At 39.3% G+C, this 72,089-nt stretch overlaps 1 protein-coding gene across 3 annotated transcripts; it reads left to right on the plus strand.

Moving 5' to 3' along the window:
• The first annotated feature begins 745 nt into the window (after positions 1–745).
• Positions 746–26,599, plus strand: gata2b (GATA binding protein 2b). Of its 3 annotated transcripts, none has more exons than XM_028824079.2 (6): positions 746–856; positions 13,078–13,500; positions 14,401–14,970; positions 17,317–17,462; positions 21,028–21,153; positions 25,114–26,599. In XM_028824079.2, exons 2-6 carry the CDS (start codon positions 13,266–13,268, stop codon positions 25,411–25,413), a joined length of 1,377 nt encoding a protein of 458 aa, XP_028679912.1. In that variant the 5' UTR covers positions 746–856; positions 13,078–13,265; the 3' UTR covers positions 25,414–26,599. The 3 variants fall into 3 exon arrangements, with proteins under 3 accessions (XP_028679912.1, XP_028679913.1, XP_028679911.1); XM_028824080.2 differs by lacking the exon at positions 746–856 and adding an exon at positions 4,165–4,318; XM_028824078.2 differs by lacking the exon at positions 746–856 and adding an exon at positions 12,594–12,746.
• Positions 26,600–72,089: the final 45,490 nt, after the last annotated feature.

Raw genomic sequence — 72,089 nt, forward strand, 5'->3', positions numbered from 1 at the left:
CCATGCAGTACATTATGAATTTCAAATGGACTGTTTGAATGTTTCAAGTAATTTCTGAAATAGTTCATACGATAATATCAGATACATATAGGTTATAAATATGTATCTTCAATACACACGTCGCTCGTGTTTTCTGTGTGCTGTGCATCTGTTGTAGTTTTACTTAGTTAAAATGTCTCTCATTTCTGATGTTTAAACTGAATTTTAATCCAAGAGTATCTTTACCTTTAATAGACCATAGAGACGGGGGCTTGTGCTTTATTTCTTGTTTCTCTATCGGCAGCAGTGCCCTGCTGTCTTCTAAACAGCAACGCATTTTTGGAGACACCGCAATATGGTTAGTCCGTACTTCGAATCACAGATTCATTTCAAATTGTAAAGTCAGGTCGCGTAGAGAGGCGACATAGACGTACAACAAAAGGTGCAAGAATTGCACAATGAGATGTGCTTGTAAAGATATTGTAATGATGCCAATGGAGAGCAAAAGACGAGTTGCTTTATTACGTTCATAAATACACATCTGATTCATTGTGCCATTTTGCAGTGCCAAAAAAACCGTATGAGAGATTGTTGCCAGTTCCCAGTTCAATACCCTGGCAACCTTTTTGCCAGACAGTGAGTGGGTTTTAATGCATAAAGCCGTTTTAACAATTGCGTCCAGGACGAAAAAAACAAACAAACACACACGCGCGCACACACACACACATACACCCACGTTCAACGCACGTGTACACGAGCCCGGAGAAAAAGACGCGAGGAAGCTCAGAGCGTTGTAGCCAGTTGTGTTTGCAGTGCTTTAAATAAGCTCGTATGAGAGCTCCATAAAGAAGACGTCGAGCAGGTGACTCCAATGGAGGTAAGGCGACGACGCCTCTTTATAACGATTTACACATAACCTGGGAAACATACCCTTAGCATTTGCTTTTAAAGTCTTTCATCAAAATACATATAGGAAATCTTTCTTTCTTTCTTTCTTTCTTTCTTTCTTTCTTTCTTTCTTTCTTTCTTTCTTTCTTTCTTTCTATTACATTATTAGTGACACTGCTACAAATTCCAATATAGGCTTCGGGATAATTAAGCTTCCTAAAAAGTCATGCTATATGAAGTGCTTATGTCGTCATTGGTGTTTATAACAGCATATTATTATTATTATGGTTGTTGTTGATGATCATATTTTGTGTAATGAATATTTGAAAAAATAAGTACACTAAAAAGTATGTAAAGTCAAAACGGAAGAAGAATAATTCTTTCATATTTTGGGTATGGTATATTTGGAAAAAAAATTCTCCTCATCCACCATAAAATGATGAGTTATACTTATATTTTAGCTAAAGGGAACTGAAGTACTATACGTGTAATGTATATTTTTAGATACTTATGTATTTATTGTGACTAAACTGAATACTTTAAAGTCTAGAAAGAATGTTTCCGCTCATGTATGTTCCATTTGTGCTACTTGTTTTGTAAAATATTGACGCTATGTTTATGTAACTTGTACTACATTCTTCATATTATATGAATATTTAAGCAAGTGTACATTTTAAAATTCCTAGATATTAATACACTGTTGGGGTAGGTTGAGATTCCAGAAGCTTGTTAAAATATAATAATGGACTAAAAGTAAAAAGCAAAACAAGCAGAAAAAATTAACAGAGTCTTTTTTTTTTTTTTAAAGAATACCGAAATATAGAAATAAAAATACTGTAGCTTTTTTTTTTTTCTTAATATAAAAGAAAAAGTCATTTTCATGTGTTCCGTGATGCTGAATTGGATTAAAAAGGGTTAGATCATTAATGAATGGGTAGCTCAATGGTTAGATGGGCTGATGGGTGGAAGTTAAAATATAACGTTCTTCTTGCTGAACACTGGTAGGCATTTTCTCTGATCTGAAGTCTTTGCAAATCCATTGAAGAATTATTAGAATTTACTCAATGACGCCTGCTAGATCTGCTTTTCGAGATAATGGAATTAATTCGCGCAGAGTTAACTTCGTCTCCCTCGGCTGCAGGCGGGCCTCGCACCTGCCCAGCTCTAGCACCCCGGATTTGTCAGCTTTGCATTTTTAAGAAGGGGGAAATCATAGTAAGTCCCACACAATTATAGTTACTCTTGTTAGCATTCTGGTTTTATCTTATTGTTGAGGTTGGCGTGATTGTTTTCCCGAGGCTGTTGATGTGCAAGCACTCACACTCATGGCGCAAAGACCGCTGTATTAGAAATCAATGACTGAAATGTAATAAATTATTTAAAATAGTGTCTGAATTCTAAAGTAGAGAAAAGAGACCACGTAAATCTGCAGCGCTGAAAAAAAAACTATTCTACTTCTGCGGGCAAGAAAGTAATGGCTTCATTGAATGTAATTCTTCTTTGTCAAATCTGTCTTTTGTGAGGACTGCTTAGACTACCCTTGGGCTAGAATATGTATTTAAGTTTGCTGCTGCCTGTCAGAGCAGCCGGCGCAGGTAAATATCTTAATAAAGAGTAAACGTTTTTCGGAGATATTTGCATCCAATCTATCTATCTATCTATCTATCTATCTATCTATCTATCTATCTATCTATCTATCTATCTATCTATCTATCTATCTATCTATCTGAGCATATTTTAGTTAAAAATTATTTACTAAATTGTTAGAATTTGTTGTTTTAGCCTAATTGCAATTACTAAAATTGAAATGAAATGTGAAACTGGTTAAAACATATTCAAAATAATCTTACAGTAGTGTGTAATTTAGTCTTTTATACGATAAAATAAACATAAACACCTTTGTACAGCTTTGGAGTATAATGACGTCTTCATGGATCTATTTTACAACGAGATCAAATTGCTTACGGCAATAACGGTATTTTTTTTCCAGAAAAATCCTTCCAACAAATCAGACTATGACTGTAAAACATGAAATTGGAAAATTGAAATAAAACCGTTATTCACAAAAAAAAAAACACATTTTATCCAAACCATGTGACCGATCAATTCACAATAGAAACAAATAGATTATATTGCCTTTTGTGTAATATCTAATTGAATAAATACATAAATCGTTTCATGTAGTTGGATTGTCCCCGCTATTCTGTGCGAGGAAGTGAAATACCAACTGACGACGATGACGTCAGGAGCAAAGTAAGGGAGATGTTTATACGTCAGCCTAATTTAACGTTACTGAGTTCTGTGCGCATTGTGCCAAAATTAGCTTTAATAGGTTTATGCTACTGTATTCTAAAAAATATTGTCATTAAATCCATAAAGTTTTTATGGTGACTTGATCAGGAAACTGTGGTCTTCTTCCTATAATAATAATAATAATAATGATAGAATGCATAACATTTTATAGTTAAGACGTGAAAGGCTTTGATTTCTATGTAGTTATCATAGCATTACCAGATGCCGCACCCAATGTTTTAGGGGAACTAAAGCGCTAAAGATGCACGGAGCAACATAATTTATTAAGAAAGGAGACATATATTGAACATACGTTAAAGTCGGCCTATTTACATTTCCTGATGCTTTCACCGTAAACTTTAGTAACAATTCCAACCTCCCTGTTACGTATACTGACAGAAATGTACTTGACCTTCAGATTATAGAGTTAGTATATGTTCAGTTATCTTACTTTTCCGTCATGGTGTTATTTTGATTACATTTTATAGTCGTCGCACTAGATTTCCAAATCTATTTTCTTTCTGATGTGCTCTGCAACGATGCGTATATTCCAAGACTCCCTCATCTCCTCAATCAGTTACAAACACACAAACAAATGTCCAGTTGAAAACAGCATACCATATGAGAGTCCAAGTTGCAGGGTTTATTGAGGTTGTCTCCACTACTCCTCCCTCTTCACAGTTAACTTCTTTTTTTTTTAATGCGTTTTGCTGGTGTGGGGGGAGGGGCCTCGTTATCTTTGAGTAGATTTGCTCAAGTACATCAGCTCTGGTCTCAGACATGACTCGACCCAGTTTATGTTAAAATGATCATTTTAGCGCTACCTGCAGCTCAGCCTGTTCTTCTGATCGACTAGTGTAACAACCCGGAAGAAAGAGGTTGCACATCTGACTCCAGTCGTACGTGTCCATTTCTGCACCTGAACGTTTTCTCCTATGCGAAAAGAAAGGGACAGAGAGAGAGAGAGAGAGAGAGAGAGAGAGAGAAGGAGAGAGAGAGAGAGAGAGAGAGAGAGATAGAGGGAGGGAGAGAGAGAGAGCGCCGCGGAGTTACTTTTGCACGACTGTATTTTACCTACTGAAAACGCAGATAACTTAATTAAGCTCGGCTTGCAGATTGTAGACAATCAGGACTCATCGCGGTTTCTTTCTCTGATACAGTAAGTACCAAGACAGCTTTATCAATGCAGTTCTCCCCGCGACTCAAACTAACTTCTTAGGATGTTGTTTTGGGCTTTTTGATTATTTTTAAAAGTATGTGTTCTTTTTCCATTCGTGATATACATTTTTGAGGTTGATTAAAGTCAGCTTTTGTAAGCTTCTGTTTAAAAATAGCAACAAATCGTATAAATTGTATTTGTTCTCGATGGACTCCCAGATGTTCTGTGTTATTTGCATGACTATTTTATTAGTGTCACGAACGCATCGCAAAGATATAACTATATGTCTCAATGAGTGACCGAGGAACGTCCCGTTTAAAGGTAAAAACTCTTTTTTTTCTGGCCATACAAGCTCGTTGTCTGTTAAGGGTTTGTGAGGTGGCCTTGTATGATTCTCAAGAAATGGCGCCCTGATACTTCAGATATACCGTCTTGCTAATTGATTAAGTTAAGCAAGCAGTTATAGAAAAAGGCAATTGTTCCCTTTGCTTTGAACTTCCACATCGCACCCTATCAGAAAACGTCAAAGTGCCCTAACACTCCCCCCCTCCCACCCCAACTTACATTTAACAGTGGAAGGCATTGAGCTGCCTTCACGCTGCATTTCCGAGAGATTGGCGAAAAGTGTCCCTGCAGTCTGGAAAGGGAAGCCTTCGGGAGCGGAATGGCGAGCGCAAATACTTTACACAGAATGCAAGAATCCACCTCCAAAGTAACTCAAATACCTACAGTTAAAGGAGAAGAGATGCTATATTTTTATTATTAAGTCATCTGCGCTGGATCAGTTCTACCGCTTCTCTTTCAAATTGTTGTACTAATAAATAAAAAGAGTGTAACAACTCGATTTACCATTTCGCAATATACTGTGTTTATTGAATAATTAAGTGATAAAAACAAACGTAACAGAAAACCTTATAGGAACAATGGAAGGTGCTGGGTACCCAACAGCCGAAATGCAACACCAAAGCACAGCGGAGCCCAGCTTTTCGAAAGGCCAATGCTGTATCAGAAAAGGCCCCTCTCCCGAGACCACTTTAACAAAATTGATAAGATTGCTAGTTAACAAGCCGTGTGAAAATGGTTAAATCTGTGATTCGCATGTACTGGCCGATTGAGTTAAGCTTCTGGTTAACGGGCTGTCGCTGTGTTTCATTTCTGTCTTGAGGACTGAGTTAATTAAATAAGTGAAGAACAGAGCAGCACGACGGCGAAAACACAAGCGGGGCTGCTGCGAGCTGCCCGAAGGAGACACTGGCGACACAGCTTATTTCAGGAGCGCAGCAGAATGTCGTTAATGCACGTTAGTGGATCGGCAATAGTTACCATCGTTGGATATTAATAATTACAAAGGTATACTGTATATAAAGGTATATTATAAATTTGTGAATTCCCCCTTGGGATTAATACGTATCTATCTATCTATCTATCTATCTATCTATCTATCTATCTATCTATCTATCTATCTATCTATCTATCTGTTGAGTGATGGTTAAAATCGCAAAGTGAACTGTTGGACTTTATAAATAAAGGGTCACCTTTAAATCATTACTATTGCACACTGTTCTATATACTGTAATAGTCTTACTGAAACGAGCTTCAGACTATTGCAATAGCAAATACAAATATGAAAGTATTTGACAACAGTTTTTTTATTTTTCACAGTAGCTTTTTTTTTAAATAATCAGCGAGGAGGTAATGATCGTATATGGGGAACAAGATTCACTGCAGAAAATAATCAATTGCTTATCTCAACGAATGTCATTTTAAAATCCTGCTTTAGTGATTTTTGCAGTTTTCAAGGCAGTGAAAAGGCCTGTTATGTCCAATACATCAGAAGGCATCGCAATAACAATTACTAGACTAAGTGGAAAATCGGGATAAAAGCCTGCCATTCTCATTTTGATTTATGACTCTCTTGTGACTTTGGAACAAAGTAAACAGTTAATAAAAATAACTTGTATGAGCGAAGTGGTGATGGTTTGCGCGTCTGTTTGTGTGTGTGTGTGTGTGTGTGTGTGTGTGTGTGTGTGTGTGTGGAGGGGAGCTGATGTATGGCGTAAACACAGACGTGTGAATTCATGTCATTGTTGTGGTGTAAAAACTGTAACCTGTGGAAATAATATAGTATTTTTGCCTGCATCGCTAGAAATGCAAGTAATCATAAAACAAAATAAGCCTCCCTCTTCTGTGGGATGTTTGCTGACTTGCATCGTTCGATATTTATCTTGTTTCTAATCCTCATCTGAACTGAAATGTATTCTTTTCACGCTTTATGGCTGGCGCATTTCAAGTTGCAGCAGAAAATTACGTCGCCTCTGTCTTGAGGTTACGAGTGTGGTTATCTTACATCGCCTTTATATCATCTAAAATGCATCTCTCGTCGGACAGATGGGCACTATCACATTGTCACTCATAAACATTCGGATGTATTTTGAATCAAAATGAAATACAATCAGTTGAGCACTGAATTGTCGAAGTAATTTGATGAAATTCATGTGTTTTTTTTTCTTTACAAAATAACGGGTCATATTATTATTATTATTATTAGTGGTAGTAGTAGTAGTATTGTTGCTGTTGTTTTTGGTAAACATACATGCACTTTCAAAAACCGCTTGATTAAGCTGAGGGTCGCGCTGGTCCAGCAGCCTGTCCAGGAATCCGAGTAACATCTGCCGCAAAGGAACCAACCTTGGACTGAGTGCCTAGCCCATCGCATGTTATTACTTTTATAATTAGGATTATTATTAACATTTTTATTTGAGCAGTATGGAATATCTCACTTTTCACCTGTACTATTGATCTTTAAGTATTGATGTTTCTCGTACCTGCATCTGTGCATAAACTTTACTCAAAGTTTGAACTCGTCATAGCTAATTCTGAAATTAGGTTATAATATAGTTCAAATATAACTTTACAAAATGTCATTTCTGAAGGGTAAACGCCACATTACCTCAGAAAATGTGTCCACAATGTGTATAATTAATAAATGTGTATTTTTGCTATGGATAATCTGAACAGTCAAAATGACAATCCCCATCTACTTTAACTTTAGTTCCTGTACTTACTGACGTCTTTTAATGAATCCTAATTATTTTAAGGCTAAACTAAAGAAATCTGCTAAACAGTTATTGTTTAGTATCCCGGGTAGATAGACCGGGATAGAACCCGCTACCCTGAATACAAGTAGAATAAAAGTAGATAGATAGATAGATAGATAGATAGATAGATAGATATCAGAGATTAACATTAATTGCATAATGAATTTGAAATAATGCAAAAATCCTTGTAAATATACATGCTATTTTTTTTTTTTTTACTGTGTGCAGTATGTTGCAGCTTGATTCATTTTGACATCCTCAAGCATTTCCGTTATTGGACATTAAAAATAACACTCTGCACATTTCCTGAAAGTGCTCCGTCCCCATTGCGGAGAGCTGGAGCCGAACCGGACTGCACTGCCTTAACTCCGGGAACAGCGCTGGCCAGGCAGCCCGCACTTTCAGGATACAAACACCACAACAGGCCAGTTTCGAGTCCCTTACTATCCAACCTTGCACGTCTTGAAGACAAATCATTGTGTATGTCGAATCTTTAATGAACTGCAAAAAGAGAAAGTGTCACATTAACCTGCTAAAGAGATGCTATGGTCAGAATGACATTTACCACTGTGTAAAATGAACCAGAATACACAGATCAGTAACGCGATAAAGCGCAGCCTTTAATTAGGGAATCACAGCTAATATTCCTTCTTGCGATCTGATGGTCTGTCTGCACAGTGCTTGGTTCTTTGTGAAGAATGCTTTCTTATTCTGGTTCAATGTTGTTCGTGTACGATAACGGTATTGAATTAATTTTTAAATTATTAGATTACTTCATTACTACCCAATAAACGCCATCCAAGGCAGAAATAAGGAGCTTATGGTAAAACAGGGAGAAAACCAATTTTCAAATAATTTAATCCAGACAGGAAAATGAGAAAAGCTAACATTTATTTACCAATCGTGTGTTATTTTTGTGTTGTTTCCTTCATTGTGAGTAAGCAGGCAGTTATGAGCTAAAGTAAAAAGTATCTCGGTCTTCTAGTCTGCATAGAAAACACCGGCGTTTTGATGAGTTATCGATAACAGATTTGAAAAATGACTGCATTAGTGTGACGGAATTCCCCGAGGCTGTTAATGAGAAAAGTGAAAGATGAAAACACTGAAGATGATTTTTCACGCCGCTTCTCTTCATTTCTGGGCTGCAGTGTTGCTCATAAGTTATGAATTACACAGTACACTGTATAAATGCCATTTAAGGGCCATTTCAAATGTGCAGTGGTCTTCTTTTCATTCCACGTGCAAGGAGCTGTTTATGAGGCCCGTAGTAAATTGTACTTTGCTTTTTGGGTATTATTAAAAGTTCATTTCCTGGTCATTTTTTTTTTTCTGGAGAGCTGACGTCAGGCCCCCGGCGTCAGAGTGGCTGGCAGACTGGCTGTCGAGGGTCGGCATCAAAAGACTGCCTCCTGTTACCCAATTATATACTGTCAATCCGTCAATCCCCCAAAAAACTACAATACAAAAGAGTCCCAAGTACATGGGAGGAATACGGAGACGAAAAGTAGATGCAAGGGAAAGTAAAAAAGAAACACTCCCTAGAGCACCGATTGCCATCATAATGTAAAGCGGTCGGTCCCCGTAGTGTACTGTAGGTCTCACTCAGTGGAGCGCTGTGTTTGTTGGGCGGCAGCGCCTTGGCCACGCACGACGAAAGCAGAGCAGACGACTGCGGGAATTCAGAGTCCAACCTAATGGATGGTAAAAACATGGCAGGCTTAACATTTACCGTATTATTGAGTACAAAAGAAAATTAATATCAAGAAAACAGCGGTTTAGATTTTGACTGCATGCCCTTCAATAATCCAATATGCGTCGCATGTTTCAGCTGATGCTAAATGAATTTTTACTGGCTCCTAAAAAACACCATTTTCAAATAAATAACCAAGATATATACACACACACACACACATATATATATATATATATATATATATATATATATATATATATATATATATATATATATATATATATATATATATATATATATATATTTACAGTTTTAGCAAAAACTGGTAGAGTGCAAACCACTATTAGAATCACCATTCTACAAAATGACCATTTGATAAATGCATTTAAATAGCTTTAATCACACAGACCAGTACATCAACGTGTACCGCTGTGTTTTTAGACTTTTTGTTCAATAATAATAATAATAATAATAATAATTATTATTATTGTTGTTGCAGTAGTAATAGAATCTTATCTTATCTTCCAAAATTGGTGATTTCATTATTTGAGGGTGAGGAGTCAAAGTCTGTCGAGGCAGTTTTGAGCCCCTGGGTTCGCCACCTCTTCATACAGCAATTATCAAACCGGATAAACGGGTTGGAAACATGGACAGACGTACAACTCAGTTGATTTTATATATTTTATATAGTTTTATTGCGGGTCATTATTGTCACGGTTACAGAGTATCATGAAATTCTTTCTTGCATGTGCTGATCAACATGCAACACGTTGCCAGAGAGCCTATCTGTCTATACCTGTCACTTCTGAGTGCGGGACTGCACATGTACACCCACAACGGTCTTGATCCGGACGTCTTTCAAATTGGCAAGAAAAACAGGAGTATCAGAAAAAAATGAGAGACAGAACTCGCTGCCCGGTCAGAATTTGAACGCCAGCCCCATAGAGATGAAGAAGCAGGACTGACCACTGCGCCATCATGCTATTACTACTGCTACTGTAGCAAATGTGTATTTATTACTATGTGGTTTTTTTTCAACTCAAGGAAAGTGTGTAAGTGTGGCCTGCGAAGGACTAGCGTCTAGGCACGCATGATATCTTGGGCTATAACTCTCGTATATAGAGTTCAATTAAGCGAGTTTAACAAAATCGACGATATATTTATTAAATTGGTAGATATTCTGAATACTTTGATGAAAACATTATGTAACAATAAATAGTACACTGAAGATTATTTAAGATTATCAATAAAATTATGTCAGTAAATAATTGTCGACCAAAATATTCCGTCTCGAATAAAGGTGCTTACAATAAAATGAGCGTGGCGTGTATATCATACAGTCGGTGAAGCCGTCTTCATTGTGAGGAGTCACCCATGCAGCAGAATCTCCCTTATAAAATTAACATTTGATAATGTAGCCTGTATATGAGAACAGCAGTGGCGCCTATATTGTTTGTAGTAATGCGGAATACACAGCTCTTGATACAACATGGAAATGAAGAGCAGAGCATGTTCATATTTTACGTGCCATCCTGGTGTCAGTGTGTTGCATGCGGGCAGTCACACCGGTTTTTAACTGTTGGGCCTGCATGTGACCAGGGCTTTGCAGCAGCTGAATGTTAATGCTTCTTCCTCCTCTTACGCTAGTCTGCAGATTTAAGAGTTCACATTTCTGTAACCTTTTGACATTCACTGAACACGTTTAACAACAGGCTACATGATTATGCAAATTCAGCATTGTTGTTTAATTTATGGAGGTGCTTTTTCGTCTTTTTTTCCCCTCAAAGTGAAATTTGCCTATAATAGAATACCTGTTTTATTTTAGCCGATGTTAGTTATTTGTATGTGGTTTTTATAGCAGAAAAGAACATCAGTGTTACAGACAGTCCTACATGGCAAAAGTTTCAAATATACTGCATGTGTAGATAAACCATATATAAAAGTATATATATATATATATATATATCCCCCTAAGTAATAGTCTTGTACTAATCAAATTATTGGCGACACGAAGTCCTGGCTGTGTCAGTTTACCGAATGGGGGATCCGTTTTAAATCCAGATAATTGTGAGAATTAACAAATCAGTGCGATTAGCGCTCAAGTTTACTTTTGTGGTTGACTCAACCGTTTGGTGACAAAGAGATTAGTAGAGAAAAGAGCTCCCTGTGAAGAAGAATAAAACGTATCAACTTAATATAATGATGAGCAGATTTTTAAAGTAGATATTTGATGGAGACTAAAGCACAGTTGCCTTATAAATTGCATACAGTTTGGTCGAATGCTTTGCTGGCTTCGATCCATCTAACTGAACGGTTGTTAGCATCCGTCTTGAAAAGTAGATAAACGTATTTTATGTTCATATATATTTATATTGTGTACTTGGGTATGTTTTTGTGTCTTTCTGGCGGAGATCGTGTGTGTTTGCAAATGTGTGTATTTTGTTTTCAGTCGTCTCTTCACCTTTTTTAAATGAACAGTGTATGTACTAAATAAGTTATTCGGAACTCGCCATTCTTATCAAATAGTAAGGGCATTTTGGAAGTTTAAATTGAACACAAAAACTTTTACTCAGTATAAATAATTTAGGTCTGTATTGCTAAGAAGAATTTTGATACACGTAAAAAAGAGTTTGCTATGATTTAGTTGGATATGCTACGATTCCTCGCGCATTCTTTCACAAATATTTTATAACTCACGATATTTTTATGATAGTTTTGAGCAGAAATTAAAAGTAATGCATATATTTAATTTTTTTCGTGACACTACTTCACCATTACAGTTCAAAACATAGTAAAGCAATATTTTTAATGACGGTATATGAAATTTGTATATGAGCTTGAAAAACTTCCATAGTCCCTTGTAACGTAAACATCGGTCTTAATATCATTGATAATTTTAATGAAATGTGATGAAGGTTAGTTCCGTTCCTACACATCACTATAAACTAAGGACGTAAAATCACCGTCAGATAACGCTTATTTCTTTTTACATTTTGATGTTTACGAAGGAATATTGATTTATTTAATAATTGAATGCATTTTATAATCTTTGCTATCTTCTTTAATTGCTATTACCTATGCTTGACTGAAAATTCCTAAATATTGCACTATGCTAAACGATATGATATTTTAATTATATATTTCCATTCGAAAGAGTGTCACACACCAACTCATACAACTTTGTACCCTTTTTTAAAATCATCTGCCGCTATTTTTAAGTGGTTTATGAATAGCACATTACGCCCTCACAAAGTATCAGAATAATGTAACCATCCACTACTTTTGTTTTTTAAGGGAGTGGCGAATAATTAGTCCTTAAAAGCTCCTGCAAGCTTCAAATATCTTAATAAATGGTGTGAATGCTGTTCTGTGTCCGTCGGCGATGCTCGTTTTTTTTTTTTTTTTGTAGTTTTTGGCCTGGCCAATGACAGAGTACCTGTTTCCTGATTGGTGATCATTGAGTACGTTTGGCTCGTGGGTCACGCCCCTCGTGAATGTCTACAGTTTTGCGCGACTGACTCTGTCCTGAGAGTTGATGTGCTTCTTGGGGATCGCAACACAGCACAGCCCCAAAGCATACTGGATATATTTCTTCTTTCACTGCTTTAAAAGTTAATAACAGATAAAATGAACTTCTGTAAGTATTTTTTTTTTGCTTTCCTTACGATTTTAACGGTCCGTGAGAAAGTCTTACATACAGGTGCTGCACGAATTTAACTCAAAGGTTAATTGTTTATATTTTTGACACGGATGTCAATGAAAAGTTCGCTCACTCTTCCACATCCTGACGTCGGAATCTAAACATGATTGGCGCCTGATCTTTTTTGTTATCTGTATAACGTAATTCACTAAACAAATCACTCCTACCTGAAAATAGCGTGTATCAAAGCTAAGCATTGCTCATAATGACTCGATCTGAAGAGAGAATAACATTTTAAATGACATCTTTTTTTCCTTTTGCTCTACAGGTGCTGCAAAGTGAGAACTCTTTCCAAGCTCTGGTTTTAGGCAGAGATCCAATGCGGACCTAAAACACTTTATTATATACATTTATTTATTTTTTTTTTAAACTTTCGTTAACCGATCATTCCCTACAGAAGAGGCATCGAAAGGGACTCTCTTTTCTTTGTTTTATTTTGGTGAAAACAATAAAGGAATGGAAGTAGCAACCGATCAGCCACGCTGGGTGACACATCATCATCCTGTCCTCAATGGACAGCACCCGGACTCTCACCATCCAGCACTGGTTCAGAACTACATGGAGCCGACGGCCCAGTTACTCCCTCCAGACGAAGTGGACGTGTTTTTTAACCACTTGGATTCGCAGGGAAATCCATATTACGCCAATTCAGCCCATGCTAGAGCGCGAGTTTCATACAGCCAGGCCCATGGTAAGATTTACTGCATGTCCGGCAGCTCTTCTGCCTGTCTTGTGCCTTCATCAGCAGGGTTGTTATACAGTATATATCAGTAGTCATATAAATCGTTGTTCTGCTTATGTAAATAAGAAAAGTGTGTTATCTGAAAATAACATAGATATTCAGATATTCTAAAGTTCATAAATTAATGGCATTTGCGACCATAATGGTAAACTGCGTATTGTTGTGATTGTATATAAACACTGCATTGTGTATTTGTATTATTTTAGGAGGCTTTGCTATTCTGTAATGCACGACTCAGTCTAGTAAAATCGTTGGAAAGAATATCATTTACAAAGAAAGAAGGAAGCAGAAGTAATTTAACCCCTAAAGGGTGGGTTCCACAAGTTCACAGAGCGAAACAAAATACGCAGTACTTCCTGGATATGAAATCAGAATGAAATCGCTAATATTGCGAGTATATGAAAAAAAAAAAGAGCTGTATAGGCGGCTCGAAAGCTGTCGTGTTTTTTCGGTTCTTTTTAGTTGAATGTTTAAACCCAGAACGCTTGTTGTGTTGTCAGATTTAGAAAGTAAACGTGACGTGAGCTGCAAACAATTACAACGGTGTTGTTTTTTTGACAATGTATTGTTGGCGTAGATTGCATGTCGCCTGTCTTGTTTTCATTTCTTTTCTTTGTTAAACAATCAAGGTCTTGTTTTCTTTTTGAGACCAGCTACATTTAGATTTCTGCATATTAAAAAGTAGCTGATTGTGGCTTAAAATATACACACTCGACTTACTTTCGTGAGTCGGTTTTACGCTCTTTTCGAAACAAGCCATCCATGTTTTAGAGGTATAGAGGTGTGTTTTGTTTTAAAATTGGGGATTGCAGTATTTGACACCTGGAATGTCTTACAAACATTTTGCAGCTCGTCTCACTGGGAGCCAGGTTTGCCGGCCTCACCTTATCCACAGTCCCGGGATTCCTTGGTTGGACAGCGGGAAGGCGGCACTTTCTCACCACAACGCCTGGGCGGTCAGCCACTTCTCCAAACCCGGTCTGCACCCGTCCAGCAGCGGAGTGTACCCCTGCAGCAGTGGCGCAGCTACGAGCTCGGTTTCTTCGCTGACCCCAGCCACTCATTCTAGTCCACATCTCTTCAGCTTCCCACCAACACCGCCGAAAGATGTATCCCCGGATCCAGGAGCTATCTCCCCAGCATCTTCTTCTGCTCGCCTGGACGAGAAGGAGTCAATCAAGTACCAAGTGTCACTCGCCGAGGGGATGAAGATGGAAGGGTCGAGTCCTCTGAGGAGCAGTCTAGCGGCAATGGGTGGTCAAACGCCAGCCACTCACCATCCGATCCCGACATACCCAACTTACTCCCTTCCTGGAGCTCACGAATATGGGGGAGGCCTGTTCCATCCTGGCAGCTTGCTTGGTGGGGCCGCGTCCAGCTTTACCCCGAAGTGCAGAAACAAAACCAGGTCGTGTTCAGGTAAGGAGTAGTTATGATTATGCTGCATGTACCAAACTCTTACTGGTAATTCGAATCTAAATACGACTTATCGAAACGAACATTTAAAGAAAAACTTTATACTTTGAGAAACATTGATTTGGTTACATATTGTTCGACATATTAGTTGGATGCAATTTTTTTTTAACTCTGCTGAAGATATGTTCTAATATTATGAAATTGTGTTATGTATTAAGTATTGAGGTTACCTTAAATATCGAACCCCATATCTTTCCTGCATTAACGGAATATGGTTTCAAACGCATCCTAGTGGAATAGGTGCGTAAATAAATTCTCCTTATCATGTTCGTAAAATATGCATTTATTTATTATATTTCTAAGCACACATATGCTTATACTTACTGGGTTTTATTACACTGAAGTCGCAGCTTAACTGTCATTCTGTAACCTTTTATTGGACATGCTGGGAATTCTTCGCAAGATGAAAGAATTCTGTCTTAAATACACCGTACATCTATGTGAAAATGAAATATTTGTAATTGATTGGCATGATAATGAATCGTATACTGTCAGAACTAAATGTGTTTACTGTCGAAATAAAGGTAACTTCACTCATAATATCACTATTGTCACATCAATAAAGGTAGGGTTTTCCCAGTTATCTAAATATAGGCGGAAGCGTTTAGATGTCACCGGGGAATAAAAGCAGCAACGCCTTTTTTGTCTAATATTACTACACACATCTGAAAAATTAGCATTTTGTGGATTGCGCCATATATTCAAATTGTTCTAATTGAAAATTAAACAATCGCTTTTTTTAAACTCTAGTTCAATGTTTGTAGAGTCACATTAGAGCCTTTAAAAATTCTTCTGGTCTGCCGAATTTTAATTCAATGAGTAAAACATATTAATTTAAATATTAGCAAGAACTGGAATTTTAGTTTTAGCGGTTTAAGATTATCTCGTCTTCAAAACGGGAATCATTCTGAACATGTTCCCTGGGGTTTAAATACTATTTTGTGTACGTATCTGTCGTTTTATCTTATCAACCCCGAGGTGTCATATCTTATTCTAAAATTGTTTACTCGATTTTGGCTTCCACATAAACAGCAAACTCGGCACATTTTGCACAAACACAGCGTATCAGTTTTGCAGATTTTTAAGTAAATTAGTATACGGAACGGTTGTAAATTGACAGCCTCAGAATGGTATTATCCCTGAGTGGAAACTATGCAGATAGACCGTCATTCTATTTTTAAAATATGAAGAAATGGTGGAAATATTTATGATTATTTACCATTTTATGAAGTAATCGGAGTAGAAGGCCTTACCTCTAGCGAACATCTTTCCAGAGCAGTTAATGTATGCACACAGATTGATATGTAAATAGTAAAGATTGTATACTGGTACAGTACAGACGAAGAGGTTTTAAACGCGTGTGCGTACGTCCGTGCTGAGATGTGTACACATGAATCTTTTTATTTTTGGTTTCAGTCTTAGAAAGTGCAATACGTTTGCTCATGAAGGCCTTTCACAGTGAAGGACCGTGTTGTATACATTTATCAGCTAATATTATGAAGTCATTCCAAGATTTTCTCAGGCTGCTGTAACACGACACTTAACGTTTGTTTGCTTTAGACAAGAATTATTCCTCACGACACGCTGACTCCAGGCCGCTTCCTTTGCCCCTTCCTAGGGTGCAGTCGCTCCAAAACAGTTACAGCTATGCGGGAGATCCAGGAACGGCAATAGAAGGCCCACAAAGTTCAAAAATTGGGTGTTAAGTGGAAAATTAATTTATAATGAAAATTCTAAAAAAAAAAAAAACGTTTAAGTTTTCATTGTAATGACCTCATTTTAGTATCTATTTTTAAATTTAAACACAATCACATGTTTTCTAGATAAATAATTTTTATAACATTCTAACATATTTAAGGAGATGAGTCAGAAATGTTTCATGCATCTAACGTTTCGTTTCTGATATTAATTTATAACACCAATAAAGTATACTGCAACCATTTTCAAATATTCTATTCTTATTCTTGTTATTTTTTATTATTTTTAAACTTCTGATGGGATATATAGGATTGTACTGTAAAAGTCAAAATATAGTTACAAAGTCAAGTGCAGAGCATTAGGCAATGTAAAATTGAAATGAAGGTACAGATTTGGATTTTATACTGGTTGATTTTTATTAAATGCTTAAAACCTTCAATAAGAATAAACAAATATCCATGTGAGTCAGAAATGATCTAGATAGAAAAAAATCAGTTTATTACAGTAAATGTATGATGATCTAATCTTTAAGAGATTGGGGTGTGAACTCATTTATTTCATCAGTGTTTTCCTGCTTGTTGTTTTGTGCAGAAGGCAGAGAATGTGTGAACTGTGGAGCCACCTCGACACCACTCTGGAGGAGAGACGGCACAGGACACTACCTCTGCAATGCCTGTGGACTCTATCACAAGATGAATGGCCAAAACCGGCCACTCATTAAACCAAAAAGAAGGCTGGTATGCATAATATTAATACAATTTGAAGAATACATCTTTTCAAGTATTTCTCTCTCTCTCACACACACACACACACATTTTATTTATTTCATGGAATTTCATTAGCAACTGAAATTTATTGTGGTGCAGCACTGGTCTTCATGATTTTTGACGCAGTTACAACAATGAGATGAAATCAATCTATCTATCTATCTATCTATCTATCTATCTATCTATCTATCTATCTATCTATCTATCTATCTATCTATCTATCTATCTATCTATCTATCTATCTATCTATCTATCTATCTATCTAAGCTTATTTTAACATCTTCTCTGTCCACATTTCTTTTACTCAGATATCTGTTGTTTTTTGCATTACTATTTACCAAAAATAATATTTTCACCCAGATTGTTATCACTGTGTTATATTTTTTCCTGTATTCACTCTCTATCTATCTATCTATCTATCTATCTATCTATCTATCTATCTATCTATCTATCTATCTATCTATCTATCTATCTATCTATCTATCTAAGATTATTTTAACATCTTCTCTGTCCACATTTCTTTTACTCAGATATCTGTTGTTTTTTGCATTACTATTTACCAAAAATAATATTTTCACCCAGATTGTTATCACTGTGTTATATTTTTTCCTGTATTCACTCTCTATCTATCTATCTATCTATCTATCTATCTATCTATCTATCTATCTATCTATCTATCTATGATATGAAATGTGCTGTCATGATATCCAATTGAATGGAACATGTTGTACATTACCATGTTCTATTTCCATATGCTGGTTTTTACACTTAATAAGTTATATAGTGGTTGTTTGAAAGATTTATGCCTGGGTATTTGCCTAAAGTGTTCTTTCAATGTGAGAAAGCACAGTTACAATTTGCTTTTTATTTTAGTACATAAGAATATTCAAATATAAAAATAATGATGGTTATGCAGACTTCACCATAACATAAAATTAGTAGCTAATCAAGGGATGAAAGGGACAATGATAATCTCATTCTTATGTGCTTATAAAGCATCCCCTTGTTGATTCTTCATATAATGTCACCAAACATCATACCACTTTACGTTTAATATTATTAATTAAATCAATAATATTATTACTATTATTGTTGTTGTTATTATTATTTAGTCTTTTGTATTTCAGATCTGATATTAATAACCTTTTAATGCAAACAATGATCTATTTGCCATTCCTAACCAAAGGTATATATTGTCACATGTAAATAAATGCATGCTAACAACTAAGGCACACACCTGATCTGACACTTTCAGCTAGAAAAGCCCAACTTAATCTTTTACATGTGCTGTGTGTGCAAAGCTGTCTGGGATTTGAATGCTTTTCATATTGATATGCAGCTTTGCATGCAACCCTTCACAATTGTGCAGGCTAACCAGAAAATGAATGGTCCCATTTTAACGTTCACATCTAACTGAATAAATACATATTGGTTCTTTAAGTTATATATATAAAAATAAACCTCATTTTACGATTACGGTTTAAATCAATAAATTATCAGTCCTTAGACAGTTATTTATTGCCTATCTGCAGCTTGTGTTCATTTGGCAAAGGCCTGTCTGCCTTAGTACCTGGGAAACCCAGGCGGACCCGTCCTTTCTTCCATTTATTTGAAAGACCATTATTTTTCCATCGTCTTGGCCACCGCTGCTTTTTGTACTATGGCATATATGTTTTCTAAGGCCCACAGTTGTTTCCTATCCGGATATCTGAAGCTCAGTGATAAGGAAGCCTGGACCGTGTGTTTCCGGACTCGGCAGCCTTTCCGGGTTCCTAGGCGAGCCCTGCCAGGCCCTCACGCTGGGCTGGAATTACTAATACCTCACCGATTATTTGGAAAAGCGGTCTAGGAAAATAAATAGCCTTTTTTCTTTTTCTACTTGGCTGTTTTCAGGGCTGGTATTTGCTTTGCATAAATATTCTCACCATATCTTCTGTAAGTCTCCGCCTTTTATTTAAGGTGGCGTGGATAAATGAAACGTGCTCTGTTTGCCTGGGCACAGACTTGGCTAAAAGAAGTCGCTCGTCTGAGGAGACCACCAAGTCGCCGCCCCGAATCCTCGCACGAGAACTGAGTATTACTTCTCGTGTAAAGCCAGTCGCTTACGTGTCCAAAGTCGAACGGTGAAAGAAAACAAAAGTCATTAGTATGGCACTTTGGACGTTCGGACTCCCATCAGTCCATTTTGGAATTGCCTTACCTATGCCGTTATTGCAGGGATCAGACAAGATGAAGCCCATTTGTTTTATTAACAGTTGTGGAAGGGGTGAGGAGCAGGCAAGGGTTTGGAAATAAACAGGTAGATAAAGTGGGAAACGACCCCGCTAGCCCGGATGCAGACAGACAGATAGATAGATAGATAGATAGACAGATAGATAGATAGATAGATAGATAGATAGATAGATAGTCGCTGCACTTACATTTCGTAGATAATGGCAAAGTATATCAAACTTTATTGAACAGTTTGAACTGAAGGGCTATTAAAATACTCAAAAAAAAAACCCCAGAAGAAACTTAAGAATTTAACTTTCATATAAATACGATAAGCATAAATATTAAAATCGAAAAAGTGAAAGGTGTCACGAATTAAAAAAACATTTCGCTTTCAGCCTGACAAACTGACACACTAGTCGTTCGGCTTGTAATAAGGCTCGAAATGTAAAAGATTCACAATGGCACCCAAAACAGCCACGTCTGCTGTCAATAACTATACAGTTTACAGATCCGCGCCATTGTTTCATCTTGTTAATTGGTAATTGAAGCGCCTTGTAATAACGACCTAAGTAAAGACGCTATATGGAAATAAAATTTAATTGAACCCATATAGAGAATGGCCGTTATAATAGAGGACGAAATCAAACTTTAATAATAATAATAATGTTATAATTTTAATATAACCTTACTATAATAATAATAAGTGGTGGAAAATATAATAATAATAAGAGGAACAAGGTTAGCACTGTTGTGCAGTGGTTCACTTATTATTATTATATTTTATTTTTGAGATTTAGTTTTCTGCTACGTCCCAGACAAAAGCGTTCATTTGTCTCGCCGAGAGTGGCCTTAGTGACAAGACTGCATTAACTCCGGTTTGCGCTCCTCAGTGCGGTCGGCGGTCCTCCATTGGAAAAGAAACGAGTTCAGATTATTGTATTGTGTATTGTGTGATGCATTTACTTTTTGTACTTTTTCTAGTAAAATGTATTTCTATTGCTTATGTGTTAGTTTTTTTATTAAGAGTCCATCATTCGTGTAGTTTAAATGATCGGGTTGAATCTAAAAATTTGCAGAACTCTTTATCTAGCTGGAGTAGTAAAATGATTATTATCATGATCATACTGTAGTGATAGTGAGTAGCTGCTTATTGTAGGTCATTTAAAATTGTAGATGGCAAGCAGACCCTAAAAGCCCCGTCGTGTCTGTTGCTGTCAGGCAGGATTTGTTCGCTGTTTTAAAATGATGAACATGCATTCATGTCCCCTGATGTATTTAACCCTTTTCTCTCTCTCTCTCTCTCTTTTTTTTCCTTCACCAGTCGGCTGCCAGAAGAGCCGGGACTTGCTGCGCAAACTGTCAGACCACCACGACGACCTTATGGCGGCGCAATGCGAACGGCGACCCAGTGTGTAACGCCTGTGGTCTTTACTACAAACTTCACAATGTAAGTCCCCCGTCCCGGGTCGAGCATATCAGGGGCGGTTTCCCCAGGGGAGCGACTGCCAGTTCAGATCGGCGTCACTGATGCTTACTTTTGAAATGTTAAAATGTGTTAGCGTGGCTTCAGAGCCAACTTATCGAGAAGAAAAGGAATAAAAAGGCATAACCCGAAGCGTCAAGCGCGTATTCTCCTTTATGCCTGCCCAGATTGGTTATAATTTTGACCCAAAGATTTTTTTTTTTTTGTATTATTATTCTTTTTAATTTCATGTATATCTAACCATATGAGCGTACCGAATATCTTCAGAAGATGCTATGGAAGGTTAATACCATTGATTTATTTCATTCATACACGATCGTGCAGAAATAGATGTAAATGGATGTTTTATTTCCTGTGCCCTGGGGACTGTCTCCAGTTATTCCACTTTGTCTCCCTGTTCAGCTCGCATTAATGCTGTTAAATTGTGCACATGTGGGCCAATTATATATGAGAGGATTACATTCCCCACACAGGACTCATTGCAAACTACATGTTGCCAGGAAAAAAAAAAAAGAAAGTGTAATCACAGACCAAACAAAAGATGTCGTTTACACTGCTGGTGGGTGTTTGGGTTGTGTGTGGGTTTAGTTTAATGTGCACAGGTCTGCGGGTTCCAGATTGACCGTACCTATCGGCTGGCGTCTTTGCCAGGGCCATTTTGGGGATGCGCTACTTTTGTTTTGTTTTGTGTCTGTTATGCTTGTATGCACCCATTAATTTGAAGTTTTTGTATTTTATTTGACTTAAATGATTAGGAGTTTTTCAGTTTTTTTTTCTTGCTGGACACGTTTCAGTCTTTATTATGAATATTTACTTAACACATCTTGCCAGGGTCAAATTCACAGGCCAGTTCAATGTACCCATCAATATGCAATCCCTTATTGATTCAGAGAGGGGTAATGTGCTGTCCATCCACTTCCTAAACCTGACATGGTCATAGAAGGCCTGGCATCACCGGGTGAAAAATACGACCCAACTCTGGTTCCTACTTTTCTTCTCCGTCTTTGGTGTTCAGTCACAATAAAATTGGGTTAAATTACTGCTTTGAATGTATATAGGTGTCCACTCTTGAAAAGGCAGGCCCATGTAAATACTTGAAGTGCTCAGTTGACATAGGTGACCTGATTATGTTCACCTACACTCACTCACATCGGCCCAGTTTAGAGCTGTGGATCAATCCGGCATCATCACGTTGGTGTAAGCATGAGGAACGTGAAAATGACAGCTTTGGAAAAAGGACGCAGTCATAGCTCATGTAATGTTAGAGCACCCGTTAACAGTGTATTGTTTTTTAATTGATATTTGTGACTTTGAGGTGCTCTCCAAACTTAGTTTTAGGGGAAAAGTTATGTTTAGTTTATTCATTTCTTCTCCACACCTGCTGATCCTAACACAAGACAGCTCCAGATGCAGAAAGCAGCTGTGGACAGGACATCAGGTCATTGCAAGGCACACTTTGTGCATAAGCCAACATGCAGCTAATTCAGAGTTTTCAGTCTCCTTAATGTGTGTGTCATTGGTATATACATGGAAAAAAATAATGGATTACTCTTTAAAAACTCAGTTATGTATTAGTGAGGAACATCTGTAATGGGAAGCAAACAGCTTATTTGACTTAGTGGAGAAGAACTGAAGGGGCCCATTACAGTATACCAGATTTGAGATGACGGGGATGCTAGTGTATCTGGATAAAACCTTCAGAGACACTGGGGAAACATCGACTGGTAATTCACCAGCTAGGATTTGAAAATCAGACTTCAGAGCTGTGTGGCAGCAGGTTTAGCCACTGAAGAATCAAATGATATAAACGATCTGCCTGTTTGAAAAGGCCTAGAGAAGAAAATGTCTTATCTTGTAGTTTCTTATATCCAAAAAAAATATCATAATACATCAGCCCATGCTACATTTGGGCATTGCCTTTTCTTATGCTGCATTCATGTGCTTGTGGCCTATTCGGACTTGCGCCTTGTGACTTTTCACCTACCCACTTCAGTTGTGTTCGTGTGGGTGTCTGGTCAGACCATTTGGAGAAATGCAAGGTCACTGTTGAGTTGTTACTTGGTCTGTAAAAAAAATAGGCGATTAAAGATAAATTGCAGTTCTCATGAAATTAAAGAGTAAAACAAACGTATTAAATGTATAATCACTTTGCTCCAAAACAATGGCATTTCTGGCTGGCCAGGTCATGCGTTTTATTTTATACATTGGACTAAGGTCAGCATTAGCTAGACTAAGTCTACACTAAGGTCAGCATTACATCACAACTTGGACAATACAGGTAGCTTTGTTTTCCCTGAATTATTCAGCTTTTAGCGCTGTGTTCCTAGTATGTTTATGTGGAATTTTTACTATCTGTCCGAAAACATGTGAACGCAGCATTCATGCCATTGCGCAAAATACCCCAGGGTAATCGGGATGGGGTAGTGTGAGGGTCCCATTAATGTTACAGGACTAGCAGAACACTAAATTCTTTTCTCAGGTACTATGAAAGATGCAATTTTGCTATAACTTACGATATGAATATCTTAAATAAACGTGAACAGAAATATAAAACATACAACATACTTCTGACCTGTACCGCGTACATCAGCCAGTTGTGACACATATGCAGTTCTGTGAGGGACAGTATAGGCCACCAACTTACTTAACGTCGCCATGCTGGTGGTTTCTTCAATAGTAGTAACATATTTGGTTGACATGTCATTATTTAGGACATTTTCATTGCTCTGTTTGAATTTTTTAAAGTAAATCCAGCATTTACAAGCAGAGAACTTTGCTTTGTTTTCTTTCATTACTTACCATATATACTCTTTTATTAGTCTGTTCCTGAAACCCGAAAATTCGATCATAAAATCAGACCCTGACTTATACACCCGTACAAAAATACGACACTTAATTTTTTTTTATATCTTCTTGCTTCCTCCACTCTTGCTCCAGTTTCTCCGACACATTGAATTTTGTTCCGGCAGCGCAGTTACCAATTTCTTTCGCCACTTCGACGACTTTTAATTCAAAACCAGCTTCATATTTTCTTCTGATCGAACGCTCCATCATAGATAAGGGATGCTCTTAATGACGAAGGTGTATGAGAGTGTGAGATACAGAAAACAGTGCAAACGTTACTTCGGAATAGTTCGGGTATTACCGTGTGGTCACGTAGGCACAACGCATAGAAAAAATGGCAGTGTGCTCGGTGGTTACTCTCTCAGGTGAGCGTTAGCATATCTTAATCTCTTTGACTAATAGGCGGGAGTTTTCCGCATTCAACTTATATGACCGACATTATAAAATACCGGAAATTATAGGGTAAAATCAAGTCCCGACTTATATGTGGGAGAACTTAAACACTAGTATATACGGTAAATAAAATTTTACTAATGTCGCTCCCCCGAGAAACCGGTGCTGTAGCTCTAGTAAGTTAATAGCTAAGACAGTACTGCTAAAGCAGGCAAAAACAAACTAAACACAAATAACAAGAACTAGAATTTATATGTTAGCCTATTTTGTCACAGATCTAGCAATGAGGATTCAGTGATTTACAACACCATAACATATTCTTAAGATTTATTTTCAGCAGCTCCCTACAAGTTTCAAGTGGTGTAAATGAAATGGTTCTGGTTCGCTCATAATCCTCTTGCTTACTGGTTACTGATTGAGTTGCTTCTTATTTCCTCAACTTGACAAATCCTGCGTTTTTGCTCCTAGTGCTGACTCCTTGTGAATTTCTCACATTACACCCAACTCTGATGCTCTGTAATTACGCTTGCGCATGTGTGAGTGTGTGTTTGTGTTTGTGTTTTTGTTAGTTTCTTGCCTCTTAAGATAATCCCCGATGGTTTCCGGCTGTGTTGTCATTTTTCAATTGAATTCAGAGTTTCAGTCCTGTGAACCCAATTCCTGATCTGTAGCTCTTTGTTCTTGCAGGTGAATAGACCCCTAACAATGAAGAAGGAAGGCATCCAGACGCGTAACCGTAAGATGTCCAACAAGTCTAAGAAGAGCAAGAAAGGTCCGGACTGCTTTGATGAGTTTTCCAAGTGCATGCAAGACAAGTCCTCGCCGTTCTCTGCTGCCAGTCTTGCTGGACACATTCCACATATGGGGCCGATACCCCACTTTAGCCATGCTGGACACATCCTTCCCACTCCTACGCCTATCCACCCCTCATCCAGTCTGTCCTTTGGACATCCTCATCACTCAAGCATGGTTACTGCCATGGGGTGAAAGTGCCTGACATGCACAACCACCCACCCCCCACCCACCCCACTAAACTCTTTTTGTGTGAGAACTAGTGGAAAAAAAAATTCTACTGTGGTGCAAGAAAGAGAAAGAAGGAAACCCTGGCTTGGAAACGAAGGCGGCCGCCGCTAAACCGGGGGCACGAGACTAGCAGACTTTATTATTTTTTTGGTTTGTTTTTAACGAATCACAGAGTCTGGGCTTGCAACTGACTTTGCCAGTGTGAGGAGACAACTGCTTCTGAAAAGAGAAAACATTGCGGTATTTTATTCCTGTGGCAAAGAGGCCAAGGCTGTTGCATTTTCCTCTTTTTGTTTTTCCATGTGGGTCTTCTGCAGGAATCGGGAGAAAACCGAATTGCCAAATTCCCTTCATCCCGTCTCTTTGTGCCTGCCTACCTGATTCCCACACCTGACTGTCTGCCACCTTCCTTTAATGGTTGGGACTGAGTCAATGGAAGGCGTCCCCTCTGATCTGTGAATGTTCTAACAAGCAACAAGCGGCAGGATCTGACAAGGACAGAAGACGAAGATGTCTCTCTGCGACAGACTGATGCAGTTCTCTGCTGACAGGGCCTCAAATATGCTGGACTACCTATCAAGAACTTGTTTATATGAAAAAAAGGAAAGAAAGTTTATGAAGCTTAATTTTAAACGGTTTACTATTATTATTAATATTATTATTATTATGAATATTATTTATTTTTTATTCCGCTTTTTCCCTTTGTGTGTGTTTCTAGCTTTTTAAAGGAGAAATCGGACTGTTACAGAGTTCTTGTGCCATCCTTGTTCAGACACATCTTTTCTAAGGTGCAGCCTTAACTGCACCAGGAGGCTCTCTTATGCTTTGAAGTTCATTCCATGGCATGCCTTTTGGGACACTGTCACCAGTTTGTTTAAAAAGAAAAATGCTTTCCTCACTTCTCAGAATTGTAATAGACGAGATTCTAAATATCTACTACCTTATCAATGACATATTTGGCAGGGACACTGTATAGCTTGGGCTGGTCAGTTTGTCTTCAATTAATAAGGAAGGATTTGAAGTGCAGGGCCATTTTGAATTGCTTGTTCTTAAAGAAGGAAAAAAAAAAACTGTATTGCCCGTCAGAAGAATATAAACAATGGATTTGTTATGAAAATTAAAACTAGAGCAGGAGGAAAAAAAAAAAAAAGTGCCGCTTTCATTTTAGGAACATTTCTGCGTGCTCGCTGACCTTCTCACCTCCCCGACAGCAGGGCGGATAATATAATAGGCATTTGTGTCTGAAAAGCGTACTGCGCAGCCACCCTCTGTGGTCACAAGCACACTTTTATTAATGGGTGGGAGCAATAGATGACCACTGGAAGCCAACAGGGTGGGAGGAAGGACAGAGAGATGGAGAGAGAGAGAGAGAGAGGATTGAAGCAGAGAGTGCATGAGACAGCTGGACACAGGAAGGAAAAGCAGTCCACTCCAGGCCGCCCTTCACAGCAGAGTGTCGCAGATGCTTGTGCAGCTGAGCCCTGAGGAAACACTTGGCGGCTGGAGGGTTTTAGATTATTTTTTATTTTATTTTATTTTTTTTCCTTCCAGGAGCACCATTTAAAAAATCCGTTCATCTCTCTCTCTATCTCTGACACAGGAAGTCACATCAGCAGCAAACAGCTGATGAGAATGGCAGGCATCCACAATCGTTTCTGCATTATGGCTTCTGTTTGAGAAAACTCAGCTTTCTGTCCCAACAAGAGCTTATATCTCCTTGGCATTGAGAGTTATGAAAGCCAAACTGGTGGTCCCTAACACACGTGTAACAGCTGAGCAGTTCCTCCTAACCGGTGCTTGGAGAATGAGCGTTTCCAGTTCACAAAGTATTTGTAAATGAAAACCTGGGCTTTTGAAATGAAAGGAGAGTCTTCTGCAGTCCATGGAGGTCTTGACCTTGCTTCAGCTGACCCCCTAGGCTAGTTAATGGTACATACAGGCAGATCAGAAGGTGCCCCTGTTCCTCTGGAGTGTGGCACACTGTGAAGTTAACAGAGTGCAACTTGGAAATGTGCAATAAGAAGTCCTTCACTGCAGCACAGGTAACGGATATTCAGAAGAAACCTAAATTATTATGTTGTCATTATATCAACAGTGATTTTGGTTTTCCTTTTTTGCAGTATTTCTTTTTGTATTTTTTATTGGTTTGTTACCACATTATAGATTAAGTTATTGGTAAAAATCATACAACATTTATATATTGTCTGTAAAAGAAAACAAAAGTGTAACCTACCATATTCCTCAACGTGAACATTGAAAAGTAATAAATCTGCTTCTTCTTTTTGTGAAATGCTGTGTTTCTGATTATGACTCGTTGAGCCGCTTGAGTGCATTTGTATTTCTTTATTTGATTTATTACTATTATTTCTTTAAGTAACTGTTTGTGACTCGCTGCTTGTTGATACAATCAACACCAAGCTCAAATCATGCATATGCTCAATGGAAATGCTCAAGTTTTATTTATTTAGGTTTTACCAATCCTGGCACTGACTGTGCCGATTTTTGTGGCAGCCAATTATGACCTAGCCGTTGCCCGTGTGATGGCTTTTTAGGTGCAGAGAATTCTTTTCTTTATTTTTCTTTTTTACAGTCTGTTGTAGTATGAAAAACGTGACATTAGTTGGGTAAGCCGCTGTTCTGTTTGTGAAAACACCTGCGTCATTGCATTATATGCATTGTACTTCTGACTGAGCGCTCATTGGTCGTCAGCTCTGACACACTGACAAGCTCAGATGGACTGAGTCGCTAGGCATGGGAGACAACACGACCGGGCGTCACAGGTGTGGGCAGCGACTGCCTCCGACTGGCTGAGATTATATAAATGAAGTCTGCGACACGGCCTTAATGAGGTGTGTGTTCAGCAAATTACCGACTCTGATCTTGGCCCATTATGGGCGAGTGTGGGTGTGCACTACACCGGACGTGTGCTCCCATCTATTTTGGGTTCCTGTCTTGAGCCCCATACTGCTGTGGCTCCATGTGACTCTGAAAGCAGTTTCACAGGGCTCATTATACGAAGAAATGTGTGGATGTACCCATGAAAAAAGAAAAAAAAAATGACACAACAGGTAAATAAACTATATAATTTCAGAAATATTTGTCCTTGACATACGCTCTTAAAAACAATGGTTCTTTAATGGCACTTTCCGGTTCTGTACTGGGTTGTATGGTTCCTCGTAGAACTCTTGCTTGATAAAGCATTATCATTCTGGGAAAGTTTTTTGTTTTTGCATATGAAGTTGGTTCTTTGCGCTTTGGAAAAACATCCTAATATGTGGGAAGAATTGAAATCCTTAATGTGTGCTGAGCTACCCAGCAGAACACTAACATATCAAGAGAACTTGGACTTCACCTATGTTGTTGTCCTTCTAAAATCGTGACCCTTTGGTATTCCACTAATCTGTGACCATCTAGTCATGGTCATTCACAGCATGGAACCATTAATGGAGCTAAATAAAGATTCTTTCTGGAACCTTCATGTGAATGGGTTTTTGGGAACCAAAGATGGTTCCCCTATAGCATCGCTCTGAAGAACCACTCTGGCTCTTTTTATTCCTAAGAGTGTAGAACAAAAAATTGAAATCTAAATCCTACAAAAATCATCCAAAATACAGAATGCAATTAAAAAAAATTCTAGAATAATGTCCCTGAAATGTACATAACTTGGGTAAAAAATGTGATCATTTAGACTAATGGACAAGGTAGTGAATGTGACAATGAGTCGGCAGCACTGCATGATCACATCAACTCCACAATGCTGAAGAAGCCAGCGTGGTCCATTTTAGTCTCACACCTTTCTCAGCGTAATGGTAGGCTGGCTTGTTGTTTCTATCAAGTCTGTGAAACATTTCCTGGCTCCTGATAAATTGGTGGTTAAGCTTAAAATTTTTTAATTTTCTGCAACTGACTAAATGACATTAAGTTTTTCTTAAATGATTACTGTGCAGCCTACTTTAAATTGGATTGCACATTCCTTAAAGAAATTAAAATGATTTCATATAGCACCTTGCTGTACTGAACAGCATCCCAAAGTGCCTTGTCAGAGCTGAGCTATTGTACAGTTCTAGCTTGCATCACAGGGAGGTTAATTGATCTTCTTGGGGTCACACCACCTTGATGTTTAAAATCCAATATTAGAACCATTAGGGCCACTCCCTGGCTTGAAGGCACAAACGGTTTGGCATAGATAGCCTCATCATTATCCATTGTGCTTCAATTAATAGAATAGGTGTGTTTGACTAACTATATTTGTTGTTGATGTGGTTCTATGCATGTTTCTGGAAAACTCTAATATATAAAGTCACAACTTTAATAAAGTAAAATATAACTAATAAACGCGTGAAAAGAAGAGGCACTATGGAATGAAAGGTAAAAAAATGAAAAGGACTCAAAAGACTGAATACAAGAATTGTCAAACCACTTAATCACTCTGTATTTTACACTAGTCGTCCCCCGCAGCTCCGCCTGCGTACAGTATATAAGTGAAAGAGGGTGGTGAGGAGGGCCATGCCCGGCTCCCCACTCCTGACGTCATGCTTCCCCTTCCCTCGGCCTGCAGCCTCTGTCTCAGATAAGTGTGAATATATCGCTCCTGCAAGTGAACTATGATTCTTAACGCGACGAGAGAAGTCGCAAAATCAACCGGAATGTTCAAGCAAATTATAGAAAAAAACTGATCAATTTAGATTTACATTAAGTAATTCTCTCGTTCGCTAGCTAAGCGGATGTAAGATAAACATTCAGGCTGGCTCATGAGTGAGGAGGACCCTGCCGCTCTCCCCTTGGCCTGCTGCATCTCTCTCAGATTTGTGCAAATAAATTGGTACCGCAAGTGAACTATGATACTTAGCGCAATGACAAAAGTCGCAAAATCAACTGGAATGTTCAAGCTAATTCTAGAAAAAAGCCCAATCTAAATCCGTTAAGTATTTCTCTTGTTCGCTAACTAAGTGGACGTAAGATACGGCTTGAGCCTGATGTGTGAGTGAGGAGGGCCTCGCCCCCTTTCCCTCGGCCTGCTTTGTGTCTCTCAGATTCTCGCAAATAAATTGGTACCACAAGCGAACTATGATTCTTAGCGCAATGAGAGAAGTCGCAAAATCAACCGGAATGTTCAAGCAAATAATAGAAAAAAACCTGATCAATTTAGATTTGCGTTAAGTAGTTCTCTCGTTTGCTAGCTAAGCAGATGTAAGATACACATTCAGGCTGGCTCATGAGTGAGGAGGACCCTGCCGCCCTCCCCTTGGCCTGCTGCATCTCTCTCGGATTTGCGCAAATAAATCGGTACCGCAGACGAACTATGATACTTAGCGCAATGACGTAAGTCGCAAAATCAACTGGAATGTTCAAGCTAATTCTAGAAAAAAGCCCAATCTAAATCCGTTAAGTATTTCTCTTGTTCGCTAACTAAGTGGACGTAAGATACGGCTTGAGCCTGATGTGTGAGTGAGGAGGGCCTCGCCCCGCTTCCCTCGGCCTGCTTTGTGTCTCTCAGATTCTCGCAAATAAATTGGTACCACAAGTGAACTATGATTCTTAGCGCAATGACAGAAGTTGCAAAATCAACTGGAATGTTCAAGCTAATTCTAGAAAAAAAAAACCAATCTAAATCTGCTGAGTTCTCTCGTGAAAAGCGGACAGACATACATACAGACAGACGTTGGATTTTGTATATATAGAGATGTCCTATTATAAGGTACTTTCCAATGTACAGTGATACAAATCCCTAATACAAAAGTCTCCTTTACTTGTTTGTTTTAAACCTGATATGATTGACGTTTTTGTTGTCATAGCTTACGTACCAGTGCTTGAAAGTTATTATAATCTTGCAATGCAAACATGTCAAGCTTTTATTGCAAATCTTCCTTTATTACTGCACTACACATTTACAGAATTGCATATTTACACAGTTTAAAACAACAAGGTTAAAAAGGTAGCTTACAATTTTATTTTGAATTTAACCCAAAAGCCTGTGGTTTCCAATTCTACTCCCCAGCCATTTTGACTGCAGTACTAGTCATAGTGAGATGAACAGGTGAACAAAGGCAGAGTAAATGGACGAGACGCATCACACGCCTAAAACCTTTACAGGAATCCACTGTGGTTGAGAAAATTCAGGCACTGATTAGTCCTTTGGGATTTATCTAAAATAGATAGACAAGAAAATAAATCACTAGACAACCTTAAAGAAAAGTTAGCAAGCATCTCCTTGTGGAGCAAAAATATGAGCAAGAAAAGGAGGATTAATAAACATTTGACTGAATGTATTATGAGCGTGCTGACTGCTGACTGTATCTCGACAGAAGATAAGTCGAGAAACGTGTCGCTCTTTATTGTCTGCGAATTAACAGGCTTAGACTTCTCATTTTCTTGCTTTGTCAAACGAGACCAAAGAAACGGTAATCATGTCAGCTGATAAACAAACAAGTGTGAACAATTTCCTATCCCTGCTTTGTGCAGCAATTCAGATTTAATTAAAGGGTATAAGCAAGCGGAATCAGAAAAAAGCATTGGAAATATTGAAGCTCAGCAAAACCCTCACCAAATTACACATACACCACCCACTCTTTGTACTGTGAATGCTGTGGGGGTCCAAGAATAAAAAAAAAATGACTGCAGAAGAACTGATGGCATTAATGTTATGAAACACTTGTTTTATTCTTAGCATCCAATAATAAAAATAGGTCAACAGTACTTAACAGAAGCTGTTCTAAGTCATGTCGACAAAATGAGCTACACAAAGTGAAACAGCATGCCACTTAGTCTTTATGCTGGAAAACTGTTTTAACAAGGAGTCAAGAAATCTGCCACTTTCTATTGACCAAACGCAGGGCAATTCAACCTGGGAAGGAAGACTGGGGTGCAGCCATAATGGCGTCACAGAGGTGGATTGGTAAAGGAGACACGATGGACAGCATCTACAGGGGTGGAATGGATATGCCGGTTGAGGGTTGGAGTGGCGAAAAAGCAGAGGAAGCACAGTGCAGATCTCCTGTTCAAGTCAAGGATTAGGGATGAGGGTGTGTGTGTGTGTTGGGGGGGCACTTCAGTTTAATGCAACACATAGAAGTGGCACTGAGAGGGAGCAGCGGAGATGTGCTTAGCCAGATGTTGGATGTACTGGAATTTCCTTTGCAAGGCTAGAAGCAAGTTCACAAGAATGACAGCAAAACAGACATGCCGTGGAGGGTGGTTTGGATTGATCACAATCATTATAGGGACAAAGAAAGGGGGCAGCACAGAAATGTTAGAAGTGGCCAGAATAGTAAAAATACAGAAATGTAACAGTCAGGCCCTATTGTGTAGACAACACTGAAAAGAAGGACAGTAGGGGAAGGCAAAGAGATACTAAGCACTGCTGTATCAGGAATACAAAGGGGGAGCAGAGAGGATCTGTTGTGAAGACAAGTACAAGAATGGAAGTAAAATAGTGAATAGAACAGAGGAGGTGTAGCCGATGATATGGAGTCAGGAAGGAAAGCACAACAGATCTGCAGCACCGTCAGAGACGAGACAAGAACGAGGAGCTGGCTCTGCACAAGTTTAGCCGAGATATAAAGAGGAAGGGATGCAGGTCTGCAATGCATTTGGGAGACATGAAGGTATGGGTGGGACAGCGGTGAGGGTGCTGCTGTATTGCTCTAGGTTTGAATCCTGACACGATCAATGTCTGCAAGGAGTAGGCATGTCTTCGCTATGCCTGTGTGAGTGTTCTTTTGGTTTCCACTCACAAAATAAAGACAGACATACAATTGGACACTCTAAATGGTCCAGTTGGTGCCTTTTTGTTACCACTGAGTGCCCTCAGCAATTATATACATTATATATTCTTCATTTTTCATATATATGTAATATCAATAGTGGATTCAGAAAGTATTCAGACCCCTTCAATCTGTACACACTTGACGGTGTTGTAGATTTACTATTAAAATTTGCCATTTTTGCCCATCAATCTGTTCAATAACCCATAATAACAAAATGACAGCACATTTTCAGAAATGTTTGCAAATGTATTTAAAAATCAAAACACTCATTCATAGAAGTATTCAAACCCTTAATTCAGTACTTTGTAGAAGCAGCAATTGCAGCTTTGAGTCTTGGTGAGTTAAGTCTAAACAAGCCTGGATTTGGGCAGTTTACCCCATTCTTCCTGGTAGATCCTCCCAAGCTCCGTTGCATTGGATGGGACGCATCTGTAAACTGCCATGTACAGGTGCTGTCTCCATAGACGTTCTATGGGCTTTGACTGGGCTACTCAAAGACAGTCAGAAAACCTGTCCTAAAACCACTCCAGTGTGGCCTTGGCGTTATGTTTCTGGTCCTCAAAGGTAAACCATCACTACAATCTGAGGTCATGGTCTCTCTGGAGCAGGTTTTTTTCATGGACCTCTCTGTATTTAGCTGTATTCTTCCTTCCCTTAAGTCTCCTTGTCACTCACACAGACAGGCACCCCCATAGAATGATTTGAACATTGTCACCTTAACATATGGGCAGAATGGGCAAGATCATGGGACCCACAATGTTTCTAATGACTATCTATGTTTCTATTTTGCTATCAAAACAGGGTTTCCAGCGCACTACTTTGCCTGGGGCCTTTGATGCTGTTCATACGGCCCTGGATTTGAAACCACCATTGTTGGGATGGTATTAGGCAGGTGTTGAGAACTGCCTGGTCTTTGCCAGATGTAGTGCTTGAAGTTCTTCCCTAAGAGTTCAGTTTGTGTATCATCAGACCAGAGAATCTTTTTTTCTCAGGACTTTAAACATTTACTTATTTTTACTCAAGAGTGGCTCTATTTAGCCACTCAACTGTAAATGCCTAATACTGAGATGGCCATTCTTCCCACTGGTTCTCTCATCTCTTTTGAGAGCTTCTGAAGTTCTGTTAGAATACCCATTGTGTTCTTGGCCAATCTCCTTCCATTTCACAATTATTGAGGCCACTGTATTCCTGGGAAAACTCAATATTTTAGAAATAATTAAATATCCTTGCTCTGATCTATGCCTCACTACAGTTTGATGGCAGAGGGCTACACAGAGTTCTTTGGACTTCATGGCTTGTTTTTTGTCCTGACATAAATTGTGAGCCTTCAATGCACAGGTTTCTCATCGATGTCATCAATTCAGTTTGCCACAGGTGGACTCCAATCAAGTTCTAAACATATGTCAAGCAAACAGGAGGCACTTGACCACAATTTGGAGTGTCAAAACAACGGGTCTGAATGCTTCTTCAAATGTACGATTTCAATTTTTGATTTTTAATAACATTCATAAACCTTTTGGAAAACATGTTTTCACTTTGTCATTTTGGATAATCTAATGTAAATTGATAGGAAAATGGCAAATCTATCATTTTAAAATTAAATCTACATCAAAAATATGTCCAGAAACTGAAGGGTTGTGAATACTTTACAATTTACTGCATATTGTGTTTTGTCATCCATAGTGGTTACAGTTGAAAAATTACTACCTCTGTGTAATATCATTCCAGGCAGGGCTGGTATAATGACATTTTAGGTACTAAATAACATCACAGAGTTTAGAAATAAATATGCTACATTATTATATTGTATAACTTGAAAGAGAAAAGTATTGCACATCTGGAATAAGTGTAAGAATCTGTGAAAAAGGACAGGTTGACAATAATTTAAGAAAGTAATGTCATAAAGTAACAATAGATAATTTTTAAACCTTCAACTTCACTCAAAATGTGCATCCCTAATTAGGGTGAATATTAAGTAAAACAATAACGTGCATAATTTAAAATATGTTCTTTTCAAAATATAACTTTCACTTTGAAGTCTTCAATCATATGAGCGACATGATTCTACCATGGACCTAAATCATAAGTTTGGCTGAACTTAGAGAACAAGCAGTTTGATATTAAGTTCTTAAAGCAGCATTACAGACAGGCGAGCCTAGAGGTTAAGACTTTGGACTTCAAATCCTCAAGTTGTGGGTTCAAATTCCGCTACTGAAACCACTGTGTGACTCTTAGCAAATCACTTGACCTGCCTTGTGGTCCAACTGGAAAACTAAAAGTAATGCAACCAATTGTATCATAAATGTTGTACGTCACCTTGGATAAAGACGTCAGCCAGATAGTAGGTAAATGCAAGAGTGTATGCTGTTAATTTGCTTGAATCTCATTAGTGGCTAGTGTTGTATCTCGACATCCACTCAAGAATGGCTGCCAGATTTAGTCTTGAACTGCAATGTAAATCAAGGCACCTTCTTGAATGTGTTTAATACACAGAGTTCAAAGTGCTCTTGTCCAATAGGGAAATTGTTCTGCGTAAATGTTGACCTTTAATGGCTCATGAGACTTAAAATAGATTCTTATGTATGTTTCATTTAAGAATCAACTTTGTCACTCATGTTTCTTCTAAAATTCTATAGGAGAAATAGCTTTAGACAGAAAGGAGACATGATATACAAGTGAGGTAAAAGCAGTCAAAATGGAGAATTTGGTTATTTTATATTTTGTGAGACCTCTTTGTAGTCTTGTTTTAACCTCATTTAATACTTCACATTTTTACTTATGATTGGACTGATATCATTACCAACATACATCATTTGAGAAATGACTGGTTACATTCCCATACCCCCCCCCCCCCCCCCAATTAAAGCAGAGGCAGATAAAGTGACTTGCTTTTGTGGTCACACAGTGGTGTCAGTAGTGGGATTTGCACACACAACCTCAGGGTTTGAAGTCCAAAGTCTTAACCACTACACCACACTGCCTAGAACTGGAGCACAGCAGTATAATAATAACTAACAGTATTAATCAGAAACAAGACTTACAGCTTTGTAATCACAGTAATGTTTTTTTATTACCACAAACAACTCTCCATAGATTTCACCATAAATTACCCTTTCAAAGTGCAAAAGAACATGTCAAGACACTACTTGGAAAATCTGAGCCCACTGTGTGACTTTGCTGAGATCTCTGCTGAAACTCAGGAGGATACACTGGTGAGAATACTGGGAGATTTTGTCACAGGAGAATAATCTAAGAAGCCAGAGACAAAAGAACATGTTTCCATTTTATTTCTTTCTGATCTCATTGTTGTCAGGAGAAACCAAAAAGACAGCCAGGAGATGACTTTTCTGATTCTTTATTCATATGGGTTGGTGCCTACCTATAGGGATTGATCTTCTCGTGAACATGGATTCTCCAGTCAGTCTTTCGAATAAAGATGCTTTAAATCCAAAGGCGATTGCAGAACAAATCATAAGTGTAACTGGAAATTGACATGAGCATACACAACCATTCCCTAGTTTGAGCTTGATTCATCAACCAGAAGACTTCACAATGATGAGCAGGCAGTCTAAAACATTAGGGTACAGCTTGGGCAGATCATAATTAATTTGGCAAACAATAGTGCTGCTCCTGCCATGTCCCAGGTAGTTAACTGTGAACTAAAAACAAATACCTTTTGGGTTAAATAGTGAACTATAACACCTTCCACTAAACCTGCTTTTGACTGATTTCTGGTGGTCTAAAGTACTGTTTTCTGTTCCTTGATCAGGTACACTTGGTAGCTGATCTATTTGTGTCAATGCCATGGTGACTGCTGCATGTATCACCTACTTATTTAGTTGACCTCTACTTTAAAACCTTTTTATGGTTGCTCCAGCTTGAACACCTCGTATAGTTCTTCTCACTAAATTTCCTTGTCATATTGTCATCTGCTTGATACTCCATATGTCATATTTCTTTGTATGTTATTTTTTTGTTTTACTAAGCTGAACGCCATAAATGGTATCCATATGTACTAGCTTAAGTTTTGAAATCTAAATGCAATAATCTCTCAATGGTTTATTAACATATATATTTATCGCCATATTTCTTAGAATTTTGCACCTCAACCTTTATGTGTCATCTTTACACATGGATTCTCAGTAATCACCACTTCTGAATTGCAAATACGACTGTTCTGAACGTCATTTTTGCCATGTTTGCTACACATTATTGTACTTCACACTAAATAGATGTTTCTGCATATTTTGTTTGCCCTGTGAACCTCTACTTTGGTAATTCTATATGACTGGTCCTGTTTGATTTCTACATTTGATGCATTTCAACACCTCTACTTGCTTACCTTTATATGATTTCTTCAACTTAACTTCTAAATATGCTAATTCTTTATGTGGGCATTGGCATGTTGACTTCTGATCATGATAATGTCATATAATCATATCAGATGGATCTGGACATGTGAGTGTTCTTTGTATTATTCTTGCAATGTTGACCTCTACTTACAGTATCTGAACACGATTACTCCAGTCTGCATACGTTACATCCTTTTGTCATAGTAATCTCTATTTGTAACACCCACATGCGTGAAATACTGTATACGTTTGGTATCTCTTGAATGCTTTTCCCATATTGACTTTTCTTACAGATCGACTTCTTCATGTAGTACCACTTTGTGTGGTTTATCCATATTAACCCCTACTGATACTTGCTCCAGCCTAACCATACTTTCCGTAGTTCCTCAGGTACAGGCAAATTGGACCTGTACCATGGTATTTTTACAATTTGTCAATTTCTTCAACGTTTATCTATGTGACTGTTTTAATCTCACTGTACACTTCTGCATCCCACTCTTACTTGAGAATGTTTCGTGGAGGGTATGTATTTTTGGATATTTCTTTCCAGTTTTATTGTCTTCCCCTTGAAGGCTCCATGTGATCACATTAGAACGCTCTCTCTTCTTGTTTCTCCAATTTACTTGTGTTTACGTTTCTATTTCAGGCTTTCCTTGAGACACAGTACTTCAGCTTCTGACCTCCCTCATGGTATCCATCCATCCATTATCCAACCCGCTATATCCTAACTACAGGGTCACGGGGGTCTGCTGGAGCCAATCCCAGCCAACACAGGGCAGGGAACAAACCCCGGGCAGGACGCCAGCCCACCGCAGCCCTCATGGTATGTATTCTGTTATGCCTCTTAATGGTGTCAAGTCAACTGTATAGCCTAATCTCCCTTTAACAGTTTGTCAGGAAATTGGAGATTCCTTCTAGTTAGGTATGCCATTTTAGTTCTTCTGTTAGTTGCGGCATGTCTTCAGATGCTTTTGGTAACTTCTCTCCTTGACACCTGTCTTAACTTTATCTTGTTGTCTCCTCCACTTACCCTTTTAATATAGGAAATATAGATATCATGGTTATCCCCTTCCCATCATTTTTTTCAAAATTTCTGTAGAGTGAAAGAGACGCAATTTGGCTAAAATCAAATCAAATTCATCATGGCTCTCTGGAAAGGTCTAGGAAAAGCCTTTGATCAGGCAGCATTTCACTAGTGAGAGCGAGTGTTTACTTGTCTCAGAAAGGCACCCCCCCCGCCATGTTAAATCTTATTTTAGACTTGAATATTGATTAATTATGCAGTAAGATTCTCATTAAGGAATTAGGCAAATTTAAAAACAAAAAGAAGGGCCCACCAGAATGCTGTTTCAACCTTCATTAATTGTACATTCCTAGGATGCAGCCATCACAAAAGTATTAATTGTTAGCAGGCTTTGCATAAAATTGCCGTTTGACTGGAGATTTCCCACCACAGGAAGACTTCCACAGTTGATGTCGACTCTCTACTTCAATGTGTGCGTGTGAGAATGAGGCCATGATAGCACCATGTATTATTTCAATCAGAAGATGGTTCAGTTTGTTAGTGGTCTCGGTTTTCACTTGCTCTTGCTTGTGGTTTCCAGATGCCTGTCTTTTCTGACACCTGTGGGGCTTCTGCTTTCTAGAGCTTTTCATCTTTAACTCATAACAGACTTGAAGAAAAGTTTATAAAGAAGTGATCACTCACCACTTCACCCCTCAATGCCCTCCCCTATCACTGAGCTGCCTTTATTAGCAAAAACCAACTTCTTATTCATTTTAAACATGTGATAGTATATACTGAGAATGTCACACTCATCTCGGTACTCAATTATATCTTTTCTCCTCTTTTTAATATTAACGATTTAATTAAAATTCAGTAACATTCACCATCCTTAAAAATTTCTACATTATGAGTTAACTGTTGATTAATAAATTGTCTCATCAATTAGTGAGTGCTTGTTAAATGTTCCAACCAATTAGGTAGTGTCAATACTGTAAGTTGAGCAGATCAATCCAGTAGGTGACATAAGCTGTAATCTGAGGGGTGCCATTTATGGAAGTTAAAGGACGTGTTCTCTGGACACTGAGGGGGACTCGTCAAACTCTGATAATTCCGAGTGAGCACTATTCATGAAAAAAAAAAGACCCCCTCAGTACACCATTGGGCACAGGTTCCTTAAAGTTCAAACTGTATCCACAAAAGAATGCAATTTGTGTTGCTGTAGGGGTGCGTGCTCTGGATAGTGTGGGGGACATTCGCCCCCAGGTCATTGAAGTCTGATAATACTGACTACCTGTTAAGGACAATGAGGAATGACGTCCGTCAACGCTATGTAGAGCTCCAAATGGGCTTTGACCAGCACTTATGGAGATTGCATACACTCGCGGCTCACATTAAATATACTTAAGCACATTGCATTGACAAAGAACTACGAAGCAGTCTCACTTTGTAAGGCTACCTGGTGAGTATGACCTTTATCATATCATAATTTGGTAAATACACCACAACATCTCTGTGTTGTTACATCAGAAGCTCCATTCAAATTCACTGAACTTGTTAAAATTTGCAAACCTAATGGTCTGTTTGTGTTAGTAAAAACTCTTTCAAATAACATATCAGAGATTCTAACCGATTAAATTCCTTTAATTGGTTTATTGGGGACAGGGAGAAGAGTAAGAGATTAGTCAGGGAGTTATGCTGACTGCTAATGCCTGGAGTTTTCAGAGTGGCCCAGAGATTCTAGCCTGCAAGAATTATAAAAAGAAAAATCAGTCTTTTCAACTAGCACTCCAGCACCCATGTTTGATTGTAACCTTCACTTCAACTGTATTATATGTTGACCGTTTCTGTATGGAATGCTGTTCCCTAGGTACTTTAGAAGTTTTGGCAGAATTATTTATAAACTAGACAAAGAGACCGTTTCGACAATGTAAGATGAAACAGGCACGAGTGGAATAGTATAATATATAATAAGTATAAGCACCACAAACCTGATATAAGTGTATTGAATGAATGCACAATTAGGCCTTGAGCTGTAGTCGAAATTGCCTTTCAGGCCTCTAGAGCTTTAATCGAAGTCGCCTTTCTCTTTGAATTTTTGCGGCCGTAAATCCACCGCCTCCCGCGATGTTGGGGTTGGATGTCGGTCGAAGTCGCCTTTCTCTTTGAATTTTCGTGGCCGTTGTCGCCTTTCTCTTTGAATTTTCACAGCCGTAAATCCGCCGCCTACCGCGATGTCGGTCTCGTAAGGTTTTTCGGGCAGCTGCGCAGAAAGCGACTGCGCATTCGGCTTCGGACATGCGCAGAAGGTGACGTGCACAGAAGGCGACTGCGTAGTCGGCTTCGGATGGACGGACGTGAGTGAGTGAGTGAGTGAGTGAGTGAGTGAGTGAGTGAGTGAGTGAGTGAGTGAGTGAGTGAGTGAGTGAGTGAGTGAGTGAGTGAGGAGACTGGCGAATTATGTATTAAGATATATATATACTGGCCGTCCCCTGTAGTTGTGAAACCGGACAATTTAGGAGGGCCGTGCCCAGCTCCCTACTCCTGACATCACGCTTCCCCCTCCCATCGGCCTGCAGCCTCTGTCTCGGATTAGCGCGAATATATCGCTCCTGCAAGTGAACTATGATTCTTAGTGCAATGAGAGAAGTCGCAAAATCAATATTCAAGCAAATTCTAGAAAAAACAGCCGATCTAAATCCATTAAGTAGTTCTCTCGTTTGCTAGCTAAGCGGATGTAAGATACACCCCGAGGCTGGTGCATGAGTGAGGAGGTCCCCGCCCTCCTCCCCTCGGCCCGCTGCATCTCTCTCTTGGATTTGGACAAATAAATCGGTGCTGCAAGCGAACTATGATACATAGAGTGATGAGAGAAGTCACAATATCAACCGGAATGTACAAGCAAATTATGGAAAAAGCCCAACCTAAATCTGTTAAGTAGTTCTCTCCTGAAAATCGAACAGACATACAGACAGACAGATAGACGTTGGATTTCTATATAAAGAGATACAGTTAAGTGACTTACCTTTTCCCACCAAGTGAGACAGAGGTGATATACTGTCTATCTCACCTGCAACCTTAGGATTAGAAGTGAATCTTAAAGGAATACTCCCCCCAAAAATTATATGTTTTTATATGTTGCTTACCCCATGTAGTTTGTAGTGATGGCTGAGAAAAATGTTGAATCTCATGTTTTCATGGAAAACGGAGATAGCAAATGTTCTGATAGTCAGGGTATCTGTGGTGAGCAATGCTGAACCACAGTAAACAAAATATAAATGTACCTGAAATAATCTCACGTTACTTGTGTCACACAGTCTATGCATCAGATCAACCAGTCTTATGCTCACCATAGGTAAACACATGCATTTTTCACTTAAAAACGGTTAAATAAATACTTCTGGAAAATCAGAGCAGTGCACAGAGATGAAGCATGTTCACACGTGATTAGCTTTTGAATTGAAGATAAGACCCTTGGCCAATGAATGAGGGGAAGAGGTGCATCTTCAGTTCTATGGACCAGTCCCATGTGAATGTGTTTCCTCTGTGCGTACTGCTCTGAATTTCTGGAAAGTGTTATGTGACGCAAGTCACCTGAGATTTTTTCATGGAGGTCATTTGTATTGTTTGCAGCATCCACCACTGGTCACCAAATTGCCCATTTTACCAGAAATTTATTTTTTTATCTCCATTCTTCATAAAAACATAAGATTCATTTTTTTTCTACCATCACTAAAACCTGGGATAAAAAATATGTCATTTTTAGGAGGAGTAGTCCTTTAAGTTGAGTTTGCCTCGTATTTTTTCCAAGACTCAGTTGGTGCACTCAATAATTCAAAGCTCACTTTCTATTTCATTTCCATTATTTCCTTCTGATATTGGATACTTACTGTAAAGTAACAGTTCTAACAGAAAAAAGGAGATAAACTTCTATTTTGGGTGGATGAGCAGTAGCAAGCATGGAGGCAAGGCACGATGATGTTCCCTGATGTCACTGAAATCCATTGTTGAGTCTGCCACTTCTCTCTTCCTTACACTCTTCTTCACTCTTACATACAATTAAGTCTTTAATGCTGATGAGTGTAATTACTCTAGTATCATGATGTGAGTGTCTGGTGTTGTGATGGCACAATGGTGAGCACTGCTGCCTTGCTGATCCAGCATCTCAGGTCAAATCCTACTCCTCCTCACTGAGTTTGAACATTCTCCCTATGTCTGTATAAATTGTATTCTAGGTTTTATGGTTCTCTTCCCACATCCCAAAGATGTTTATGTTAAAATATTTCTCAGTAGTACCCACGTGTGACTGCATAAGCCTTGTCTTGGACTGGTATCCAACTCAGAGTTGATTCTGCTTTATGTCCAGTGTTGCCAGGGTAGACTTCACCGCTCTTCACTGGATCAAGTTAAGTTTAAGAATGTCATGTGACTTTGTTTTATTTATAGTGCATCCAGAAAGTATTCACAGCGCATCACTTTTTCCACATTTTGTTATGTTACAGCTTTATTCCAAAATGGATTAAATTCATTTTTTTCCTCAGAATTCTACACACAACACCCCATAATGACAACGTGAAAAAAGTTTACTTGAGATTTTTGCAAATTTATTAAAAATAAAAAAAATGAGAAAGCAAATGTACATAAGTATTCACAGCCTTTGCCATGAAGCTCGAAATTGAGCTCAGGTTCATCCTGTTTCCCCTGATCATCCTTGAGATGTTTCTGCAGCTTAATTGGAGTCCACCTGTGGTAAATTCAGTTGATTGGACATGATTTGGAAAGGCACACACCTGTCTATATAAGGTCCCACAGTTGATAGTTCATGTCAGAGCACAAACCAAGCATGAAGTCAAAGGAATTGTCTGTAGACCTCCGAGACAGGATTGTCTCGAGGCACAAATCTGGGGAAGGTTACAGAAAAATTTCTGCTGCTTTGAAGGTCCCTATGAGCACTGTGGCCTCCATCATTCGTAAGTGGAAAAAGTTTGAAACCACCAGGATTCTTCCTAGAGCTGGCCAGCCATCTAAACTGAGAGATCGGGGGAGAAGGGCCTTAGTCAGGGAGGTGACCAAGAACCCGATGGTCACGCTGTCAGAGCTCCAGAGGTCCTCTGTGGAGATAGGAGAACCTTCCAGAAGGACAACCATCTCTGCAGCAATCCACCAATCAGGCCTGTATGGTAGAGTGGCCAGACGGAAGCCACTCCTTAGTAAAAGGCACATGGCAGCCCGCCTGGAGTTTGCCAAAAGGCACCTGAAGGACTCTCAGACCATGAGAAAGAAAATTCTCTGGTCTGATGAGACAAAGATTGAACTCTTTTGTGTGAATGCCAGGCATCACGTTTGGAGGAAGCCAGGCACCGCTTATCATCAGGCCAATACCATCCCTACAGTGAAGCATGGTGATGGCAGCATCATGCTGTGGTGATGTTTTTCAATGGCAGGGACTGGGAGACTAGTCAGGATAAAGGGAAAGATGACTGTAGCAATGTACAGAGACATCCTGGATGAAAACCTGCTCCAGAGCGCTCTTGACCTCAGACTGGGGCGACGGTTCATCTTTCAGCAGGACAACGACCCTAAGCACACAGCCAAGATATCAAAGGAGTGGCTTCAGGACAACTCTGTGAATGTCCTTGAGTGGCCCAGCCAGAGCCCAGACTTGAATCTGATTGAACATCTCTGGAGAGATCTTAAAATGGCTGTGCACTGACACTTACCATGCAACCTGATGGAGCTTGAGAGGTGCTGCAAAGAGGAATGGGCGAAACTGGCCAAGGATAGGTGTGCCAAGCTTGTGGCATCATATTCAACAAGACTTGAGGCTGTAATTGCTGCCAAAGGTGCATCGACAAAGTATTGAGCAAAGGCTGTGAATACTCTGTATGTGGCTGTGTGTTCACTATAAAACATTCATTTACATGATGCCGCATTATATATGATTTAGGAGGTTGTACTGTTTTAGAAAATGCACAGAAATCTGAGAAACAACATATAAAATGTGAGGAAGGGATTGCTGTCCTGCAAAACAACATTCAGCAATTTAAGAGCAGTCCAGCTGGAGCATTTATGTGATTATTAACATTAAGCTAGGGGAAATTTGGCTTTTTACAGAAGCTCTTTAAATAAACAAATGCATAAATGGATAGATAAATATATGCACACATAATATGGTCTGAACATACACCAGAATAACAAAAGAGGAAGACAATTAAAAGAAAGAAAACGTCAGACTTAGCAGTCTCAGTCCCAGTGAGGTTTTATGTGGAAGTATTGCTGTTGGTATAAAGGAGCCCTCATGGTGTTTCTGGACACACTTCTACTGAATAATCCATTGGCTGAAAGTCCTCAGTGTTGTTGTGTCAGAGAGAAGATGTGCAGTATTGTTTATAATGGCACTCAGTTTTGTTTTTATTCTCTCCTTCGCTATGACCTCCAAGGGGTCCAGAGTGTGTCCTATAAGTGAGCCTGCCCTTTCAAGTAGCTTGTTGAAATGGTGGACCTCTCTTGAAGTGAATTTACCAGCCCAACATACCACAGTGTAGAAAATCCCACAGTCCAACACAGAGTTATAGAAGATGTTAAGTGTGTTGCTACTCACATTTAAGGAATGCCGTCCCCAAAGGAAAATGAGCCTTCTCTGCTCTTTCTCGCATAGTTCCTCTGTGTTCTGAGACCAGTCCAACCTGTCATTGATGTGGAACCCCAAGTACTTGTATGAGCGCTTTACCTCAGTATTCACACGCCTTGTATAGTGACTGGACAAAAAGTCTGTTTGGTGCGGTGAAAGTCAATAACCAGTTCCTTGGTTATTACATACATAACATTAAACATTTGTAGCAAAGCAACATCTTTTAGATTTTACATAGTTTGGTGGTAATGGGGACAATCTGAAATGTGTGATATGTGATCTCAGATACAACACAGCCATATAGGAGTATAATACAGTCCAGCTTGGAATGGTTTTGCCAATGGTGGTGGTGATAACCTTGGATCACTAACCAGTTCACTTCATCTGAAACATCTGAAGAATTTCATAATTTATATGACATTTGCATCCTGCAATGGACCAGCACCCTTTCTGAAGTGTTTTACTGCTTTGCACGCACTGCTGCCAGGATGCCTGCAACCTCAGGATTATTAAGGTTAAAAGTGGATGACAGAATGAACATCAATGATGAACACTACTCCCATACTTCTTCTCCAAGCTGCATTTGAAGCCGTTTTAGCAAATTACTTCAAAACAACAACAGGAAAGACACTGATAATGAGTAAAGGAGGAGCAGCAATGAAACTTAACAAACATTTTGGCGAGCAGACATGCAACAAGACTAATACTCCATTAATCCTATTGCTTTAAGATGAAGAGCCCAGTGATTGATTGACTTCCTCATTCCAAGAAAGCCCCCACTAAGGTCAGCTGTGATGGAAGGTGAAAAACAAGGAGTGCGTCATTTTCTGCGTACAGCCCAAAAGCTGTGATGCACAAGCATGGTTGCCACCAGGGAAATCAAAGCACTGTCTCAAGAATGCAAGGAAGGAGAAAGGTTATGTGCTGAATTTAAGGTCGCAATGTGGTCCAAGAGTAAAGCAAAGGGTCAGGCCTGTTTTGACATCTTGGCGGTTAGAATAAGGACTTTAAAAGAGGGGCTTAATGGGAAATGCAAAGTATGAAGTGTGTCCTTTAGGGTGTTGAGAACTATTGGTTCCTTTTTTTAAAAGTAGATTTTGATGGCAGCTTGATGCACACTAAACAAAAATCAAAAGCTTGCATCTATAGTTTTAAAGGATTTAGAGTTTATCTTTTTGTTTTGTATGATATGGTCCAGTGTAATAACATTTCAAGTAGATAAAAGCCAGCACATCATTGGATATTCAGCCCAGGCTAATACCACGCATGTGGCATTCATAACTCGCTCCTCATTTGGGCTGTGAAATGGCAGAACTAGGGAGTCTGGCAGCAGCAGAGACTTGCCAGGTAGTGAGATTTTCCTATCACACACATCACAGTAGTGTGCATGATGGTGCCTTTTGGTTTGTAGAAAATCTAGCTTGTCACCTTTTTTGAACTCTTGGCGTAAAAAGGAATTGATTTGGCCAATGTAGTGCACATTACATGCATCATGCAGTTACATGAAAGAGCACAGGTAGCACAAACGAGGCTCGATGGAGCACAATTCTTTGTTCTCCAACCAAAAAAAGAAACCTTGAAATCTTCCAAAATACTGAGCTGTGCATTTTGTAATTGCGAAATCGCCTGTGAAATGAATTTTAGTGTCGGTTTTGTAAAACTATGTGTGAATCCAAACCCAACTATTTCGCTCATCACTTATGACATTAGTGAGGCTGGCTGCTGATGGACGAGAAGGTATAGTTAATTTTGGAAAAGTTCTTTGGCAGATGATTAAATGAACAATGCAAGAAGTTTAAAAATTCAGTACACCCCTTTTAGGACCAAATTAATCTAATGTGGAATTATGGGGGATAACACAGGAAAATGATGACACTTAGAATTGAGGTCGGACAGTTCAATGTTGGTTACATCAGATTAGAGATTTTTTACTTTTCATAGTCTAACAGTCCTTTAGGTTCTTTTTCTGCAAACTCCAAGTGGGTTTTTAAGTGTTGTGCTGCTGCGACAGGAGAAGTGTTGCATGGATGGTCCTTCTCAAAGTTTCTCCAATCTCCATGCAGGTTCACTGGAGCTCAGCCTGGCTTTTGGGTTCTTAGTCACCACTCTTACCAAGGCCCTTCTCTCCCAGTTGCTCAGTTTTGTCGGCCCCATGAGCAGAAGCAAGCATGGGAGCAAGGCTTGATGATGTTGCGTAGTGCCACTAAAATCTTTTGTTAAGTATGCCACTTCTCTCTTCCATACACTCTTCTTCACTCTTACATACAATTAAGTCTTTATTGCTGATGATCCCTTTGACCCAACGGCTTGGTTTTGTTCAACTGTGGGGCCTTCTAATGATAGGTGTGTCTTTACTATTCAGGTTCAAATCAATGAATTGACCACAGGTTAATGCTGTGAGGGATGGCCGGCCGCCAGATGGAGCTCTCCCTGCGGCATAGAGGTTTCCCGAATTCCAGCAGGGCTGCATGGACCTTGTAGTTTGAACAACCAGCCCTGCTGGATACCATAGGGACCTCCAGGAGACGCTGTAGGGAGGCTCAGGGAATTCTGCATGCCCTATAACCTGGAAGTACGTCATAGGCAAGGCGACAAGGGAAATGACGTGCTTCCGGGATGAAGAAGAGGATTTTTATCTGACCCGGAAGTGATAGGAGATCACATGGACTGAGGGATTGGAAGCACTTCCGGGTCAGGGAATATAAAAGGGCTATGGGAAATCCCAGACGATGAGCTGAGCTGGGTGGAAGGGTGGCAACGTGTCTGGGAGTGAGGAGGATTATTGTTTATTGATTGTGTTTGAGTATTGTGGAGAAGAGGGTGCTTTGTGCACATTATCCATCCATCCATCCATGATATTTGGACTTTTATCTGGTGTCTGACGTCTGGTCTGAGAGTTCAAGGGGTCACGGGGACCCGTAAAACTGTCAAAATGCCATACAAGGTGTGGAAACATCTCAAGAACAGGCAATAAAATGGAATGAAGCTGAGCCCAATTTCAAGTGTCACAGCAAAGGGTCTGAATTATTGTGTCAATGTGAGATTTCAGTTTTTTTAATAAATTTGCAGACATTTTCTAAAATCCTGCTTTCACTTTGTTATTCTGGGTATTGAGTGTCATTTGATGAGCGAAAGAATACATTTTAATGATTTTAGCATAAGGCTACAACATGACAAAATGTGAAATACTGAACATGAATGTCATGGCCATTTTGTGAGCTGTGAGCTACCTGTGGTGGGTTGCTAGATACTGATGTTTATACTGATAGTGGGTCACAGAGAGCCACAAGATGGACCACGATTGGTCACTAGTAGGTTACTGCTCTGACCTTCGCACTTAGTGTCTGTTATGTGCAGTGGGGTATCCATCCATCAGTGGGCACTCACAGACACTAACATCAGACCATGTTTGAAATGACAGTCAACCTAATCTGCATGTATTTGGGATTTGTGAGCAATTCCAGAAAATCTGGAGAAAACACCCCAGCAGACACGGCTGATGATGCAAACTTTACATGAACAGTGACCAGTGATGGGATATCTAATGTAGCCCTCCGAGGATATGGGTGGCACCGACACCAAGTACTGTACTACCTCGAAAATCACAATATCTCTGAGCTAAACAGAAACTATAATTAAAGATCACAGCAAAGGACTAAGAAACACGAGAAACAGGGCTGGTAAAATGCACTGAAATAAAGAACAAGAGAGGCTGGATCACCTGACAAAGTTTGGGGTCAGTAGCTAGCAACAATATGCCAGTTGGCGGCCAAAATGGTTTCAGGGGAGTGCCAGATGATTACAGCTGAAAGTGGGAGGCATTGCACTGCAACTTTATATAGTGAACATGTGTGTGGACTGCTTTTAATCTGAGACTGGTCTGTAAAAGCCATCTGAAAAAAATAAAAATAAAAAACGATCTCTGCATGGATTATTTTATACACACGACTGTTAATTAAGGTACTCTTTTACTTTGTCCCAAACTGTTTTTTTTGTAGTATTAAAACCTCTTTCTGGTTTCACAGAGCACGACTTTTGCACTTTTAACATTTTGTCCACACATTTGTTTTATACTATGCAAATGAATGTTTTCTGAGTCATTAAGCAAAGCTTGTTGAAGAAATGAAATCAAGCAAGAACCTTCCTCACTACTGTAAATATCTTACAGATTATTTTAAAATCGGTTTTCATAAGATTTTTATTTTCACTTCTGCAAATCATGCTAGCACCATTTAAATTGTCACACAGATACAAACACCAGCCTGCATGTAGTTTGTATGTTCTCCCTCTGCTCATGTTGGCTTTCTCTGGTGTTGACTCTGAATTGGCCCCATATCTGTGAGTGCACCCTGTAATGATCTGGGACCCGGTGGGGTCAGTTTCTGGTTTATAATTTTTAATGTAAATTTTGTGGTGTGTTAATGATCTGGACCCAGCAGACTTCGGTCCTTCATGCTTCATCAAACTTCATGGCTGCTGGTCAGAGCTGCTTGCAGTTTTCTACTTGTATTTCGTCTCTCCTGTACTGTAGGTCTTGGTCCAGAATTTATAGAGATATATGGTGTTTGATTCATTTGCATTTATGTTGATTTGCTTAGCAGATGCTTTTGTCCAAAGCAACTTACAAAAGAGTTCAACCTAATCGAGTAACATCACTCCGGGTCCTGTTTGGGAAGAAATGTTAACAGGACAAGGGTATGGAATTGATCACCACAAGTGAAGAGCTCAGAGCAAAACACAAGTGAGCTACAATTATTCCTAGATAATAAACCTAACAACTAATGTCAGTGGGATAGAATTTTACCAAACCAGAGAGTCTTCAAATGCTTGAATTTTGAATGGAGGTGGGCAACTCATTCCACCAGCTAGGAGGTTCATGAAAAGAGTCTGGAAGTTGAAGAGGTGGGATCACCAGATGTCATTTTACTAGTAGACATGAGTGGTAGAGAAGGAGCAGAAGACCCTATTAATGTCTTCGTATATGTAGGTTCTGACCTGTTTACTGCTCTGTAGGCAAGTATCAAGGATTTGAATGTAGTATTGTAACTACTATGGCATATAATAAAGTGAGTTCATTGAAGAAATGGTCTCTGCAAGATACGGACATCACCTGGACCCTAAGGTTGCCCTTTGCGGAAGGTTCCTGAGTCGTGTCTCTTTCCCTCTAGCTCCGATGGGCATAGCAATTCACCAGGTTGTAAAGATCATGCATGCTGAGCCAGAAGAGTGAGAAGGGCATCCACCTGTTGTTCTTTTCTGTGAGCGTGTTGCCATAAAAATAGAGTCTGGTAGTCCAGAATAGTGTTAAGGAGAGAAGGGAGGTACAAAATGAATCACAATTTATAGAAACTTTCTATTAACAATCTGGCGCAAGACTGAGAGTGTTCAGACTGTTTACTTCATCTACTAAACCTTTGATCTACAATCAAAGGAGATAACAAGAAGGAGGGAAAGTGACATGAGAGCCAGTCAGGAAGACAAGAAAGAGGGAAGCCCAGAGAAGCCCTAATTGTGGGTTTCCTTTGCTTTATGCTGTTGTTTGGACACAATGTGTTTTTGTTCAAAGTTTCTGCAGCTTATTGTGCTGTTCCCCTGAATAATCACGTTTTTCTCCTGCCTGTACTACTACTAGCATGTATTGCACATTCACTCAACACACACAAAAAATAAAAATAAAATTGTCCATCAAAAGGAGAAGTGCTTTAGGCAAAGATTACCCAAGCCCCTGGCAGCAAACACTCACCCATCCTAGTACCAACCTCAGCAAGACCTCTCCGGACTTTTCCCTTTTGCCTTGACAGTCCCTTGACTTTCTAAGAAAAGTTTTAATCTGAATTTTGCTGACGCATTTCCAAACTTCTGTATGACCCACGTTTGCATTCAGCCGGCAATTTCCTGTCTCTACAGCACTGCATTAGAGGATGGGTACCAGGAGTGTAAGAACAAACAAAGACCATTTTCTATCTTGATCTAATGCAGTCCAAAGAAACAGGGGTACTGCCAGTTCAGAAAAGCCCCCTGGTGGAATTAAATAATAAACTCAACATATACCCTAACCAGTCATAGGGGTGAGTAGATGCAGGGTAGTAGCAAGCAGAAAAGGAGAATCATTATGAAAAGAGCAAACATGATCTTCAGCGCGACTCATTCACACACATCTAACGCTTCTGATACCTGATGCTGAGCTTTGTTTAGAATTGGGGTCTTCAGCTGGACCAAACAGATAAACCTGTAATGCAAGGTGGCATTCCCCTTCCTTACCCAAGTAGTTATTATATAAACGCAAGTGCATTGTGGGTCATAAGCTGCAGTTATCATTGAATATTTGGCACACACCTTAACTTAAGGCTTACAAGATCAGGAGTATCTATATAGATATTTACACATATATACTTTACAACAGACATGAACTGCTCAGGATCACACAGTACATCAGGGTAGTGGTGAAAACCAGCAGGCTTAGGCCCCAGGTAGGCCGCACTGCCTGCTTAAATGCGGCTTGTTCTAAGACCTCTTCTCACTTTGAGATGGCAGCGGCTTACACCTTCATACATGAAGATCTCATACCATACAGATTATAATAAGCTACTCCTTTCTCTCATTTCATATTCAAGGGACCCCCTCCCCACCCCCTCCCCACCCGTCACCCCTCACTGAACCATCCTGAGTGCTCATTAGCACATTGACGAGTTGCCCGCTCAGACCCCATTTGCCTGTAGTTCCTCACCTCAGCCCAGCTGTGTTCTACATCAGTAAACCCAGATTTTTTCCAGCTACAGAAAACAGGAAGTGAGATTTTAAACAGGAAATACTTATGAAGTATTATGAACACCAAAAAAAAAAGCATACTTGTTTCTTAGTCTTAATGTCTGCCTGAAGCAACAAGCTCTAAGATCTACTGGAACGGAGATCAGGCAGTTTCATATTTTTAGTGGTTACTCATCAAAATTATTACTGCTCTCTGTGGTTAGGACAGCAATGAAAATAAATTCACAAAAGTCTATTCTGCTTCATTTAAATATGCTGGCTGCAGTTGAAATTTCACTAGATTTTTATCCACTCGTTGTCTTAACTGCAAGAATAATTGGGATTAACAGGCACAAAGAAGGAAACCAGCTGTTTATATCCAAACCACTCATTTCTGATCTCACTGCATCCAATGCATGGGTCCCGGAGAGCCAAAACCAATACCAGCGGCACTTTGTGCAAGGCAGGAACCAAACCAGCTACTGTCACGTTAGGCTAAGTAAGAGGTGCAATGTATTGAATTGTTGGAATAAATTGGATCATCAAATTAAATCCACTTTAATACACAGCACTTCACCACTGTACCTGATCTTTTGAGACATTGACTGCTGCTGCAGCTGCCGCTGGTTTTTGTTCCTTCCAGTTTCTCATTCTTGGGCCACCTGTAGTGTTTAGTTCTTGTCTTTGTTCAATTTCTATTTTTCCTGTAGGCAAGTAGTCACTAGTGTGTAAATCACTTATATCACAAGGGAGCTGATGCCTTACCCCCTTGACTAGGACATGTAGAAATTAAGACAGAGAGACAAAGAGGGATCATTAATCCATTTATCAGTCCGTCCATCCATTTAGCTTCTAATAGACCTTTACAGTTCAAAGAAATGCATCCTTATAAAGCTCATCAGCCTAGGCCACTATTCCAAAAGTGGGATATACTGTAGTTATGATCAACACAAAACTGCATAAAAAAGAACACAAAGTTAAGCACAGCATCAATGGACTGTATTTGCATTGAAATATGCAAGTCTTTAACAAGCACATGTCTGTATACTTGTCATCCGTCAATCTATTAAACTGGATAACAAAAATTCTATTTCCTGCGTGAATCTTATGGATTTTGGCCTATTTGATTTCCTTATGATGTGCCATTTTATTCTAATGGTCAAATTCTGCAATTTCCTCTCATATCTTTAGTCTACTAATATGTTGCCCATTAAGAAAGCTGTTTTTACAGTTAGGTCCATAAATATTTGGACAGAGACAACTTTTTTCTAATTTTGGTTCTGTACATTACCTCAATGAATTTTAAATGAAACAACTCAGATGCAGTTGAAGTGCAGACTTTCAGCTTTAATTCTGTGGGGTGAACAAAACGATTACATAAAAATGTGAGGCAAATAAAGCATTTTTTGAACACAATCCCTTCATTTCAGGGGCTCAAAAGTAATTGGACAAATTAAATAACTGGAAATAAAATGTTCATTTCTAATACTTGGTTGAAAACCCTTTGCTGGCAATGACAGCCTGAAGTCTTGAACTCCTGGACATCACCAGATGCTGGGTTTCCTCCTTTTTAATGCTCTGCCAGGCCTTTACTGCAGCGGCTTTCAGTTGCTGTTTGTTTGTGGGCCTTTCTGTCTGAAGTTTAGTCTTCAACAAGTGAAATGCCTGCTCAATTGGGTTAAGATCATGTGACTGACTTGGCCATTCAAGAATTTTCCACTCCTTTGCTTTAATAAACTCCTGGGTTGCTTTGGCTGTATGTTTTGGGTCATTGTCCATCTGTATCATGAAACGCCGCCCAATCAATTTGACTGCATTTAGCTGGATTTGAGCAGACAGTATGTCTCTGAACACCTCAGAATTCATTCGGCTGCTTCTGTCCTGTGTCACATCATTAATAAACACTAGTGTCCCAGTGCCATTGGCAGCCATGCACGCCCAAGCCATCACACTGCCTCCACCGTGTTTTACAGATGATGTGGTATGCTTTGGATAATGAGGTGTTCCACGCCTTCTCCATACTTTTTTCTTGCCATCATTCTGGTAGAGGTTGATCTTGGTTTCATCTGTCCAAAGAATGTTTTTCCAGAACTGTGCTGGCTTTTTTAGATGTTCTTTAGCAAAGTCCAATTTAGCCTTTCTATTCTTGAGGCTTATGAGTGGCTAGCACCTTGCAGTGCACCCTCTGTATTTACTTTCATGCAGTCTTCTCTTTATGGTAGACTTGGATATCGATACGCCTACCCCCTGGAGAGTGTTGTTCACTTGGTTGGCTGTTGTGAAGGGGTTTCTCTTCACCATGGAAATGATTCTACGATCATCCACCACTGTTGTCTTCCGTGGACGTCCAGGTCTTTTTGCGTTGCTGAGTTCACCAGTGCTTGCTTTCTTTCTCAGGATGTACCAAACTGTAGATTTTGCCACTCGTAATATTGTAGCAATTTCTCGGATGGGTTTTTTCTGTTTTCGCAGCTTAAGGATGGCTTCTTTCACCTGCATGGAGAGCTCCTTTGACCGCATGTTGTCTGTTCACAGCCAAATCTTCCACATGCAAGCACCACACCTCAAATCAACTCCAGGACTTTTATCTGCTTAATTGATAATGACATAATGACGGACTTGTCCACACCTGCCCATGAAATAGCCTTTGAGTCAATTGTCCAATTACTTTTGAGCCCCTGAAATGAAGGAATTGTATTAAAAAAATGCTTTAGTTGCCTCACATTTTTATGCAATCGTTTTGTTCACCCCACTGAATTAAAGCTGAAAGTCTGCACTTCAACTGCATCTGAGTTGTTTCATTTAAAATTCATTGAGGTAAAGTACAGAACCAAAATTAGAAAAAAGTTGTCTCTGTCCAAATATTTATGGACCTAACTGTAAGTCCAGGCACAGCTTTGAACGAAAATCAACAGCAAAACATTTTTAGCTCAATTGATCTGATGCATTGTGTCAGTTTCATTAAGTGGTTAAACACACTAAATTCAATTAAAGTTCATTTCAAGTTTCTCTAAAAAATCTACGTGATAACAGTTAATTTGAAATGATATTTGTGTTCAATTTGAAGCTGTCTATCATAATTACCAAAACTTTTTCAGGCATCATAACTTTTGAAAAATCATGTTGTCCAGTGTTATCAAACCTGCCTAATCCAGTAGTTTCATGGCAAGGCAAACACATCCTCAGCATCTTTATCTTATAGGAGGGAGCCTGTCAAGACGGCAGTGCACCCTGTGAGGTACAATTTGTAGTAAGTAGAGGAGAGAATAAAGCAACTGAAAAAGATTTCACTTAGACATGAGGAGGCCATGCCAGTTCAATGGAGAAAGTGCTGTGTGGCAGAAGCATTACTCACTGTGGTGCTCACCACCCTTTTTTTGTGGTTTTAATCTTTAGTATTCACTTTCTTGTTTACAGTTTCCATTTTTAGAATATCTATTGCTGTTAAAAATGATAACTAAGAAGTAACAGCCAGCCATGTCGATGAGAATGCAATTGGCACGGAAGCTACTCATTTACATCTTGGCATTAAGGGACTATCAGAAACATTGGTGAAGAAATCGACTGACACCAACTCGACTGAAACTCCTTTAAAGAGTAAAACCAAAGCCGACTGACAAAATGTTTCTCCAGGACCCCTGGCAGGATGATCAATAGAACTGGGTGCACCTGAGTGGAAATATTTATCCATGCTGGTGGTTGGGTATGTGTGTGTGACAGTGTGCTCCATTCAATTGGCATCCCACCCAGAACTGGTTCCTACCTTGTGCCTGAGGGAACAAAGTGCATGAATATCATTCTGTAAAAGGAAAAATGTCAAATACCTGAAGGGAAGATGACAAGCGTGGGATTGCATCTCAACTACATTCCCGCCATGTTTACTGCTGAGGAGACACGGAAGTGCTGGTGCCCTCTGATACACTGCCATCCCACTTGGAGCAAGTTCCTGCCTCCAGGGCAGTGCCTATCTCTGTCTGCCCCAACTCTGTACCACAACAACTGAGTCGAGAAGTTGAAGGTAGAAATGTGATTCACCAAACCCGACTCATCTGTAATAGAAAGAGGCCAGAGCTCCTGATGATCCCGTACAAGAATCTTGATGGACAGAAGGAATGGTCTAATTTGTTTAACTGGAGGTGAAAGACAGGATGTGCATTTTGTTGCACTGTTTTATTTTCCAGGGTGAATGTGTTCATTTAGGCAGGAAAGCCACCCTGTTTTTTAGGGGTATTTTGTTACAGCCTCCCATTTTCTTCACTGAATGAATACATTGAGCTTAAAGACTAAAGGTGCATTTCACTAAATGTTTTGATTTTCCTGTCTGAATTTATATTTTTCCCTGCATGGAGTTTGCATGTTCTCCCCGTGCCTGCGTGGGTTTCCTCCGGGCGCTCCGGTTTCCTCCCACAGTCCAAAGACATGCAGGTTAGGTGGATTGGCGATTCTAAATTGGCCCTAGTGTGTGCTTGGTGTGTGGGTGTGTTTGTGTGTGTCCTGCGGTGGTTTGGCACCCTGCCCGGGATTGGTTCCTGCCTTGTGCCCTGTGTTGGCTGGGATTGGCTCCAGCAGACCTCCGTGACCCTGTGTTCGGATTCAGTGGGTTGGAAAATGGATGGATGGATGGATTTATATTTTGAGATAACAAAAGTTAAAAAGAACACAGACACCATTAGTTACATTATTGTATTCCCCTGTCTGAATACAGGCTTGAGATAAAAGACAGAGGGTGCTGCATATTTTTTTCGCTGGCTTGCTAAATAATGGAACTCACATACATGTACATTTTTATTTATTTGTATTTATTGCATGATGTTTGGTTTTTATGTTGCCTTTCATTTTCATTTTCTATTAATCGCTGTATATTGTGCACTGCTGCGGTGGGTTGGCACCCTGCCCAGGATCGGTTCCTGCCTTGTGCCCTGTGTTGGCTGGGATTGGCTCCAGCAGACCCCCGTGACCCTTTGTTCGGATTCAGCGGGTTGGAAAATGGATGGATGGATGGATGGATGGATATTGTGCACTGATATGAACCATGTGGGTATTTTGCTATTGTATCATTTATTATTATTATTTTTAATATGCTACTTCATTGAAAGTTATAAGCTTCTTTGAGGATGGAAAAGGTGAAGATCCAGAGTGACAATAAAAGGAAGGTGGAAAGGATTCAGACCTGGCCTGACTCCACATAATAAGAACTGTTTGACTGCTTTTATATAAGTGTATGAACTGATACATCTCATAGTGAGTTATGTTGAGTTCAAGAAGAGTGGAGAACTGGATTAAATCTCTTATTTTAGATGCTATTTAAAAACTGGATGGGCTTCATCAAAAAAAGTGCAAAAAGCAGGAGGGGATCTGGAGATTTCCATGAATGAGCAACGGTGAAAAAGAGAGCACCGTACAATTAAAACTAAATGGGTGATCTAGACATTGAATTAATCCATGTTACTGCTCAAGGGAGATATATACTGTATTTAAATACTTAGATACAGTCACACATTCATGTCAGAAGGTGGACGGGACATCAGGAGACGTGATCACTAACTGTCCTTGCTCTTTTTCTACCCACATCTCTGATACCGAAGGCAACTGACCCCCCAAACTTTCTGGTTCACAGGCTATAAAAGCATGGCGCTGCTGGCATGAGACATCTCGTTTAGGAACCCCTGCCTTAGCCAATGACTAATTACGCATTACATTCATTATAGTGGCATTGTGTTCCTATTAATTTGTTTTGTTATTCTATCTATCTATCTATCTATCTATCTATCTATCTATCTATCTATCTATCTATCTATCTATCTATCTATCTATCTATCTATCTATCTATCTGTCTGTCTGTCTGTCTGTCTGTCTGTCTGTCTGTCTGTCTGTCTGTCTGTCTGTCTGTCTGTCTGTCTGTCTGTCTGTCTGTTATGGCACAGAGACAGTTTAAGGGTCCCTATTCTTACCCCTGATTTATGCTCACAATATAAAAGTATTCTGTGGTTTGAATCAGTAGATAAACTGAGCTCAGAATGTTTTAAATAGAGCTGGCTGCAGGCGAGACAGAGAGAGACTGTGGGCACGTGTTAAGGAAGCTGTGCTTCTTCACTTCTAGCCTTGAAATACTTTGCCATTAAAGTCTTCTTTTCCTTTTTGCACAGTGCATTTGTGAATGTATTCACTAAATATATTGTTTGGGAACCCTGTGAAAAGGAGACAGAAAGATGTCCTCCAGAGGAATGATTGCTGTTGCTGCAGTTGATGCCCTCTACCATGGCACCATGCCTACAGTGGCAGAGAGTTTAGTAACAGCAGCCTGCTGCGCTATGCTACGCTGCACTCCTCTGCTCTGGTGGTCTAAGGTCACAGTTCTGTTTCACTGATGTAGCTCAGGATGCGCCAAATTAAGAACAACGACTTTGTTCGGTGTCCCTATTCTACATCTGGAGTTGGCATGCTTGCTGGCTGGTTTGTGTGACTCTGTCGCACAAGTGTTGCCGTCCTCCTAGTGCACCACATAGTTACTCACTTGTAGAGCTCACTTGTCTGTTGCCACTCCTAGTCATTCAAGCACGGGTGGCTCCAGGTGCTCAACTGGCTTCTGAATGTACGAATTTGACATGGGCACCATGCCCAGAGCTAAGTGAAATAATTGCCAGACTGTTAAACAAGACAAATTCAGCTCCATCCTCCTGCACAATGGCGTCTTCCTTTTTCAATAGGCCTTAATGACAATATGCTTGTATTGGATCCACATTTTTCTCTTGTTGACAAAAGAATTGGGCCTCCCTGATTTATCAAGCAGGTAATAAGAGAAGACTGTAGGCCTACAGCTCCCAAGCTCTAAACAAGGGAGTCGCTTGTGGCACAGAAACTGAGGATGGAGTATCATCAGTAGCGGAGAGGTGCAGCCCCTCTAGGGGCCGTCCAGCTCCACTTTATAAAAGAAAGGGTCCCATTGGAGAGAAGGGACTTGCAGAGGACAATTTGCTGGGTGAACATCTAGGCCATTACATAGAGCTTTAATAATCTCATGTTACACTATCCTATTGAGCCACACCAGTGCTGACACTCCAGTGTACATGTTAGTATTTAACTGTCAGTGGTTTGGCTACCCTCTTGTGTGCTATGCCCTCTGGATAGGCTCCATTCACCTGCTACCATAAATGGGACTAAACGGGTTTAACACTTGATCGATGGAAAGCAATGTGAATGGGGAAATTGTACAAAATGGTCAATAGTACAGAGTGGTATTGATATTGTATAGTCACTGGCACCAGGGATAGAGCAAACAGGCTGCAGAGGTGGGGAGAGTCCAGTCAGCTCGGGAGATGGGCAGAATGGCTAATAAAAAATTACTTCTTTGCTGTTTTATTTATGCTTCTCATTCAGTAAAGTCCTTATCTTTCCCACAGGGTCTTTTAGTTGTTTTCTCCTTTAGTAATGGCATAAGAGTCCAAGAAAACACTATTGACTAGAACATCCCGACAGGTGTCATCAATAATTATGAACATGGTGTTGACATGAGGTATGGTGGCCTCTAATCCTAGCCAGCTTCAATTGGCAATTGTTTTTGTAGGTTCTGCATGCCACTCTTGTCCTTTGTTGTGCACTATAGTCGTGACCAAAAGTTTCGAGAATGACACAAATATTAATTTTCACAAAGTTTGCTTATACTACAGAATGTTATGAAGAGGGATCAGATGAATTGCAATTAATTGCAAAGTCCCTCTTTGCTATGAAAATGAACTTAATCCCCAAAAAAACATTTCCACTGCATTTCAGCCCTGCCACAAAAGGACATGCTGACATCATTTCAGTGATCCTGTCATTAACGCAGGTGAGAGTGTTGACGAGGACAAGGCTGGAGATCACTCTGTCATGTTGATTGAGTTAGAATAGAGAGGTTCGATTGTTGTGAAGAAGGTTTCTCCTAAAGTTGATTCAGCTGCGGGCACCACCAGTGCAGAGCTTGCTCAGGAATGGAAGCACGCAGGTGTGAGTGCATCTGCACACAAAGTGAGGTGAAGACTTTTAGAGGATGGCCTGGTGGGTGTCAAGAAGGGCAGCAAAGAAGCCAAGAAAAACATCAGGGACAGACTGATATTGTGAAAAAGGTAAGGGATTGGACTGCTGAGGACTGCAGGGGTCAAATCAACTTTCTCTGATGAATCCCTTTTGGGACATCCAGAAAAAAAGATTATCCGGAGAAGAAAAGGTGAGTGCTACCATCAGTCCTGTGTCATACCAACAGTAAAGCATCCTGAGACAATACATGTGTGGGGCTGCTTCTCAGCCAAGGCAGTGGGCTCACTCACAATTTTGCCTAAAAACACAGCCATAAATAAATAATGGTACCAAAACATCCTTAGAGAGCAACTTCTACCAACCATCCAAGAACAGTTTGGTGACCAGCAAAGCCTTTTCCAGCATGATAGAGCACCGTACCATAAGGGAAAAGTGATAACTAAGTGGCTCAGGAAACAAAACATCAAAAGTTTGGGTCCACAGCCAGGAAACTCCCCAGACCTCTTAAACCCATTGAGAACTTGTGGTCAATCCTCAAGAGGCAGGTGGAGAAACAAAAACCCACAAATTCTGACAAACTCCAAGCATTGATTATGCAAGAATGGGCTGCCATCAGTCAGGATTTGGCCCAGAAGATGATTGACAGCATGTCATGGGGAATTGCAGAGGTCTTGAAAAACAAAGAAGGGCCAACACTGCAAATATTGACTCTGCGCATAAACGTATTGTCAATAAAAGCCTTTGAAACTTATGAAATGCATGTAATTCTACTTCAGTATACCATAGAAACATCTGACAAAAAGATATAAAAACACTGAAGCAGTAAACTTTGTGAAAACCAATACTTGTGTCATTCTCAAAACTTGGCCATGACTGTAATGTTTAAAGCATACTGATTAAACAGAACCAATGCCCATAGGGATGGCACTTCCTACAGCGCTTTCTGCTGGCCGTCTACTTGTGGGCAGCAGCCATACTACCTGTAGTTCAGAATAGGTAATCCACCTGAAGCTAAGTATGTTTGGGCCTGGCCAGGACTTGGACGGGAGACCATCTAGGAAAAGCTGGAAGAAATGTTTAGGTTTAGGTTTCTTTATTTAGTCATGTATACACAAGAAAACATGAAATTTGCCTTCTCAGTTGCATCTAATAACAGGTAACAGACAGAATGAAATAAAAAAGACAAATAGAAATAAGAAAGGTTAAGGTAAGGCAGTTAGATAAAACATATTTACACCAAAAAAAAAAGAAAAAAAAAAAAGATAACAGGATATATATCAAAACCTTAAACATTATCTCCGATATTTCTTATTGAAAAGTCGTATGGCACTAGGAAGAAAGGAGTTTCTGGAGCGATTTGTGTGGGTTTTCAAAGCAACTATCCTTCTTGATTTACTGAACTTTAGTTCTACATGTAATGGATGTCTGTCATCAGTTGAGATGATTTCCAGCTTCTTTAGCATTGCCCTCTGACACACACTAGTCAAATCATCTAAATCAGCCCCAATAACTTTTGCTGCATACTTCGTAATCTGCTGGAGCTTTTTTGAGTTTTGGTTTGTCAGAATATTAAACCAGGCAATGAAACTGAAAGTGATCACAGACTGGATCATACTGCGATAGAAGAACAACATGAGGCCCTTGTCTACTTTAAATAGTTTGAGTTTATGGAGGAAAAATAAGCGCTGGTTGCATTTAGAAAATAATTTTTTTGTATTTGTATTCCAGTTAAGATTGTTATCTAGGTAAGTTCCTAAGTATTTATATTCATTCACTATTTCTACCTCCTCTCCCAGAACTACAATAGGTGAACATACAGATTTCTGTCTCTTAAAATCAATTGTGAGGCCAGAATGGGACACTTAACCTGGGGTCTGGGTGTGGATCCCAATGATGTCATCCCAGTGACGGGGACACTGTGCTGTTAACACTGGCGCTGTACTATGGATGAGACATAAAACTGAGGTCCTGACTTTCTGTGTTCATAAAAGATCTCTGTGCATTTTTCGAAGAGTGTTCACCAATATCTTGGCTAAATTGCCCAACTCATCCTGGTCATTCAGGCCCCTGAATCATCCTCTGCCCCTTATAGGTTTTCTCACATTGTCTTTGTAAAGGACTCTTGAGTAATCTGGAAAACCACGATATAAATATAATTCGTTTATCAATATTATTATTAAGTTTGGATCTGTCATGTCCACATTAAGGAAAGCTTTTCTGGATGCAGTGGAAGCACAGCACAACCAGAAAGAAAAGCGTGGATAGGTGTGGGGTTCCCAAGAGCTAACTGCTCAGAGGTGTCTGTTGGGGCAGAAGAGGATGGAAGGAACAGAACAGGAAATGCTTAGACAAAAAGTGTGAGATGGCAGTTGCAGTTCATTAACCTTGGCGGTGCCATTGAGCTCAGCTTAGTCGATTGCTAAATGAGGACACAGCCAATGTAGAATCTGATGGGGATATGGTGTAGTTTAGTAGTTGGTCAGAGGAAATCAAGAACAAGATGACAGCCAAGATTACTGCATCAGCAAGATTTTAAGATTGCAGATGACGCACAAGAATAAGCACAATTAGAAAAGGAAAAAAAAGACTTTCTGTTGTCTCCAAATCGCTTGGAAAATAAAGGTAGCTTCATGGCGTGGTGGTTAGAGCCCACAAGTTGAAGAATCTGGGTTCCTTTGTTGCTCCAGTAACCACATTATTACTTATGTCTAGGTCCACATATAAATGTCAAGGTTCAGGTTGTTCAAAAACCTCATGGAATAGATGTGACTACGATGAGGATTATCTCATTGTAGCAGGCCTTTATTTTCTGATTTCGGAATCTGTTACGTCCCTTTCAAGACTTGAGAAAGTCAGAGTCTACCCCAGCAATGTCTAGTCCTGGATTGGGAGGCCAGTATATTGGTAACACTCATTGGTGCCAACCCAATTTAGATTTGTCTGCCAATCTAATGGTGCAGGAGTGACTGGGTGTGCTCTCTGATGGCGTGGCACCTCATCCAAAATGAATTGCAATCAGTGCTGCTGTGATCAACTCTGGGCCCGGTGACTCGGAACTGATTGAGCAGATTAAATAATGAAGAAGAAGATTATGGTAGTTTATGCAAAGGAGCAAAGTTTGCTTAGAGTGAAGACATTTTGATTCATGTTTTCTGACCTATACTTATTTTTGAAACAATCGACTTTTTGTACAGCTCATTTTAAGGGGCATGTTATAAAGCAGAGAAGAGTACAATTCAGACTTGCTTTGTATTTCTGAATGCAATAGAGACAGATATTTGATTAGTTTGCATTTAAATAAATGAACTGTACCTCATATAAAATGCAAGATCACTTCAGGCTGTCAAACATAACACAGAAAGAGTGAGACTGTGTGGCACAGAAGTTTACTTGATGCTGCCACCCACTACCCCCCAATCAACTTGTCATGCTCCATGGGTTAATGGTCTCCTCTGGTCTGCCACTTGCTGTTCTTCATCAGTAAAAATGGATAAGTTAGAGGATCCTATCCTGCAAAACGGGCTGGCATCTAACTTTTTAGGTCACAATTCATTACAAGCTTAATAACTTTTCGTCCATTTTTTATCACTTCATTGTTTTTTTTACATTGCCCTTTAATGCAAGCCAACCATAAAAACTGCAAAAACATGTCAGGCAGAAAAACAAAATGTATAATTCAGCAAATCTCAGTATAACAGTGTGCTAAAATATAGTAACATAGGGGAAATAAAATTGAATGCGTATGTTAATAAAGACAAATGAAAGGTCTAGGGGGTCCAGCTCCTGCTGTTAGGGACCTGTAACCCTCAAAAGTTATGTGATGAATTTACAGCAACATAAAATGTTATCACTTTTATTATGAGCCATTTTTGTAGGTCTGTTTCCTACTTTTCATCCTGATACCAGCTTTATCACCACAATTCTAATTTGAATTAAGCGGCTTTGAGATTGGCATGGAATGGTATCTATGGTACAATATGATATGGTATGATATCTGTGGTATGATATAATATGGTATCTAAGGTGTGGTATGGAATAGTATGTCTGGTTAGGCATGGCATGGTATGGTATGGTTCAGTATGATATGGTATGGTATAGTCTTATATATAAACGTCTACATGTGGAAGTGTGTGGATCTGTCTGTCCGGCCTGGAAGTGAGAGGTGGAGTTGTAGTAAGGGCTCCACCTCCAAGGATACACAAGTAAGGCGAGCACATGGGCAAAATAAAACCTCCAAAGAAAGAGTCAGTTGCTTAGCCACTAATACAGAAGTGAGGCGAGCACTTCGGCAAAACGAAACCTCAGAAAAAAGACCAAGTCACTTAGCTTCTAATACACAAGCGATGCAAGCACATTGGCAAAGCGAAAACTCTGAAGAAAGAGTCAGTCGCTTAGTGGTTAATACTAAAGCAAGGCGAGTACATCGGCAAAACAAAACCTCGGTAGAAAGACAAAGTCACTTAGCCGCTGATACACAAGCGATGCGAGCACATCAGCAAAATGAAAACTCTGAAGAAAGAGTCACTCGCTTAGCTGCTAATACAGAAGCGAGGCAAGTACATCGACAAAACGAAACCTCAGAAAAAAGACCAAGTCACTTAGCCGCTAATACACAAGCGATGCGAGCACATTGGCAAAGCGAAAACTGAAGAAAGAGTCAGTCGCTTAGCCGTTAATACTGAAGTGAGGCGAGCACATCGGCAAAGCGAAACATCAGAAGAGAGTCACTTGCTTAACCGGTAGTACAGAAGAGTGGCGAGCATGTTGGCAAAACGAATCCTCCTAGTAGAGAGACGCCCAGAGCAGTTCCTTTCAATTACCTGACATCTCTACATTTCAATTTTTTTTCTGATGATTTCAATAATTTCTAGCACCCCAGGGTTTTTTACAGCATGGGCTTACACAGCTAGTATTTTATATATGGTAAGGCATGGTATGGTATGCTATGATATAGTATAGTATGGTAAGGCATGATATATTATAGTATGGCATTGTACTGTATGGTATAATCTATTATGTAACATCATAGTATGGCATATTATAGTATGGTATGGTACAGTATGGCATGGTATGGTATGATTTTTTTGATGGCTCAGAAAGGTCACCTGGTCAATAATAAGAGTGACTGTGAAGTACTCAGGAGACAATGAGAAGTACCTGTGGGGTAAGCCCTTTAAGAAACTGAACTTTTCTTCCATATATAGTAACTAGGGCCTTTACTAAAAGGTAGTACAGATCTTAACTACACCCATCCAGTAGGCAGACACTGTGCTGTAGTGGTTAAGGCTTTGGGCCTGAAACTCTGAGATTGTTGATTAATGTTCTGCTAATGACACTATGTGACCTTGAGCAATTCACTTCACCTGACTGTGATCCAGTTGGAAAGACAAAAGAGATATAAAGGCTTTAACCACATAAGTAAATGTAAACTCATCCACTTTGTAACCCGCTTATTCAGTTCAGGGCTTTGGAGAGCCATAGCTAACAGCAGTGTGCAAAAGTTGTAAACCAATCCTGGTGGTAGTGGCTATGTACTGTGGGAAACACTCAGACATTTACTCATATTCGTGATTCACCTTTTCTCTTGCATCATAAAAATGCTGAGCTCAAAACTGAGTCACCAACAAATCTGCAGATTTTAGAAGCAAATCAGAGAACACACATGGTGGAACTTAAAATGTCCAGAGAGGCAGAGAGCTTTTCAACCTCAGTTTTTTGTGTTTGACATGGACTACCCTCGAGGTGCCGAAGGGCTCATGAGAAGCCACATACCATACCTTTAAGCAGCAGCGCTCTTCTTCATCCAAAGTAACTCACAACCGAATAAGCTGCTGCTACAAGTGATCTCAATTGCAGAATCTCATCAGTTCATAATGTCTTCACTCAAAAGCTCACAATGTGATTCTTGCAAGTTGTTTCTGGGGCTGCCCCTTTGTTTTCCATAGCTTCAGAATGGATTTCTTGTCGTGGCTTATCTAAAAGCTGATCTCTTCATCATGCAGAACGGTAGCTCTTTATTTTCCAGTTACTTTTTGCCACATCTGTTGACCCACTGAGTGACTGTGCACAATCTGCAAGGGAAGAACACTAAACTGTGAGCTGTTTAATTTATAGTTTATAGTGCACAATTCTATTTTACACCCATTGACAAAGTGTATTTTCTGAAACTACAATTATTTTGAAATTATTACAGAAAAAAACACAAATAAATAGATGTCAGCAGAAAATAAGACTCAATTAAAAAAAACACAATTAGGCATGAGATATATAGTTTATATTACAAACTGTATAGTAATATACAATAACATGACATTTTTAGACCAGCTTGATTCAAATCAGAATCATAGGGATCTGGAGATCCCCAAGCTACCAGACACTCCATGGTAGGTCCACACTCACACGGGATCACTTTAAAATTGCTAATTAACTTAACACACATGTCCTTCAGATGTAAGAAGACAGAGGAAGAATATGTAAACTGCAGATAGGCCAAGACCAGGTAGGAGATTTGAACTTAAGGCACTGGAGCCATGAGGCTGCGGTTCTAACCACTGCACCACCAAACTGTATATTGTATTAGTAAATATAAAATAACTAAGCAAGAATCGGATAGTAGAAAATAATTCAGAAAGGTGGAAATGTGGCATATTCCTAGTTCAGCTGCTCTCTTCACATGAACAGGCAGAATAATCTGCAAATGAAATGGAGAGATGAGGCTTCTCTATCCATAACAGTGTAAAACACAATGTGACTCATCTGTGCACCTTCGAATAAAGAGAGTTGTTATATAATCTCACAACCCAAACATAGATTGTGCTTGTTTTGTGACTGCTAGGATTTATTATATCAGCATGAAACATTACGTATATTGCTCCAGAGCAATGATCTGACAGATCTGGATCCATATAATCTATTTTAAATTCAGAACATGCTGTTTCCTCTGGGTCAACATTGTTTGTGTTTATGAGTAATTAAAGAACCCATGCTTACATGCAATCTTCATTCTTCCATTTTACCAGTCACATCTATCTATCTATTATAAAAAGAAATCCTGTCCTGGAAAGCAAAAAGCAAGTCTACGATACGTGATCTTCTCGGAAGATATTTTAAAGACCCGCGAGACCAAAGACACGTCCTACTTACAATCTATCAAATAGGACAATAGGCAGCAAAACATTCAGTCTTGTGAAGGATTTGTGCACACGCAGATCCAGGGCTCTCATCGCATATAAAGCGTAAAAGGACAGTACGCTATAAATTAAATGTCGACATCTAAGCGAAGAAGAGAGCAGCTCGGAGAAAAGAGACTCAAATGCGTTGGACAGAAAAAAGAGCAAAAAAGAATAATCGAGGTGCAAATTCAGAAAATACGGAAAGTAATTATCAGCCCAGAACAAGTGGAATTGAAAAAAAAGCACGTCCAATATGGCTCAGAATTAAAAGACAATGAGTAAAAGAAAGTAGAATTTCATAAAGACGTTTACAAACGTTGGTGCTAAACACATGCAGAGCAGGTTAGAGGCTATGAAACCAGGGAAATTAGAAAGGCTAAAAAAAAATGGTGCTATACACATGTGGAGAAAGTTAAAGGATATGAAAGTAGGAAAATTAGAAAATATAAAAAAGTAAAGATCGCAGTAGCGCAAACAAACAAACTGCCTCATTTAACTATGCACCAGCCTAACTTTGGTTTTGCACAATAATTACTACACTATCGCACCTTAACACTTAATTCTACTTTATTCACATAATTTTACTTATTTATTATGTCCTACTATACTGTTATCTTTCAATCTATGACTTTTTGTTAATCTAACTGATATTCTTCTAACTTTGCACAGTTTTTGATAAGCGGATCAGGATCCATTTCACTGCGTGTTGTCCTGTATAACTATGCATGTGACAAATAAAGAATCTTGAGAATTTTAAAAACAGAGTTTACTGCACATGCATTTACTGGTTTCTTTGTTAGTGTATATATATTGATCTGTCTGCTTATTTATTTACCCCAGGAGTCAAAAACGTTCTGTCTAGCCCTTGTACAAAAACCTAGACAAAAGCTGGGGTATCACCTTGGTAACCCCATGTACTTTTGGAACTGTGAGAGGAAAATAGCACGACTTTACAGACAGGAGTCCAATGCAGAACTCTACTTACTTTTTTACTTTGTAAAAAAAAAAATGATTAACTGCTGATGATGTAGATCGTTTTGTCTGTGCTGAAATTCCAAACAGAGAAACCTATCCTGACCTCATTAAAAAGATCCAGCATATTGGGAATCGCAAGATTACAAATATTGTTTTTACAGAAGTTCTGAAATAAAAGTGAAACTAATGAAATAGCAACAATTCAAAGAAAAAAAAATCTTAAAAGTGTATATCCGGAAAACCAAACACGGGGGTTGGCGAGCGAAGCGAGCAGGGGGCGAAGCCCCCTAGTACTGTAAAAGCTCAAGAGTGTGGAGGCCAGAGCTAACCCTGGCAATAGGGCACATGACAAAAACCAGAGCTGGACGGAGCACTAGTCCATCATAGTGTACGCTCACAAGTATGAGGCCAACTTAGATTCAGTTGATCACCTGAGGATTTGGACCAGAGTATCTGAAGAAAAAATAAAAACACTCCTAGGGAGAGTAACTGGGATTGTATTGAAGCCAGAGCTGAGGAGATGTCAGTCAGCTGTGCTAACTACTGTGCCATGGGGCCCCTTAATTCTTGAATGAAAAACAGTCTGAAAAATTACTGAACATGCAATCTTACATATCTGAACATTTACTTTTTTGTATTCAGACAGCTTCTCTTCTGACCTATAACTAAATTTATTCCCTCAGTGAAATTTTACTGATCCTTAGAAGTTACCACTTTATGGACATCTGCAAACCTGAGCACACATCCTAATATGCAGTCCAGCTTTGTGTCCTCGGTATGAAGCAATTATCAGTCAATCTAGGGGCCTTACAGCTCTATCTATCTATCTATCTATCTATCTATCTATCTATCTATCTATCTATCTATCTATCTATCTATCTATCTATCTATCTATCTATCTATCTATCTATCTATCTATCTATCTATCTATCTATCAACAGAATTGCGACAAACTGCAACATGTCAGTTACAATTAATTGGCCTGAAAAAGAGTTTGAAATTAACAATTTTGTTAATAATAAAAGTCTGATTTTTAAGACAAGGTATCACTATAGTTTGACCATTCTTTTAAAATTAACTTCAATATTAATATCCGACAAAAGAAACAGAGAAACGAATATGAAGGTGAATAATAAAAAGATAAATCAAGTTTTCTCAAAGGCAAAATTTCATGACACAAAGATCAAATTGATACATTTAAACTGAAACTAGTCAGCAGATACAATAACATATAAATGAAGAGTAACATCAATCATAGTAAAGACATGACATCTGAAGTCAGCACACAAATCAACAGAGCAGCCACAGAAATGATAAACTGAAATAAAATCTAGAAAGGTACTGTAATCATAATTTGAATTCAATAAAGATGAAATTTTGTCAGTCAAATGCCACATTATACCAGGGGACATGAGTCACTTGATGAAAGAATAGGTAAAGAAGCTTAATGCATTTGACACTAAATGGGTGAAAAATACTGAAATGAGAATGGAGCAAACGTAAGGCCTTATGTAAATGATGGTATATAAAGAAAAAGGGGACTAGATCAGTTATATATGGTTATTATACACACACACACATGTATATATATATTGTAGTGTAACAAGCTCTGAGTCTGGACCTCAGGGGCACATGCCTCGCAGGTGGCTGTATAATACCTGGAGAAGCTGGCAATAAAGCAGGCCATGAGCAGTAGATAACAGGGGGTGTAGATGCAGCACTTAAAGAGCACTTTGATGCGACATGTTTCCTGGCTGCTGAATCCCCTCAGCTCGGACGTGTCATCACCGATGAGCCTTGGGTTGGACCCTGGACTTGGGTTGGCTTGCAGAGAGCCAGGGGAATAGTGTGGCATTTGGATTGCCTCTGACTACAGATGAGGTGGAGCTGGCAGCATGCATGAAGGGACAAAGGAACAAGCACCTGAGAGCATGTGGTGTCCCTGAAGACCTCACACAAGCATCGGGAGTGCCTCACAGGTTATGGTCAAGGGAAACACACAAAGAAGATAAAAGATGTAACACAGCCACTAACCCTACGTCTGTTCTCCTGTTTAAAGTAAAGTAGAAGTTGACCTCACCTACAGCCAAGTTCACCAAGCCCACCCTAACTAGTCTGGGCAGTGTTTAAATCTATATCCTACTGGAAGCTGGCATGCAGTACCAGTTGTCAAGAAGGATGGAGCTCATGAACTCTGAGAAACATATCCTGACCAATGAAAAGGCACAATGTGCCATATGCATTGTTTTGTGTATTGTTTTACTCTTAAACTAGCCAGGACATTAAATGGGGAATTCTTTTTGGACTGCAACTGCTCATATTTTATATATCTGTATACATGGTGGAAAAGAAGATGACTAAACATTAAAAAAGCTTTTCTGTATTACTACATGGTTGTCTTTGCACTAACCTGCTAAGCGAATCTGGAAAATCATAAATCACACAGAAAGAGATGATCATTTTGATCACTCTTCTCCTTGACTGTTCTGTTGGCCTAAACCATTTTGCCATTAAGATCCCCAAAGATCAAAAATCTGAGCCCAGAAACAATGAAATGTCTATTCTTGTAGTGTAATATCAGACCATGATAATATTTTGAGAACATCATAGTATGCCACTATTGTACATGCTCAATCAGATACAATACAATACAATACAGTTTATTTTTGTATAGCCCAAAATCACACAGGAAGTGCCACAATGGGCTTTAACAGGCCCTGCCTCTTGACAGACCCCCAGCCTTGACTCTCTAAGAAGACAAGGAAAAACTCTCAAAAAAACCTTGTAGGGAAAAATAGAAGAAACCTTGGGAAAGGCAGTTCAAAGAGAGACCCCTTTCCAGGTAGGCTGGGCGTGCAGTGGGTGTCAAAAGAAGGGGGTCAATACAATACAATACAGTACACAGAACAGAACAATTTCTCAATATAGTAAGAAATAAAAAATATAAATTTTAGAAGTACAGAGCAGAATTTAACAGTAGATGATATATCCCATGATAAGATTTGGATTTGTGTAGAGTCCTGGAGACCTCATCCTTCAAGCTACCTCCCCCATTTGGCCATTCCACAGCTGAAACAGTGCTGGGCCAGCCAATCCGATGAAAGGACCCCTCTTTCCCACGATTCCTGTGATCCTCCATCAGAGATGACTTTTCCTTAGGCAGGCAAAACAACTTGGCAGGTGGACCATGGCACCAAGTGCCACATTTGAGTACCAAGAAGAAAAACAGAATAAGTGAGGGTTAGTATACAATTATAACTGTCATGTTACTTATGTTTAAGTGCTAATGACTAACAACAGAGATGCAGTCTGTACAGTTAATCAGCAGCTCTAGTCAGGATATGCTAAACTGAAGTAGTGAGTCTTCAGCCGGGATTTAAAAGCTGAGACCGAAGGGGCATCTCTTATAGTAGCAGGCAGACCATTCCACAGTTTAGGGGCCCTGTAACTAAAAGCTCGACCTCCCACTGTTATTTTATTAATCCTTGGAATCATAAGCAGACCGGCATCTTGAGATCTTAATGTGCGCTCTGGTTTGTAAGTCATGATAAGTTCAGACAAGTAAACCGGACCTCGACCATTTAATGCTTTATATGTTAAAAGAAGGATTTGGAAATCTGCCCTAAACTTAACCGGGAGCCAGTGTAAGGATTTAAGAACTGGAGTTATGTGTTCGTATTTTCTTGTTCTTGTAATAATTCTCGCAGCCGCATTTTGGATTAACTGGAGGCTGTATAAAGAACAGTTTGAACATCCAGTGAACACCGCATTGCAGTAGTCAATCCTACTAGAGATAAATGCATGAATTAGTTTCTCAGAATCCTGTTTCTTTAAAAAGCGCCTTAATTTCCTAACATTTTTAAGATGGAAGAAACATGTCTTGGACAACTTTGTAATATGCTCTTTAAATGACATGCTAGAGTCAAAGATAACTCCTAGATTGCGGGCTGATTCATTAAAATTGACTGGGATTCGATGAAA

Source organism: Erpetoichthys calabaricus, chromosome 18 (genome assembly GCF_900747795.2).
Source record: "Erpetoichthys calabaricus chromosome 18, fErpCal1.3, whole genome shotgun sequence".
NCBI lineage: Eukaryota > Metazoa > Chordata > Cladistia > Polypteriformes > Polypteridae > Erpetoichthys > Erpetoichthys calabaricus.

Coding starts and splice junctions, on each gene's coding strand:
- gata2b (XM_028824079.2), top strand. CDS start 13,266: ATGGAAGTAGCAACCGATCAGCCACGCTGGGTGACACATCATCATCCT. Junction 14,971..17,316: donor CAAAACCAGGTCGTGTTCAG/GTAAGGAGTAGT, acceptor TGTTTTGTGCAG/AAGGCAGAGAATGTGTGAAC. Junction 21,154..25,113: donor TTTACTACAAACTTCACAAT/GTAAGTCCCCCG, acceptor TTGTTCTTGCAG/GTGAATAGACCCCTAACAAT.